This window comes from Somniosus microcephalus, chromosome 17 (genome assembly GCF_052327205.1).
Source record: "Somniosus microcephalus isolate GS21.2 chromosome 17, FLI_Smic_1.0, whole genome shotgun sequence".
Taxonomy (NCBI): domain Eukaryota; kingdom Metazoa; phylum Chordata; class Chondrichthyes; order Squaliformes; family Somniosidae; genus Somniosus; species Somniosus microcephalus.
The window spans coordinates 34,087,766-34,159,854 of NC_141003.1; the positions used below are offsets into that span (position 1 = coordinate 34,087,766).

Consider the following 72,089-nt stretch of genomic DNA (forward strand, 5'->3'; position numbering starts at 1 on the left):
CATTATTGTATTAAATTGACATGAGTTACATGAGTACTATTAAAGCAATCCACATGGTTACTGATCTAATGAACTTTCCTTTAACCCTAGTGCACTGGAACATGGACAGAAGACTGTTCTATTAAAGAATGTGTGAATGGAAATACTGTTACACTAAAAGTCTGCAAACAAGAAAAGCCTGAATGTCCTAATAATTTAAAGCCCATCGAAGTAATAAATGAATGTGGCTGCCAGTCTTGGGAATGTGGATGTTAGTATCTTTCGCCTGTTCTAATGACTATATCATTAGACATTATTAGTAGCATTAACACTCATTGTTTTGTTTCCCTCATCACAAAAAAACATGCAAACCGTATTTTGCTTACTTTTTTAGGTGAATGTATCATATTGGGAGACCAACACTATATTACCTTCAATGGGCTAACGTATAAATTCTTCAAGAATTGCACGTATGTTCTTGTGGAAGAATGAGATCCAAAATACAATTTCAGCGTTCTAGTAGATAATTACTTCTGCTTTCCTTCTGTACCCTATTCTTGTCTAAAAGGGCTAATGATTTTTTACAAAAGAGTTGAGATCACAATTTCAACTAATAATAACTATGCGGTAAGTATTCTGACTATTTTTTGTATTACTGCCCAACATCTTGCTTACCTCAATTTAATTGGCCAAATGATTGACTAGTTCGATATATCAATAAAACATTTAAAGGGCAATAACTGATTGAATCCAAATGCATTGTGCGGTCTGATAATAAACTGCACAGTCTAGGCAGTTACTGGTCTGTGCTGAGCTAGCTAGACTGATGGGGCCACAACAATTGGATCACATATCTCTGGGATAGGGATGGGGAAAAATCAGCCAGGTTTTCTGCTCACTGTAATCACTGTGGATAAAATGATAAGGAGAAAAGTAAGATGCTCCCTCCCCTACAATGGCTCCCTCGCCCGCGATTGAATCAGCTCCTGATAATAGCACTGAGATTACACACGAAGATGGCTACTTATATTAGAGGGCTACAGGCACCAATGGGATTGCATCTCAAAATGAGTCAGTGCTTTTGGAGTGGGTAGGGGAGAGAATGAAAATGATATATATATCCCATTAAGTGCATTTGAACAGAGATAACCATCTCATAGTTAACAATGTCCACAATAATCTCCAAAGATTATGAGGCTGTTGCTGGTTTGTGGCATTGATGGTTTGTATAAAATTATGTTTTCAATCTTATAGTTAACGGTTAATGGAAATCAGGAAACCGTTCCCTACATCACAGATGAAATAAGCATTACTGAACTGAACACCAGGAGTGTGCGTATTTATTTTACTGACATTAAAACAATAATCACTGCTGCTCTGAACAGTTTTAAAATCAGAGTGGCAGAAAGATTTTTCTTCAATAATACCCAAGGACAGTGTGGTATGTGGTTTCATGTTTTCATATTTTGTCGTGTGCCACTTTTATGTTTCATTGCAGAGGTAAAGCTGCTGGTGATTTGATGTTTGTCGTGCAATAAGGACAAAGATTGTTCTTTTCTTTCTCTTAGGCTCTTGCACAGATGTTCCCGATGATGATTGCATGAGACCAAATGGGATAATAGAGCCTTCTGATTGCTGCCACAAAACTGCATTCGATTGGAAGGTTGATGTCCCCAATAAGCCGTATTGTAAATCAGTGTGGTAAACCACTGTTAACCTGTACATGCCTGTGCGGTAAACCACTGTTAACCCTGTACAAGTCCAGGCATGTCTCAGCCCCTGGCTCCACCCCTAAGCCCGGGTATAAAGGTGACTCACCACCCTTCCCCCGGGAGCTCTTAGGATGGATTCACTAGCAGAGGCATGCTCTAGTTCTTAGTCAATAAAAGCCTACTTCATTTAAGTCCATCTCGTAGTCTTTGGTATTGTTGATAGCGCATCAATCAGCTCCTCAAAATCAGCCTTGTACTATTGAACCCAGTCCCACGCCATGCTCTCCCATCTCATCTGTATGTGACATCATTTCACAAGAGTATGTAAAGCTTTAAATTGTAATTTAATTTCTTTCAAAATCAGTTTCGAAAGTCTTTATATGCGTATATACCATCAGGGGGTGCCCGGCATTGCCAGGGCAATTTGGGGCCGCGCGGTCTCCCTGCCCCTGTCTGTCCCCTCTCTCTCTCCCTCGCTCTCCCCCTCTCCTCTCCTCTCCCTCCCTCCTGTCCCTCCCCCTCTCTCTGTCCCTCCCTCCCCTCTCCGTGCCTAGCGCCTGAGGCCCGGTGCCGTTGTTAGAGCGGCCGTGCGTGGCCTAGCGTTTGAGGGCCGGCCGAGATCTCGGGCCGAGACGGACCGGAGCTGAGCTCCCGAGGGGATCGCGCGGTTGATGGCCGGCAGCTGCCGCTGAGCTCCCCCGCGGGTGGCGTGGTTGACGGGCGGCCGCTGCCGATGACCCACCCGCTGTGTGTAAACTCACCTGCCACTCCCGGAGTCACAATGTGGGGGTTTGTTTGACTGGTGCTGTCCCTGTGGGGATGAAAAAAATGGCGGCGAAGTTTAGGGAGACTGGAGGATTAGGTCCCGCCCGTGATGCACCGATTGGTCAACCATCAGGTCACTGAACTGTAGGATTGGTCAAGCAGCACGTCACTGAATGCTAATGAGAGGTAGGATTGGTCAACCGGTAATGAGTGGATTTTTTGAGGAATTTTGAACGTTTTATATATACTGTCGGAACAATTTTTGTCTGACCAAAAAGTAAATATGCCTATGAGAGTCCCCTAATGATAAGCTTTCTTTTGATAAAACATATGTGTAGGTACGCTCTATAACTTTTGGTTGTATAGCCGGACAAACAGAAAGACAGAAAGACAGAGGGAAAGACGGAAAGACAGAGGGAAAGACATACCGTTTTATATATATAGATATGAGTGTGTGTGTGTATATATATGTGTGTGTGTGTACATACATATATATACACTAGCTGGAGTGCCCGGCGGTGCCGAGGCTTTTTCGAGGGCATGCTATTGTTGGAAGAGAGAGAGCGACTGGGGGGGGAAGAGAGAGAGCGACTGGGGGGAAGAGAGAGAGCGACTGGGGGGGAAGAGAGAGAGCGACTGGGGGGGGAAGAGAGAGAGCGACTGGGGGGGAAGAGAGCGACTGGGGGGGAAGAGAGAGAGCGACTGGGGGGAAGAGAGAGAGCGACTGGGGGGAAGAGAGAGAGCGACTGGGGGGGCAGAGAGAGAGCTGATGTGCCTCAATAATTCCGAGACTCGATGTTAGCGAAACAAAACAAGGCTTTTATTAACTTAGAAGGTAACACGCAGTGGCGAGAGGTATCTTCCATCTGGAGGTCTGCAGTACTGGATATGAGGCCAGACTGAGCTTGCTTACATAAGGGCCAGGTATGGGCGGAGCCCTACACACAATACATTACAATATACAATACAATGGTGAGGAGACGGAACTGAGGTAAGGGAACTGAAACCTGAAACCAACCACAGTCACAGGCAGTGATGAATGGAATATTTCATCACATTCACCCCTTCTATAGATTTAGTCTGCTCGGGGGTTTGATAGTCCTCTGCGACCGACGTGGCTGTTGTGGTGTCGCGGGTGTCGGCTGGGTGTCCCCGGTGGCCTCCTGGGTCTCTGCCGGGGGTGCCGCCAGGGTTGTTGAAGGGGTAGTTGGTGGGGGTGCCGTTGGTCGATGTTCTTCCGGGGGTGATGAAAGAATCGTGGGTGGGTGAGAGTTGCTGTGATCGTTGTTGTTGCTATTGCCGTGGTTGTTGTCGTTACCGGCTGGGGCGACGTCTTTTATGGACACGGTGTCCTCCCTTCCGTCGGCGTGCCGGACATACGCGTATTGGGGGTTGGCGTGGAGTAGGTGCACTGGCTCCACGAGAGGGTCCGTCTTGTGGCCCCTCACATGCCTTCGCACGAATACCAGACCTGGGGTGGAGAGCCATGACGGCATGGATACGCCTGAGGTGGATTTCCGGGGAAAGACAAACATTCGTTCATGAGGCGTGGCATTAGTGGCAGTACACAATAGCGACCGTATCGAATGGAGCACATCTGAGAGGACTTCCTGCCAGCGGGAGATAGGGAGGCCCTTGGTCCTTAGAGCTAGAGTGACTGCTTTCCATACTGTCCCGTTCTCTCGCTCCACTTGACCGTTACCCCGGGGGTTGTAGCCGGTGGTACGGCTCGTGGCGATCCCCCTGGACAGCATGTACTGGCGTCGCTCTTCACTCATGAAGGACGCCCCCCTATCCGTATGGATGTAGCTCGGCATACCGAACAGGCAGAACAGGCTGTTGAGGCATTTAATGACCGTGGCGCTGGTCATGTCTGGGCAGGGGAAGGCGAATGGGAAACGGGAGTATTCGTCCACGATGTTCAGGAAGTAAACATTGCGGTCGACTGACAGGAGGGGGCCCTTGAAATCTAAGCTGAGCCGCTCAAAGGGCCGTGTAGCTTTGATTAAGTGGGCTCTATCTGGGCGGTAGAACCGAGGCTTGCACTCAGCGCAAGTGCGGCAGTTCCTGGTCAGAGACCGAACTTCCTCAATCGAGTAGGGTAAGTTACGGGACTTTATGAAGTGGAACAGCCGCGTGACCCCTGGGTGGCAGAGGTCATTGTGGAGGGTCTGTAGCCGATCCCCGGTGGCGCTGGCACACATCCCTCGTGAGAGGACGTCAGGGGATTCGTTAAGGGCCCCTGGCCGGTAAATGATGTCATACTCGAAGGTGGAGAGCTCGATCCGCCATCTAAGAATCTTATCATTTTTAATCTTCCCCCTCTGTTTATTATTGAACATAAACGCTACCGACCGCTGGTCGGTAAGTAGGGTGAAGCGTTTGCTGGCTAGGTAGTGGCGCCAGTGGCGCATTGCCTCCACGATGGCTTGGGCCTCCTTTTCTACGGAGGAGTGTCTGATCTCGGGCCCTTGGAGGGTCCTCGAGAAGAAAGCTACGGGCCGCCCCGCCTGGTTGAGGGTGGCCGCCAAGGCAAAGTCAGATGCATCACTTTCCACTTGAAAGGGAGTGTTCTCGTCCACTGCCTGTAGCGTGGCCCGCTCAATATCCTGCTTAATGCTTTTGAAGGCAGCGTGGGCCTCAGCAGAGAGCGGAAAAGAGGATGCTTTCAAGAGGGGGCGGGCTTTGTTGGAGTAGTTGGGGACCCATTGGGAATAATAAGAAAATAACCCCAGACACCTTTTCAGGGCTTTGGGAGTGTTGGGCAGGGGCAGCTCCCGTAGGGGGCACAATCGGTCGGGGTCTGGTCCGATTTCCCCATTCTCCACCACGCTGCCTAGTATGCAGAGACGCGTGGTGTTGAAAACGCACTTGTCCTCGTTGTAGGTGAGGTTGAGTTTTTGTGCGGTTTTCAGGAACCTCTCGAGGTTCGAGTCGTGATCCTGCTGGTTGTGACCACAGATGGTGACGTTGTCGAGGTAGGGGAAGGTTGCCTGCAAGTGGTGGTCATCGACCATGCGGTCCATCTCCCTCTGGAAGACCGAGACCCCATTCGTCACCCCAAAGGGGACTCTGAGGAATTGGTAGAGGCGTCCGTTCGCCTCGAAGGCGGTGTACGGGCGGTCCTCTGGTCTGATAGGGAGCTGGTGGTACGCTGACTTGAGGTCGATGGTGGAGAACACCTGGTATTGGGCGATTTGGTTCACCATTTCTGATATGCGGGGTAGCGGGTAGGCGTCTAGTTGGGTGTACCTGTTGATCGTTTGGCTATAGTCGATCACCATCCGTTTCTTCTCGCTACCCCTTACCACTACCACTTGGGCGCGCCACGGGCTGTTGCTGCGTTCAATAATGCGCTCTTTCAGGAGCCTGTCTACCTCGGTCGCGATAAACCGCCTGTCCTCCCAGCTGTACCTCCTGCTTTTGGTCGCTATTGGCCGGCAGTTAGGGGTAAGGTTCGCGAATAGCGAAGGCGGCTTTACCTTCAGGGTAGCCAGACCGCACACTGTGAGGGGCGGCTGGGACCCACCGTACTTGAGCGTGATGCTTTGGTGGTTGCACTGGAAATCCAGGCCCAAGATCACGCTCGCACATAGATTCTTCATGATTAATACTTTAAAATTATCGTATACAGTTCCGTTAATGGACAATTGTACCGTGCAGTAACCCAGAATGGTCGATGTCTGGGTTTTATCAGCCATAGAGATGGTACCCTGAGTAGGGACCACCTTTAGGGAGAGTTGTTGTGCCAGTTCAGGGTGGATAAAACTCTCCGTGCTTCCACTGTCAATTAAACATTTAACCCGGCACCCGTTTACCTCGATGTCCACCATTGATTTGGATAGCGGGTGCGGCCTGGTCTGGTCCACTGTGACCGATGCCACTGTAGGGCCCTGATCGAGACAAGATGGCGTCCACGCTGTCTGCTCATGAGATGGCGGACCCCACGAGGTCGGGCAAGATGGCGTCCAAGATGGCCGCTCCCACGGCGCACACGCGGCGGTGGCGGGTTTTCCGGCGGGGTTCCCTCTGCACACCTTCCCGAAGTGCCCCTTCTTACCACACTTAAAGCAGGTGGTGCCTTTCGCCGGGCACAGGTTTCTGGTGTGCTTTGGCTGCCCGCAGAAGTAGCAGTTGGGTCCCCGACGCGTCGCGGCTGTCGTAGGGCTTCTGGGGGGAGAGCGGGGCCCCGACGGTGTCGGGCTGCCGGGCGGGGAAGATGCCTTCCAAGATGGCGGCGCCCTTGGTGCACACGTGGCGGCGTGGACGGCGCGGGCTGAAGAGTAGGCGTCCGAGTTTCTCTGGGCCACATCCAGGGATCGCGCGGTGTCCGCAGCCTGTTTCAGGTCCAATCCCGTTTTTTCCAGCAGTCTCTGCCGGATGTAAGTGGAGCTGAGGCCTGTGATAAAGGCATCGCGAACAAGCTCGTCAGTGTACACTGCGGCTTTTACATCTTGGCACTTGCAGTCTTTGCCAAGCATTTTCAGGGTGCCTAGGAACTCCTCCACCGATTCCCCAGGTCGCTGTGCGCGAGTAGCGAGCAGATGCCTAGCATACACCTCATTCGTAGGCTGCTGGTAATGCACCTTTAAGATGTCGCAGGCGGCCAGGTACGTGTCGGCGTCTTGGATGAGGGGGTAAACCCGGTGGCTTACCCAATTCCGCAGAATTCCGAGTTTCATACTCGCAGCGTCTGTAGCGTCTTTGACGGCTGCGGAATTGTCCAGGAAGAATTCCATACACATAAACCAGTGTCCGAAGCGTGCCGATGCGTCCAAAGCATGCTGGTCCAAATCCAAACGTTCGGGTTTTAGGAGTTGATCCATTGTGTTGAAAAATAAGTTAATAAAATTGATGTGCCTCAATAATTCCGAGACTCGATGTTAGCGAAACAAAACAAGGCTTTTATTAACTTAGAAGGTAACACGCAGTGGAGAGAGGTATCTTCCATCTGGAGGTCTGCAGTACTGGATATGAGGCCAGACTGAGCTTGCTTACATAGGGGCCAGGTATGGGCGGAGCCCTACACACAATACATTACAATATACAATACAATGGTGAGGAGACGGAACTGAGGTGAGGGAACTGAAACCTGAAACCAACCACAGTCACAGGCAGTGATGAATGGAATATTTCATCACAAGAGCAACTGGGGGGGAAGAGAGAGAACGACTGGGGGGGAAGAGAGAGAGCGACTGGGGGGAAGAGAGAGAGTGACTGGGGGGAAAGAGAGAGCGACTGGGGGGGAAGAGAGAGAGTGACTGGGGGGGAAGAGAGAGAGCGACTGGGGGGAAGAGAGAGAGTGACTGGGGGGAAGAGAGAGAGCGACTGGGGGGGAAGAGAGAGAGCGACTGGGGGGAAGAGAGAGAGCGACTGGGGGGAAGAGAGAGAGCGACTGGGGGGGAAGAGAGAGAGCGACTGGGGGGAAGAGAGAGAGCGACTGGGGGAGAAGAGAGTGAGCGACTGGGGGGGAAGAGAGAGAGCGACTGGGGGGAAGAGAGAGAGCGACTGGAGGGGAAGAGAGAGAGCGACTGGGGGGGAAGAGAGAGAGCGACTGGGGGGAAGAGAGAGAGCGATTGGGGGTGAAGAGAGAGAGCGACGGGGGGGAAGAGAGAGAGCGACTGGGGGGAAGAGAGAGAGCGACTGGGGGGGAAGAGAGAGCGCGACTGGGGGGGGAAGAGAGAGAGCGACTGGGGGGGGAAGAGAGAGAGTGACTGGGGGGGAAGAGAGAGAGCGACTGGGGGGGAAGAGAGAGAGCGACGGGGGGGAAGAGAGAGAGCGACTGGGGGGGAAGAGAGAGAGCGACGGGTGGAAGAGAGAGAGAGACGGGGGGAAGGTGGCCCGATGGACCCCTGCGAAGGAAGGAAGAAGGTAAGCTCTCCCTCCCTGTCCCACCCCCTCACTCTTTCCCTCCCTCCCCCTCTCTCTCCCTCCCCCTCACTCTTTCCCTCCCTCACCCTCTCTCTCCCTCCCCGTCTCTCCCTGCTTTACTCTCTCTCTCCCCCCCTGTCCTCTCCCTCCCTCCTCCTCTCCCCCTGTCCTCTCCCTCCCTCCCTCCCCCTCTCCTCACCCTCTCCCTCCCTCACCCTCTCTCTCTCCCTCCCCATCTCTCCCTGCTTTACTCTCTCTCCCTCCCTCCCTCTCCCCTCCCCCCTCTCCATCTCCCCTCCCCCACCCTCTATCTCCCCTCCCCCCACCCTCTCTCTCTCCCCTCCCCCACCCTCTCTCTCTCCCCTCCCCCACCCTCTCTCTCTCCCCTCCCCCCACCCTCTCTCTCTCCCCTCCCCCCACCCTCTCTCTCTCCCCTCCCCCACCCTCTCTCTCTCCCCTCCCCCCACCCTCTCTCTCTCCCCTCCCCCCACCCTCTCTCTCTCCCCCCCCACCCTCTCCCCCTCCCCCCCACCCTCTCCCCCTCCCCCCACCCTCTCTCTCTCCCTCCTCCCCCACCCCTCTCTCTCTCCCCCCACCCTCTCTCTCTCCCCCCTCCCCCCACCCTCTCCCTCTCCCCCCTCCCCCCATCCTCTCCCTCTCCCCCCTCCCCCCACCCTCTCTCTCTCCCCTCCACCTCCTTGCCCCTCTCCTCTCTCCCTCCCTGCCCCTCTCCTCACTCTCCCTCTCCCTCCCCCTTTCCCTGTCCTCTCCCTCTCCTCCCTCCCTATTTCTCTGTCTCTCTGACATCTGTCTGTTGACTGTTCCCCTCTGCTACTCCAGGCCCCGCCGTCCGCCCGCTCTCCGGGGCAAGGTAAGAGCCGGGCTCCGGCCCCACACCCACACCGCCAGGGATCAGCACCCGGGGAACCCACCCGCCGCCCAACATGAACAACAAACGCTCTCCTCACCTGTCACGGAGTTAAAATCTCCGAAAGTGGCCACGGTGCTCAAGGCCTCTTCCCCGTGCATTCAGGAGGCGCGGGGAAGAGAGAGAGAGACTGGGGGGGGGAGAGTGAGACGCCGCCACGCACGTGCTCCGCGGAGCTCCGTGCCGCCACCACCGCACCAGCCTTTACTAAGATGGCAGTAGCGACGCTCGGCTGAGGCCTGCCCCTCCAGCCTCCACAAAGATGGCGGTGATCGGAGGCCGCTTGTTGACTGGGGCCGGGAGGTGCCTAGCTCGGGCATGGGTGCGGAGGAGAGGCCCAGGCTTCGAGGCCTACAAAAACGGTGAAAGGTAGGAAAGTTATAGAGGTTAGAGAAAAGATGTACAAATTAATTAACATTTTTTAAAAACAATTTGTGTTTTAGAAGCAACTTTTTTTTTGCTGGAAATGTATATTTGAAAAGAAACATGCAGAAAGCGGGAAAAAGAAATGAACAGATTGGAACCAAGATGGCGGCCGCTCACCTCGGTTCAGAACGATAAGGCCCGCCCACACACGCACCGATTGGTCGACCGTCATGTCACCGAAGCGTAGGATTGGTCAATCGTCCTGTCGCTCGACTCTAGGAGGGCCCGCACGCGCGATGAACCCGCCACGCAGCGATTGGTCGACCGTCGGGTCGCTCGACCGTACGATTGGTCGACCTTAATGTCACTCTATGCTAATGAGTGGAATTTTGAACGTTTTTTGGATACCGCGGGTGCAATTTTTGTCTCGCCGAAACGTAAATACGCTTATGACCGTTCCGGAATCGTAAGCTTTCTTTTGATGTAACGCACGTGTAGGTACGCTCTATAACTTTAGAGTGTATAGCCGGACAGACACACTGAAGGACAGACAGACAGACAGATTGATCCTTTTATATACATATAGATAGATAGATGCACATATATACACGGATTGATTCTGTGACTGGGCGCCTTCTGTGGGGAGCGGTGCTCACAGAAAGTGCAGGGGGAAGTCTTGGGGCCCCCAGCCTGTGATTTCCGTGCATTAATTTGACCTGCGCTCTCTCCGAGCATCAGTTCTCACTACAAGCCTCCACTTGTGGAATTATTCCCTGCTATTTAAAAGGTCATTTTGAGGGATAATGCGTTAGGTATAATCTTGGGCCTCGAGATTTCCCCAGATGGTGGTTTCCAATCTCACAATGCCATTGTGGGGAAATACTGAGTGTAAATAATTTTACCACCGTTAACCATTCATTCATCTCATTGCTGTCTGTTGCGCATTGCTGACATAAAATAGCTACTACATTTGCCTTCATAGCAGCCACTACGGGGGTTGGGGAGGGGGAGGGGCGGCGATGTGGGGCGGGGTGGGGGGAGAACTCGGCTCCCATCAGATGCGAGTATTTGGCTGAATGTCAACCCAGTATTCAGAGACTGGACTCTTCCCTGCTCGCCAGGAGACATTGGCCCAGAAATTCGGGTCGGGGGCTTCCCGCGGGTGTAAGCCCCCGACCTGCAGTGCTTGTGTATCCCAGGGGCGCAGTTAGTTCGCTGCATCCCCTGGGATCACGTGGGCCATGGGGAGCCAATCGGAGCAGGGAAGTGCCCATTCATGAGTTTGACAGGAAGAGCTGTCAAAACTTAGAAATACTACGGGCCCCAAAACATCACCAAAACTTCAAATAAATTATTTTTAAATCACATTTTTAAATCTATATATATAAACGGATCGTTCTGTCTGTCTGTCTATCTGTCTGTCTGTCCTTCTGTCTGTCTGTCCTTCTGTCTGTCCTCACGTGTGCGTCTGTCCGGCTATGCACTCGAAAGTTATAGAGCGTACCTACGCGCGCGTTACCTCCAAAGAAAGCTTACGCTTCCGGGACGGTCGTAAGCGTATTTACTTTTCGGTCGGACGAAAATTGTTCGCGCCTTATGCAAAAAACCTTCAAAATTAAACTCATTATCTGCGATTTAGCATTGATTGACTGACGTCAAGGTTCGACCAATCCTGTGCTGTCACGATTGACCAATCCTTCAGTACAGTCCCCTGATGGTTGGCCAATCGGTGTGTGTGTGTGGGCGGGACTAATCGTTTTCATCTCAGGGATGTGGCAGCCATTGTTTCACTGCTTCCAGCTCAAACTACTTTGATCATCCAGCTTTGAAAAAGTTAGTATCTCTTTTAAAAATAACATAAGATTTACCAAAAATGTTTTATAAGTACTTTCACTTTCATCTTTCAAGGTATTAAAAGGTAGAAATGTTGCCCGGCAGCAGATTGAGAGAGGGACACAGACAGGGCCCAAAAGCCTGGGACTCGATTTAAAATGTTGCCCGGCAGCAGATTCACAGAGGGACACAGAGAGGCCCCAAAGCCTGGGACTCGATTTAAACCGCCCGGCCCAAAACAGCCCTGGCAAAGCCAGGCTCCCCCAGCTAGTAAACTATAAATTACATGAAATAACTATTTTAAACAATAATTTAAATTTTTGAAAAAAATAATTTTATTTTCTAACGGGGCTAAAAATAAACTTACCTTGCTTTAAAGTATTTAAAAATGATAAACCTGTGGGAAAAACATTTTAATTTTAATTAATCCACCACTTACCTTGTAAAAAGCAGGCCTTACGCCTGCTTTTTAAATGTGTAACTTCTGCAGACTTACTCTCTCGGGAAAACCTGTAAAAAAAAACCGAAATTCGATGCGCACGCGCAGCCTCTCCAGCGCATGCGTTCGAACTCTGAACCCCTTCGTTCAGGGGAACGGAAGTGCCGGTTTCCTGCGCATGCGCAGTGCATGCAGGAAACCGGCACTTCCATTGGGCCTTCACCCGTGGAGACCTGAATTTCTGGGCCACTATCTTCCCGGCTTCTAACCCTTTCCTTTGCCAACTCAACCTCGTGTCCTTCCCTTGCCAATCTGCTCCACAGACACCACTTCCCCATCCTTGGAATGAGAAGCACAATGGGAGATTCACTGGTAATATATTAACTTGCAACTGCACACACATCTGTAAGCTGTTTAATGAGATATCGATAAATTGATATTATCTAAAATCTGAAGGTAGATTTCGCTCGACTACTGTTTTGATCATAAATAATTTAGAACAATGTCATTTTAATTAACATTTGATCTAACCAAAATAAAATGCTGTTTTAGGCATCACATAGATGATGCTTATAATATACCAAAAATAAAATTTGAAATTTAATAAGGTGTTGGATAAGATAGTGAGGCTTTCCTTTAGTGATATTTGTGTTTTCCCCTCCTTACAGACCATTTGAAAACTGCAGCAGTACTCAGCTTAAGCCTTACCATGAAAGCTGTATCGATGACCATTGTGAAACCAATTCCACAGAACTTGACTGCAGCAACGTAAAAGCTGCTGCTGACAGCTGTAGAGAAAATGCATGTGTTGACTGGAGATCTTCTGTAGACGGATGTGGTAAGGACTCTAAGTCTAGGAAACAGTCAAATCTTACTTTATTATAAATTTCATGTAGATATTCTATATTGATTTGCATTATAATTTAATAAAAACCTATAATCCAATTTAAAATATGCAGAGACATAGGGGTTGATTTTAATCCTGCGTGGGATTCAGGTTGGGTGTGGGGTGATGGAGCAAGTTCCTGGCCCAGATTTCCAGCCCAGGGCATTTTAACTCCTGGGCCTGACCAGCATGCAGCCGCCGATCAACCTGAAATGGGCGGAAAGCTACAACTGGCCGGCGGGTGGGAGAGGTTCAGGCGGACAGAGGACACAGGCTTGGAGCAAAGGAAAGCATGGGGACAAGCAGGTAAGTCGCAGGGAGGCGGTTTCAGGATGAACTCTTGGGAGCGAGGGGTGAGGGTGGAGTCCAGGGCAGGGGAGCCCACAGGGGAGCCCGCGGGGGAGCACTCCTGCCCCTCCTGGCCCAATAAAGGAAAGATTTCAACTTTCCTTGGAGAGCCTCTTCCTCCTTCTGACAGCTGTTTCAGCCTGGCCGGAAAGTTGTGGTGACTTCCCCACTCAGGCACGACTTAAACTCCAATCAGGATCCCATTGACGTATTGGGAGCCCAATTAGCATAAATGTATGAGGCTGCGGCCTGCTTCCAGTGAGAGCCTCAGCTACTGAACTGTACTGAGCAGTTAACATGGTGGCCAGCGGGATTCCACTGGGAATGGGGTGGAAAGGCTGAATGCTCCATTTCAAAGGCCACACCCCCCACCCAACGCTCAGTTGCTGCTGGGTGTGTTGGGATAAAATTCACACCATAATTTTGACATCCTCCATTCAGAATCCTCTCACCCACCCAACCTTCTCTGTTCCAATGAAAAATGACCCAATTTTTAAACCTTTTTCATAACCTTCCATTCCTTCTATCAGCCAAGTGAATCTTTATTGTAACCTTTCCTTTCCTATAATGGGTGACCGGAACTATATGCAATACTCAACTGTAAGCTAACCAATGTCTTGTACAAATTCAACATCACATCATTGTGTCGACTCAGCTCCAAGGTTTTGGGTTGAAGGCCCACTACAGGACTTGTGTACATAATCTAGGGTGAGACTTCAATGCAGCACTGCAGGAATGCTGCATTTTTGGAGGTGTAGTCTTTCAGATGAGGTGTTAAACCAAGGCCCCGTCTGCCTGTTCAGGTGGAGATTTTGGGGGAGAAATTCGGTTGGTTAGCGCTTCCTGTTAGTGCCCAGCGGGGGCGCTAATGAAGTATAGCTGGGGCAAGGTGAATCCAGCACCGCATGCCAAATCCATTCAATGCTTAGCGCCGCCGCTAACAATTAGCACATGGGGCTTTAGCGCCATGCAGATTGTGACGTCAGTGAGCGTGCAACGCTCACTCAGTGCCCGATCTGCCAAATTGATTATCGCCACCTGCCTTAGCGCCTTGCTCTGACAATGACAGGAAGAGGAGGCATGAAGCAGGTGGATGGCGGTTCCAGGGGCACTATTTAAAAGGATGAGTCGCAGCTGTCAGTTTAGTGCTGTTTCACTGCTTCCTTGTCCATTTATGTTGTGGAAGAGTTTACTTCAGTCAATTAAAAGTTCTTTAGTATCAGGAGTGTTGTGGCTACTAAAAATTTGTTACATTTATTCGGACAAAATTTCAAAGTGTTACACATCGCTACCTTAATGAGGGCTGTATTGGCAGTCGATCTCGCCCTCCAGGATCTACTGCGGAGGGAGCACAGGCAACGAGAAAGATTGCAAGATGTGACCAGAGGGAGGAGGAGGCCATCGGGGCTCTCAACAGGAGGCCTTACCCTTCGTGGGCATTCCGAGAGCATTTCTCCTACCTCCAATTAAGCGAGGAGCAGTGTATTAGAAGGTTCTGCTTCAGCAAGGATGTGGTCACCGAACTCTGCCACCTCCTGCAACCAGACCTCGAGCATCAGATCAGGTCGACCACGGCTCTCTCAGTGGCACCGTTGCCCTCAATTTCTTCGCCAACAGTTCCTTCCAGTCTGCAATAGGAGATATAGCGAACATCCCGCAGTTCGCCATCCATCGCTGCATCCAGGAGGTCACAGAGGCTCTCTACAGTAGGAGAAGGGACTACATTTCCTTTCCTATCACTAGAGAGAAGCAGGACGAACGTGCATGTGGCTTTGCCAGGATAACGGGCTTCCCCATGGTGCAGGGCATCATTGACTGCACCCACGTGGCTTTGCGGGCACCGCATAACGATCCTGAAATCTTCCATAACAACAAAGGCTACCACTCACTTAATGTGCAGTTGGTGTGTGACCACAGACAGCGAATCCTCAATATGAATGCCCGCTATCCTGGCAGCAGCCACAATACCTTCATCCTATGCCAGACCGGTGTGCCAGCACTCCTCCAGCCGCCACATGAAAATCGCGGCTGGCTGGTCGGAGACAAGGGCCAACCGCCCTCCACCTGGCTATTGACTCCACTCTGCAACCCCAGCTTTCCTGCTCAGCACTCATATAATGAGAGCCATGCTGCCACCAGGAACATCATCGAGCACACCACCAGAGTGCTCAAGCAATAGTTCCACTGGCTTGACCGCTCGGGAGGAGCCCTCCGGTACTCACCGGAGCAGGTGTCCCATTTCACCGTAGTCTGCTGCATGCTCCACAATCTGGCCATCATGAGGGCCCAGCCCTTTCCACCAGGGATTGTAGGACCACCTCAGGAGGAGGGAGAGGAGGACGAGGACGAGGAGGAAGAGGAGCGAGGGAGGAAGCACCCATCAATTGACCTTCTGGAAGGGCGGTCCGTGACCACCTCATCAGACTGTGATTCCAATAAATTAAACCCCAGATCCCTGTTGCTCACCACATCCCCATCATTCCATCCCTGTCACAGGCCATATCACAGCGCAAAGCTGAAATGAGAGACACCACAAAATCATCCAACGCTAATTAAGAAATTTATCAATAATCAGTGAACACATATTTGCAACAACAATATTAACTATTAGCCCTTGTGCAATCCCTTAGTGCCCCTTGTTACAGTGCCTTTGCCTACTCTCGTGCTCCTACGAAGTTTTGGCCCAGTTGCAGGTGGAAGGCTGCCGAGTGTCTGTGCGGGAGACTTCAGAAGGTCTTGCAGGAGGCCCTCGACCCGCTCTGGGCCTGGAAGGCCTGGCTGTAGACTGCACCACCGCAGCATGGGCGGCAGCAGACTGGGCTGGCTGGATGACAGGCAGGAACAAGGGCAATGGCGGAGTGCCACTGGTGGGAGCAGGAATGCTGTCATCCTGAGAGAGGACAGCAGGTTTCTGCTCCACTGGCCCACTGGCACTCCTGTAGAGGGTGGCACGTGGGCTCAGTCAGCTATGCCTCTGACTGCCCGTGAGCGGTTTGAATCGCTCCCACGCCCCTGAGGTTCTCGACACCGGACTTAGGTACAGGTAGCGATATAGAAAAGACTCGAGTAGACAGGTGGTTTGGATGTAAGCAAAACTCAGGATTTTATTAAACAGAAAAATTAACACAGCCTTATGAGAAGTTACCAGTGTATAAAAACTTACAAGCAAATACAAATAACTATACTTATACAGGGAATGGGGAACACACGGCACATCGAGGGAAAACAACTATCTTAACAATCCCCTTATCCTTATCCCACCCCCTATACCTAACTAGATTAAGCTATGAGGGGCCAGAATTTATGCTCACCAATCAAAAGGGTTTGTTGGACTCAAAACAGCGGTGGGGTTCGGGGTTCGCTCTTGGTGCTCTCTGGAGCCTGCCGTCGTCACGTGGTCTCCGGGTGCTGCAAGGGCGTTGTCTAGGTTCGAGTACCCCAAAGTTAAAGCCTCTGCTTGGGTACTTTACCTTGATGGTTCCTCTTCCTCGGTCGGCAGTTGAAGTTTGCATGAAGATAGTCAAAGATTAGCTGAGACTGAAGGCCCGATGATTCGAAGCCTATCCTCAGTCGTCTTCCTCCGTTCGCCTCCTCAGTTGGTCTTCCTCAGTTGGTCTTCCGCAGTTGGTCTTCCCTCATCACCTCGTCACGCCTCGCCTTGCCTGGCCTGAATTGTCCATGTCCGCCCGATGCAGTGCCTGGGCGATTCCAGATGGAGTGGGGAAAGGCACAGGCAAAGGCCAGGGGGTAAGCGCGGGACAGGGAAAGAGCGACAGCCACGAGGGTGAGGAGCAGGGGAGCAGAGCGAGCAGAGCAGAGAGAGATTGCTACCCGGGGCCTTCAATTATACTCCTTTCGAAAACCCTTATCTGCACGCCAAATCAGGTTAGTTTTTTGCCTTAATCTTGGCGGGCTATTTTAAATAATGGTAGCAATCTATACTAACTGTTTTTAGATGGCCGGTAATCGCATCGACCGGCCCGATAATTGACTTGTTTTGTTATTAATGCACCTTGATGGGCCTGTCCAGCCTCGATGGCTTCCTTAATCTGTTGCCGATTATTTATGCAAATTGCTTGATGGCCTTAACTATAGGCCTAACTGGGTTTAGATTTGTCTCCAATTTGATGTAATGCATAATTCAAAGTCCTGTCTGGTTTTCAAAATGCAAAGTCTCTCTTCACAGAAACTGCAGCCTTGGTTTCGATTTCTCCACGAGCTGCCTGTGTCGCAGAGTCCAAGTTTAAAAATCTCACCGGCTTTCTGCCACGAGGCGTGGACGCCATCTTGGGTACCCCTTTTGACTTAAAATGTCCACGCAGGGTCCCTTTTATTAATAATAACCTTCGGGGAAATGTAGAAATTCTGCAAAATCTTACACACCCCGGGGCAGCACCTCAGCATCACCACCAATCTGCTGGAGCACAGATTGCTGGCCTGCTGCGACACCGTGAAAGCCCCGGTGGATGGTGGTCAACCCAGCCACGATGGCAGCAGTCAGAGCTTGCGTGGCATCAAGTTGAGACTGCATGAGAGCAGTCTGAGAATGGACGGCACCAAGCATAGACTGCATTACAGCACTAAGACCCCCATCCACATCAATGGGGCTGTGGTGGAAAGGGTGGACAGCTTTAAGTTCCTCAGAGTCCACATCACGGAAGACCTCTCCTGGTCCCTCAATACCTCCTCTCTGGTGAAGAAGGCCCAGCAGCGCCTATATTTCCTAAGGAGGCTGAAGGGATGTAACCTGTCACCCCTGATCCTCTCTAACTTTTACCGCTGCACAATAGAGAGCATCCTGACAAACTGTATCACAGTATGGTATGGCAGCTGTAGCTACTATGACCGGAAAGCCCTGCAGCGGGTAGTCAAAACTGCCCAACGCATCACCAGCACCCGGCTACCGACCATAGAGCACATATACCAGAAACGTTGTTTACGGAGGTCACGGTCCATCATCAAAGACCCTACCCACCCCAGCCACAGTCTGTTTGCCCTCCTGCCATCTGGGAGATGCTACAGATGCATTCGCACCCATACGACCAGATTTAGGAACAGCTTCTTTCCCAGGGCTGTCATCCTACTGAACTCTACAAATAAACTCTAAAGCCTGCACATCTGCCAATGCACTTTATTATGGTTATGTTTATGTTAATGTATTACAAGCCAAATGTATGTTGAATGTTTAAATGTCTTAATCTAAATGTACACTCTCGGGAGCCGCAAGCCTACATTTCGTTGTACTGCACTTGTGCACTAACAATGACAATAAAAGTTGATTTGATTTGATTTGATTTGATGTTGTAATAGCTCGACAAGTAAATTACTTTCACAGGCAACTTCGGCAAAACCCGGCTCTGAACGACAACCTTGAAGGGAGTTGTTTGACTGATAATTGGGCAGTAATTATTGATCTGCTGATTGTGTTTGTACTGGCATTTTTAAAGTGCTTTTTCGATTGTGACAAATTACTGATAATCACCTAAATAAAATATATGGGAGTCCATTTATAGCCAACAGTGAATTAATACTTTGGAATATTTTCTCTGCTATGTAGTGCGAACACCAACTACAGTGACAGGCACAAAAACAGCTTCTGAATCAACCATGTCTTGTTAGTGCAGTTCTTCTTCGTCATCACGTGAAATCTATTTAAAGCAATTCGTGCATTAATACTTTGTAATATTTTCTCTGCTCCATAGGGCCAACACCAACTACAGTGACAGGCACACCTACAGCTTCTGAAACTACTATTACTGGTGAGTATAGTTTTACACATTGTCACGTGAAATGTATTTACAGCAATTACCGAATTCATACTTTGTAAAATTTTCTCTGCTACACAGGGCCAACACCAACTACAGTGACAGGCACACCTACAGCTTCTGAAACTACTATTATTGGTGAGTATAGTTTTACACATCGTCATGTGAAATGTATTTACAGCAATTACTGAATTCATACTTTGTAAAATTTTCCCTGCTACATAGGGTCAACAGCAACTACAATGACAGGCACACCTAAAGCTCCTGAAACTACCATCACTAGTAAGTAATGTGTTTCCTCATTGTCACTTGAAATCTACTCTGCCAAAGCTGACCAATAAAGCGTGTTGCTGCTGGAATATCATTGAGGTACTTTTGCTGTTCAATCCATGGATACGTAAGTATATAAATCAGTACAGGTTGAGTTGCTCCATATCACTTTTGATATGTTTATTATGTATTGAAGTTGCTTCTTTCACCCTCTATACTGACATTAGTTTATCATGAAAAACAATTTAGGTGATGCGAAGACTACCATCACAAGTAAGTAATGTGTTTTCTCATTGTCACTTGAAATCCACTCTGCCAAAGCTGACCAATAATGTGTGTAACAACAGAAAATGCTGGAAAAACTCAGCAGGCCAGGCAACATCCGTGGAGAGAAAATAGAGTCAACGTTTCGGGTGAAACCCTTTGTCGAGACTGGAAAAGCACAGGAAATGAAACAGATTCAAAGGCCAGGCTGGGAGAGAACAAAAGAGAAGTGAAGAGTCATTAAGAGGTATTCAAAACGAGTCGAGATGGTGATAGGACTAGTGGAGACAAAAGACAGCTCTAGGTTAGGTGTGAAATGCGCTGGCAGAATGGGAGACAGCTGCCATGTGGGAGCGGAAAAAAAAGTGGGGGGAAAGGGCCAAAACAAAGGTGTGGATAAAAAATAAGTTAAAATGTAATGGGGGCCGAGGTTATGATCTGAAATTGTTGAACTCTATGTTGAGTCCAGAAGGCTGTAAAGTGCCTAATCGGAAGATGAGGTGCTGTTCCTCGAGCTTACGCTGAGCTTCCGTGGAACAATGCAAGAGCCTGAGTACAGTGAGGTCTGAGTGGGAATGGGGCGGTGAATTAAAATGACAGGCGGCCGGAAGCTCGGGGTCATCCTTCTGGACTGAATGGAGGTGTTCTGCAAAGCGGTCACCCAATCTGCGTTTGGTCTCCCCAATGTAGAGGAGACCACATTGTGAGCAGCGAATACAGTACACTAGATTGCAAGAAGTACAAGTAAATCGCTGTTTCACCTGGAAGGGGTGTCTGGGGCCCTGGACAGTGGGAAGGGGGAGGTATAAGGGCAGGTGTTGCATCTCCTGCGCTTGCACGGGAAGGTGAAGGGGAAGAGGTGATAGAGGTGGACAAGGGTGTCTCGGAGGGAGCGGTCCCTATGGAATGCTGAAAGGGGAGGGGAGGGGAAGATGCGTTTGGTGGTGGGATCACTTTGGAGGTGACGGAAATGGCGGAGGATGATCCGTTGAATGTGGAGGCTGGTGGGGTGAAAGGTGAAGACAAGGGGAACCCTATCGTGGTTCCGGGAGGGAGGGGCAGGGGTGAGGGCAGAAGTACGGGAGATAGAATGGATACGGTCAAGGGCCGTGTCAACCACGGTAGAGGGGAATCCTCGGTTGAGGAAAAAGGAAGTCATGTCGGGAGCACTGGTGTGGAAGGTGGCATCATCGGAGCAGATGCAGCGGAGACGGAGAAACTGGGAGAATGGAATAGAGTCCTTACAGGAGGCGGGGTGGGAGGAAGTGTAGTCCAGGTAGCTGTGGGAGTCAGTGGGCTTGTAGTGAATGTTGGCCAATAACCTATCCCCAGAGATGGAGACGGAGAAGTCGAGGAAGGGAAGGGAAGAGTCGGAGATGGACCATGTGAAGATGAGGGAAGGGTGGAAATTGGAGGCAAAGTGAATGAAATTGTCTAGTTCAGGGCGAGAACAGGAAACGGCACCGATACAGTCATCAATGTACCAGAAAAAGAGGTGAGGGAGGGGACCCGAGTAGGACTGGAAGAAAGAGTGTTCCACATATCCCACGAAAAGGCAGGCATAGCTAGGACCCATGCGGGTACCCATAGCAACACTTTTGATTTGGAGGAAATGAGTGGAGTCAAAGGAGAAGTTGTTCAATGTGAGAACAAGTTCAGCCAGGTGGAGGAGGGTAGTGGTGGATGGGGACTGGTTGGACTTCTGTTCAAGGAAGAAGTGGAGCGTGTTGCTGCTGGAATATCATTGAGGTACTTTTGCTGTTCAGTCCATAGATACGTAAGTATATATTATCAGTACAGGTTGATTTGCTCCATATCACTTTTGGTATGTTTATTATGTATTGAAGTTGCTTCTTTCATCCTCTATACTGACATTGGTTTATCATGAAAAACAATTTAGGTGATGACAAATAGCGAAGGCTTGATGTAATCTTTTGAAACCTTTTCTGTGCCCTATAGGAGTAACTGCGAGCACAAGTGTATCGGATTCGACTTTCCCCACTGGTAATTGATGTATATTCATTTTGAGAGTGTATGAACTTAGCAATGAATAGCATTAAGAGACGTGAATGCTGCCTGGTATTCTAAATCACTGGCATTATCCGTTATAGCGTTAGGAAAAGATTAATATAATTCCGTAACTTTAATTTTAACGGATTATTTTTGATGTGTTGCTCTTGCATGGTTGAGAGCAACAATGGCAACATTTTCTACTTGTTAAAATGAGCATGTGTAATCAATACTGCTCTAAATGTACTGAGCAATGGTGAACAGGAGGGTTGGCAGACACTATTTACATTTAGACTCCAAATTCTGACATTTAAGTTTTGGAAGTTCTTTGCAATTTACTTTTGCATTTTTAAGAATTAGGAAATTGCTGTCAATAATGGTAGAAACCTAAATCCACATAGTACCATGAAAAATTATAGATTTCAGGTCAATTGATGGTTACAGTTGTAAGATTCGAAATTTTCAGCAATAATCACGCAAGATAACAGGATAAAATAAGACAGTTTATTGACCAAAGTAAGCTTGCACAGAAAAACCTTTGATGAAAGGGCATACAAAATGGCCACCGGGCCTCGTGATCAGTTTCTGGACCATTTGATTTCTGTTACTGCAAGCCAGACAGGCTTGTGGATTGAAGACAGTGAGCCCGCGAAAGCCAGTATCGGGAAACCGAAACTCAGGGAAACAGCATACATATTCAATGGATTCTAAGTACAAGACAGTTTCAGGCAAGCAGGATGGGGCCCATCAAGATATGGGCGGACAATGCATGAACACTTAAACCCATTTAATGTACAAAGGAGAAACCGTTTAACAGCCATCAAGGGAAATCTCCAGACCGATCAATATGCGAACTGAGTCACGGTGACAATGTAAAAGACATTAAAAGACATTATCGGCCAGGAAGGCCAGTTAAGTTATCACCGGCTCCCGTTACAAGACAAAGTGCCCCTGCAGAGATTTCTGCCCGCCAAAATCTTACAAAGACTGGACTATGATCTGGCGGGAGATAAGGCTGGCCCAAAAAGGGTATAAATATGGATTTTGAAAAGTCCATCAGCGCCTCTTCTACCTCGATAACTTTTTAAAGACGCTTCGGACGGACAATTTCGGTGAAAAGACAACGTGGTCGGTGTTCAGCCAGACAAGGCTCGGCCACAACGGGAAGACGACGAGGGTGGCCCGGGTGCTGTTGTCGGGAGATCATCGACGACCCAGGCCGAAGGAGAAGACACCCTCGGGAAAACGACGATCCAGGCCGGAGAAAAGGACACTCCGGGCCTAGCACTTCCGTGCCTCAACATCCCATCGAGGTGTTGTTCTGTTCCATGAACCCAAATCCACAACAGACTTGGTGGATTTCAGCCATGACGAGCGCTCACCGAGGCTGTGTCCACTGCCTCATCGCCTGAGAGAGAGAGAAAAACAAGCTGCGCCAGAAGTTTCCAAATCCACGTGACGACGGAAAGCTGTGCCAGAAAGGCTGCGAACCCCTCCTTTTGCGATTCTGATAGTAGTGAGCATGATCCCGAGTTCCTCAAGTCGAAACTTAGTTTAGGTATTAGGGGAGGGAGTAAGGTTAAATCGTAATGTGTTCCCCCTTTTTCGACGTGCCGTGTGTTCCCCATTTCCATAGAGTCAAGTTCATAAATTTGTGCATGATTGTAGTTACTTTAATCTGTGCCTATGACATGTATTTTGTAATGCTTCAAACTGTTTAAAAATAAAAGCATCCATTTCGTGCTATTCAACCTGGTCTATTGAGTCCTTTTCTCTGCACTACAGTTCTCTGCATCTAAGTCCAAGGTCTAGAACCGTAGGGGAGAGTGGGTCGAACCACTCAAGGGTAATTATTGCACAAAGCCTGGCAGGAGACCAGAACGAGCAAGAGAAACCCCCTACAGAAATGGCAACCGCGGCAGGACCTTGGCAGCAGGAAAGTAGTGTGTTAGATCAAGGTCTGAATAAACGAAATGTGATGGATGAAAGAATCGCGGATTATGTTTTTGGAAAGGTAAACCTCACAAAACAATGGATATCCGACCTATTAAGGGATAGGCGCCCGCTAGACGCAGCCATCAAGTGGACAGAGGGTAAAGAGCATAAGAAATCTGTAGAAAAGGCGGTCTGGCTGATGTGCTACAAGAAGCAAGTCCAGCTTTTGGACCAAGTCGTTGTAGCACAGACAGCCCAGATCAAAGGGTTGCTTACAGAAGTAGAGGAAAAGGTTGCGGGAGGTCAAAAACTGATTGAATCGCTTAACGCGCTGAATCAGGAACGCCAATCCACAGCTCACCGCCACGAAACCCGAGTAGAGTATTTAAAATGTCAGGTCATTGAAGCCAAGGCCTGTGAAGGTAGAATGAGAGAAAGGTGTTTCCGTTTAGCTAAGCAAATAGAGACCCAAGAGGAAAAACTTCTGGGAGCCAGGGCAGCATATAAGATGGCCATGGAGGATAGATCTGAGAGCACCGACCACAGCGCTTGCCGCCGGGAGCAAGAGGACCTGAGAACGGCCCTAGCCAAGGCAAACGGGTTGGTGTGTCTCATAAACCCACCAGCGAGCCAGCTATTGCTAGCCAAGGAATCCAAAAGACCGATTCCACAAGAGATAGTTCAGGAACCAACCCCCGAACCCTCTGCGCCTCCTGCTTATGATGAGTCTTGGACTCCGGGAAAGGAAACGGAGACGGTAGATGAAGAGATTCTTGAGGTAGAGCAACACCAGATAGTAGAGTCGGGGCCGGCGCCGATGTGTCCAACTCGACACCGGAGGCTCGGTCCGAACGAAGACAATGGCGAGGACGGACCCCTTGTGAATCAGATCATAATGCCCCACAGCGCACAACAGCTGAGGGCAATGATAAGTCACATCCCAAAACTCTCCGAGTCAGGAGATCCCTCCGTCCATTTTAGGGACATAGAGCAGACCGCAGCCGTTAATGACTGCGACGGGGTTGAACAGTCTAAGATGCTGCTGTTCTCCCTGGACAGCTCGCTCCTCCAGTGTCTCCCTGACGAGAGCAAGAGAGGGCACAGGGAATATGGGTTTTTACGGGACGAGATCCTGGAGATTATAGGAGAGGGTGACGGAACTCCGTTCCTCCGTTTAGAAAAGACAGTGCAGCTAGAAGGAGAACCCCCACGGGCTTTCGCCGGAAGGTTGTGGCCCGTGTATCGACGCAGCTGCCCGGGAGGACCGGACCGGAACGCGCTAAATGGTGAACAAAGGGCTCATTGGCTCCGGTGCCTGGTAGCAGGTTGCCTGCCAATAGTGAGGGAGCAGGCCAAAGCATGGTTTGACCCCACTAACGCCCGCTCCACGGAAGACGTAGTGCTCGATCAGCTCACGATCAGTTACAGGAACAACAAGGGTAGGAAAACGCCTGTTTTAAAAGGAAAGGTACATGAGGTAAGGCCCGCAGCTTCTGCTAAAAAGGAATGGCATCAGGAGGGGAATCGCCCTCCCCAAGCCAAAAGCAGTTGTTTCGGGTGTGGGAAGGAGGGTCATTGGCGCAAGGACTGTAGAAATCCATGGAAGGATAATAGAGGGAGATTCCCCGCAGCCCAAGCCCAAGCCCAGACCGTTGCCCCAGCACCAGCCCAAAACCCAACCGTTGCCCCAGCACCAGCCCAAAACCCAACCGTAGCCCCTGCCCCAACAAAAGGAGGTGGTGCGGTTGTGGATCCCGCTATGATTGAGTCAATTTTAGAGACTATGCGGTCTCTGATGACCTCGCAGGGGAAGGTAGCAGTCGCCAACAGCCCTATCGCTCCCGAGACCCCAACCGAAGCACCTAAATGACTGACGCCTGCGCAGCCGGTCTACTTGTGTCCGCTCCTCTATGACGCCTGGAGAAGACCTGTGGTGGAAATGGAGGTGGAAAGGGAAAAGGGTAGTTACCTGTTGGATACGGGAGCTTCGTGCACCATGATCCACACAGCTAGACCTTTTGCCTCACCTCTGTCCACCCAGGCTCCATTCTCGGTAGCGGGTGATGTGCCTCAATAAATCCGAGACTCGATGTTAGCGAAACAAAACAAGACTTTTATTGACTTAGAAGGTAACACAGAGGAGAATGTATCTTCCATCCAGAGGTCTGCCGTACTGGATGTGCTGCAGGCTGGGCCAGCTTACATAGGAGCCAGGTATGGGCGGAGCCCTACACACAGTACAATACAATGGAAATGAAACTGAAACCAACCACAGTCACAGGCAGGGAAATACTGATGAGTGATGAATGGAATATTTCATCACAGCGGGTTTCACAGGCAGAGAACAGACTGGCGCGTACTCCATCCCGCTCTCCATTCATTTGGGAGCACTCCACACCACATGGACGTGTATCCTACTGAAGTGGAGTGAGGGGGGTGGAAAAGGCATCCTCGGGGCTGATTTCTTGGTGGAACACGGGATCCTCGTGGACCTGAGAAATCACTGTCTCTGGGGAGCCGAGAGCGGTTTAGGTAAGGTAGTTGTAGTCCCAGGGAGGGGAGAAAAGGGGGCCCTGTGCACCATGAAGCCGTCAGGAGGTTACGATCTCGAGCTCATGGTAGCGAACGTCCCAACGGACTTGCAGGCGTGTGTGTCGGAAAATCTGACCGCGTTTGCCACCCACAAGCACGACTGTGGGAGAGTCACTGGGTTTGAAGTCAGCGTAGACGGGGACCCCATGATCCGACCCCAAAAGCAGTATAACTTCCCCAAGGAGGCAGAACCCGACATGGAGACCGCAATATCTTCATTGGTGCAGCAGGGCATATTGAGACCAATAGCCACTCACGTGAACTCCCCCTTATGGCCGGTAAAGAAGCCGGACAATTCGTGGAGAGCCACGGTGGACTACAGAGTCCTCAATAGTAACATCCCAGCCTGCGCGCCCATGGTAGCAGCAGTTGCAGACCTAATAGGGAGTATTCCAGCATCGGTGACCACGTTCACGGTGCTGGATATCTCGAACGGTTTTTGGTCCATTCCGCTGCAGCGGGAGGATCAATACAAGTTTGCCTTTACTTTCAAAGGGCAACAGTACACTTGGAACTGCTTGCCACAGGGTTTTCACAACAGCCCCAGCATTTTCCATCAATGCATGGTGGGGAGTTTAAAAGAATTTAGCCAGCCCAACCAGATAGTACAGTATGTGGACGACTTACTCCTGTTCATGGACACAAGGGAGGAGCACGGCCCACTATTAGCCGAATTATTGGAGCTGTTAGAAAGGAAGGGTTTCAAAGTAAACCCAAAGAAAGCACAGATTGGCCAGCAGGAAGTCAAATTCCTGGGTCTGGCCATCCGCGCTGGAGAAAGAGCCATAGATAAGGCCAGAAGGGAATCAGTACAAGATCTGCCGATCCCCAACACAGTAACGGGTGTAAGGTCCTTTTTGGGATTGACCGGGTACTGCAGAGATTTCATCGAGGACTATGCTGCCACAGCAGCCCCGCTACTCCGACTCTTACACAAGGGGATCGAGTGGTCTTGGGATGAGGGGTGCCAGGCAGCATTTGAGAAGTTGAAAAGAGATCTGCAGACCGCGCCAGCCCTAGGGGCCATTGATGGGGGAGAGGAGTTTTTCCTGGAGGTAGCCGCTAGTGGGGACAGCCTGAGCGCCGTGCTGCTCCAGGAGCGGCACGGCAAGCTGAGACCGGTAGTTTATTCCTCCAGGGTGCTCACGGATGTAGAGAGGAGTTTCTCCAATTGTGAACGGCATCTCCTGGCCACGCATTGGGCTGTGAACAGATCAGTGATCTTCACAGGAACCTCTCCCATCACGCTCCTCACCCATCACACCCCCACAAAGATGCTTCTGGATGGAAGGATTAAGGATGGGACCGTAAGCAGTGCTCGGATTGCGCGCTGGACCCTCCTCCTTTCCCAGATGGATCTCAAAGTTAAAGGCCTCTGCGAGCCAAAGCTCGCAGCCAACATGGTATATCCCGGAACAGCCCATCGGTGTTCCGTAGAAGGGGTATGGGAGGTCAACATAGGTTTACGGGCCGGGATACACCCCACAGGCCGCGAAATCTACGTAGACGGTTCCAGCACTGTATCTGCTGGCGAACGACTCACAGGGTGTGGAGTTTATGACCCTGCGGCAAACATTGCCCTGGCAATTAAGCTCCCCAGCACTATGAGCGCGCAGCAGGCTGAACTGTCCGCGGTGGCGTATGTGGTTACCCACCCCGAGATTTTCCCAACCCCATACACGATTTGCTCAGACAGCATGTTCACATGCAATTCGTGTACGGAGTACCTCGCCATCTGGTCCCGCCGTGGATATACCTCCGCGGACGGGCGGCCTTTAACAGTTAAGCCCTTGCTGGAAAAGATCCTGGCAGCTGTGGGGGAGGAAGGGGAAGTGTTCATCCATAAGGTGAAGGCTCATTCCACCACAGAACCCCGCAGTCAGGGCAACCAGCAGGTGGATGCGCTAGCCAGGGAGGGTGCCCGCAACGGCATTCTCTGGGACCCCTATGGACCCGGACCCGTGGCGGCGATCCAAGGCAGGGAGGGAACTCCAGGGAACACAGGGGTGACACTGCCCCCAGACCTAAAGACTGTCCAAACCCTGGATCCCGCCCTAAAAACAGTCCTAAAAGCCATCACAGAAGGCAAGCAGGTAGAGGGTCCATACAGTACGGCAGCCCTCTCAGTCAAAGAAGGCATGCTGTTCCGAGAGGAGCAGTGGGTTGTGCCGCAGCAGCACCGGAGGGAATTCCTGCAACTGGCCCACGAGGGTCCAGGGGCAGGACACCCCGGGCCTGAGGTTACCTGGCAGCGGGTAGAGCAGGCGGGATGGTGGCCGGGACTTCGGGACGATGTCCGCGAGTTCTGCACAAGCTGTCTTGTGTGCGCTGCAAACAACCCAGACCCCCACAAAAGGAAGGTGCCCATGGGGCACATCAGGAGGGTAGAGGGACCATGGCAGTCGATTCAGGTCGACTACATAGGGCCCCTGCCCGCCGCCCAGGGAGGATATAAGTACTGCCTTGTCCTGGTAGATGTGTTCACCAAATGGGTAGAAGCTTTCCCGTGCAGAACAGCTACGGCACTGGGCACTGCTAAGATCTTGATTCGGGAAGTGTTCTCACGGTGGGGACTCCCCCGTTTTGTAGAGTCCGACCAAGGGAGTCAGTTCACCGGTCAGGTAATGCAGAACGCCCTCATGCTCTTGGGCATTGAGGGGAAGTGGCACGTAGCATACAATCCCCAGTCATCCGGGATTGTTGAACGCATGAATCGGACCCTCAAGGAAAAGCTGAGGAAAGAGACAATGGGCTCGCCCCAGAAATGGGCGGAGGTCCTGCCTTTAGTCCTCATGGGGATCCGGGCCAGCCAGTCCAAAAGTACGGGGTATTCCCCGCACGAATTAATGACTGGAAGGATCATGCGAACACCCACCCATGTACTAGCCCCGGTGCTCACTGAGGGCCAGCTCCGAGAGGTGAAGCGAGACAAATTCGTCCAAACCCTTTTGGAGCGCCTGAAACAGATTTATGGGCAGGCGGCTGGGAACATGGGAAGACAGTATCAGGGAAATCGACTGTTACTGGAACCTCGTAAGCAACAAGAGTGGGTAGTCGGAGACCAGGTCATGGTCCGAAACTATGCCAGGGTAGGGAGTTTTGAACCATTGTACATGGGGCCTTACAGCATTGTAGACAAGGCCAGCCCCATGGTTTATGCAGTGAAGGTGCCCCGACGTACCAAATGGTTTTACATTAACCAGTGTAAACTGTTTAAATCGGGTGCACAAGGGCCAACGACAGGGACCAGGTCTGAGAACAAAAATCCTCAGCCGGTAACAGAGTCACAGACCACACAGGCTGGAACAGTAGCCTGCGTGAAGGGAGGGGCCACCCCATCGGAGTGGGAGGTCTCCCCTCTAATTTGGGATTCGGACGAGGAAGAGCCCGAACAGCTCGACCTCGCCTTAGACCCAATCACGGAGGAGGAAGAGTCAGAGGACGACGATCCCGCCCTCGACTCAAGCTTGGGGGAGGTAGGGAATGGGGGCGGAGACTCACTACCTGTAGGGACAGGTGAGGCGGAGTCGGAAGCCACAAATCCCGGCCCCGGGGGGGGGCGGAGCCTGAGGGAAGGGAGCTGGAGCCGGCAGCTGTGGTGGAACCACAGGCTGTGACGGTGACAGTCCCAACCCCCGGTCCATCAGCCCCGGGAGCCTCACCCAAAGCAGCCCCTTGTAGGTCGACTCGAGCGCCCCACCCCAGAAAGTTTTGGCCAGATTCTCCCCATCCTTCCCAACCTCGGTTTAGAGCAGCCCCAGAAAGGCATGGTTCCCGTTCAACAGCGACAGGCTGCGGGGATCAAAGCCGAAGGTCAGTGCAGCCCCACCACAGGGTGCGGCACGCTGCAGCCCTCACAGGAATTCAGTAGGCCGCCCGGCGGAGGGCGGCGCTGTACATAAGTTAAGTTAGGTAATTATGATGATAGTTTAAGGAATATAAAGTTTACAGTGTTAAGAAATGTTAAGAGTACAATTTTGAAGTCTGCCCGGTATGTGTGCTTGTTTGGAAGCGGGGTCTAGGAACCCGCGCGTCCATTTAATTAGGCCAGCACCTATTGGGAGCCTGGCTACATCATTTTATTGGTTACAGAAACCTGGGATATGATGAAAAAGATTCTCATCGTGTTCGTGGCGATTGGGTGCGGGTGGGCCTACCGAGGCCGCACCAAGGACGTCATCATCTTCGGGTGTTCCGGGGACACGGCCCCCATCGCGACGGATGGGACAGGGGAGCGAGAGGTTGAGGAAACCGCCACCTACTTCCACCAGGGGAGATGGCCAGGTTGGCTGGGGACGAATTCTATGGAATACTCCAGCAATTTCGGTTTTGCCTACCAAGAGACTTCGTTAACGTGCCCTCGGGTGAGGATCCTTGCACCCAGAGTCAGCGTTACCGTGGGAAAGAGGATCTGTCTGGTGTGTAATGGGAACGTACCACTAAGGCGATGGTGGTGGCTGCGAAAGCTGGGAAAGGACATGAAGAACTCTACGGTCGAGTGGGAGCGACTGGGTAATAATACCCATCGGACTATTACGGGGACTCACGGACAATTACGTGTGTGTTGGGACAAATGGTGGGAACCAGATGAAGGAATATATGTCTGTATGTGGGGTTCAAAATGCGTTTGCCCCAAGGGCGTATCCATCTTCTTCCAGAGGCAGTGGCAGGATGAAGGAAAGGGGATGAGATGGGATGTCAGCACTCGAGCGTGCGGAGCCCCATACTCCCCTATTCCGGTAAACGCCACTGAACTCATCACCCGCCCACGCAAGCCCCTGCCCACGCTTCCGGTAGCACTAGCCCAGAAAGAAGGGTGCCCCACCACCACAAAGGGACCCGGGAACGGTTTAGTATTGGTACCCACTGGTCAGGTGCTGTACCAAGGGGTACACTACGCGGTGGCCTCAGTGATTTTAAACCTCACTGAGGTACGATTGCCGGAGTGGTGTCCCAAAGAAACGGAACAATTATACCAGGTCCTGTTAACCCGAATGTTTAGACAGTTTTACGAGTTTGACTTTGCCGACATCGACAAAGACAAATTATACACCACACCACCAGAAGTTTTGGATCGAGTCGGGAGGCAAAGAAGGGGTACAGTAAATGACATATTCACTGCTTTTAATTCCGGGACATCTGTCGTCAACGCTCTAGATAACGTGGAGCTGCAGACACAGATCAACGGTTTAAAAGCCCAGTTAAGGAACATACTGACAGACGAAAATAAGGTAGTGGGTTCTGAGTTACATGAAGACCAGGCCATGACACTACACTTTAAGGAAATAATAGCTGAGCTGGAGAAACACGCGAGAACGGTAAATGCGCTCATTAAGGAGGATCGGAATGCGTCCGATCAAGCTGCGCAAAACGAGGCCTGTGTGCTATATGGGGCGTGGTTACTGGGCGAGGGCCGCAGTAATCTTGAGGATTTAAAACAGGGTTTGGTCCCGTCCTGGATCAGCAACAAGCACTTGCTAGCGCTCCACCCTTTTGAGAATGCATTAAGCCCGTGCCAGCTCAGACTAGCTGCAGAAGCATACCCAGTCCCAGTGGACTGTGGACGTTCGAATCATACTATCATGGGAATAGTGGTAAGAATGCCGGTGTTGGGTCCCGCAGCAAAGCCCGCCCCGGTATACAGGGTGGAGAATATTGGAATCATTCAGGGGGGCGCGCACATTCGTTACGCAGTGGTCCCGCCTTACGTCATCAGATGGGAGCGTACGATGACAGGCACCGACCTCTCGGGGTGTCGGAGCCGGGGAGCACACATCATCCTGTGTCCCCAGCACTTGAATGCCTTTTTGAAACCACAGTGCGGGTTCAGAACCGCTAGCGCGAAGCCGATAAATTGCACCATGGAGGCAATGGCAGAGGACCATGTGCCCCTGCAGGTAGCATATATCGGGGGTGGGACATACTGCATCACCACTGCAGCGCCTCACTACCGCTACGGACAGCACGAGTGGTGTTTGATCAGTGATAGCAGTTTCTGTTTCAAACCCAGGGCCGAGGTTCAAGTGGCACAACAACGAATTGTCCCCATTCCTGCACCCTCCACCGTTCACCTCACTGTAAAAGAGAATTTCACGGACTTGCAACGATTCGTCGCACATTTTGGTTATGTCATTCCCCCTCTTCCCGAACACCTCACCAAGATTTTAAAAGCCGTTATAGTTTCACAGAAACATTTTTACACACTGGAGCAGAAGACTTTAGAGATAGGAAAAGACATATTGGACATAGTCATCCCACCATGGTGGGACTTGTTCACTAACATAGAGGTCCCGGCCTGGATTAGAATAGTATCCCACATCCTAGTAATGTGTCAGGTTTTAATTGTGATATTTTTGCTGTTCGTGCATTGCAAGAGAGGCAAATGCCTCCAGAGGCACGAGAACACAGGAGAATGGAGAGAACGCTATGTGCGAATGGGGGAAGAAGACACCCCACTTTAAGCTGCTAGTATTGAAAGTTAGGCGTCACTCCATTTTTAGATTTTGGCCATTTGCGCGTTTTTTTTGAGTATATGAATATTGTTATGTCATTAGTCGTTAAGTTTTTGGATTAATAAAAGGTGTATGCAGGTGGTGCAAGAGGGTATCGACCCCTGCACATCTGACAGATGAATGTGTTATAGTTCAAGAAGTACTGCCTATGATTGTCCAAATGTGCACAAGGTAATTTTCGTTTTTTTCAGAAATGGGAACTGCATGGGTCGAGAGGGTCATAGATAGTTAAGTGCCAGGAATGTTTGGATGTGGGGAATCAGGGAAAATTTGCTCACCAAGGATCATTGATACCTCTAGCAAGCTATCAGTATCACAGGGGGGCCTGTAAGATTCGAAATTTTCAGCAATAATCACGCAAGAAAACAGGATAAAATAAGACAGTTTATTGACCAAAGTAAGCTTGCACAGAAAAACATTTGATAAAAGGGCATACAAAATGGCCGCCGGGCCTCGTGATCAGTTTCTGGACCATTTGATTTCTGTTACTGCAAGCCAGACAGGTCTTTGATGATGGACCATGCCCTCCGTAGGCAGCGTTTCTGATATATATGTTCTATGGTCGGTAGACCATAGGGATATTCTCAATATGGAGAAATTGATGAAGTAATGATGAGAAGTGGAGTGTATTCAGTGGGGTTTTACAATTTTCCCCCTTGTTCTCTGGAAAATAAATCATGCAGTATTCTTTGAAATATTTTTTTACTTGAAAGCAAAATGTAGATCTTGTTGAGAAAAGATAATGGCCTAGAAATTCACTGGCCTTAGCGCCGCTTTTGAGGCGCTAGAGGGCCTAGCGCCGAAGTTATGGCCAGTTTAGAAATTGACAGGGGCCCTAAATCGGCGTTAGGCCGGTAGCGCTGCGCCGGCACCGATGACGTCATCGGTGTGCGCAGCGTCCCGGTTGCCATGGTAACCCGCCCGAACTCGGAAATTGAGTTGCGGCCGCCTCGCCCGTGGCAGCCGCAAGCAACGTTCTGGCAGAGGTGCCTTACAGAACTTTGCGCCGGCGCATTAAAGGCCCCGCGGCAGCCGGCCGCTTTCCCGCCGGCCGCCTGGCCGCAGCTCCCTCCCCGGACTTCCCCCTCCCCCCCCGGAACAGAAGCAAGCCCGGCACTTGTCCGAGGTGCCGGGCTCATTTTTTAAAAGATTATCGCGGGCCGCGGCCGGGTGCAGGCAGCTCCTCCTTAACGGAAGGAGGAGGCCTGCACTTCCCGAGCCTGCCGCACCACAGCGGGCGCCGCAGCACCGGAATAGCGCCGCAATGCGGCGCGTGGCGCCAGTTTTGAGGCGCTGAGACCCCTCAGTAGCGCCGGCAGCCGTTTGGGCGCGGCGCTACTGAATTTTTGGCGCGCGCAGGGGGACTTAGCGCCGGCACTAACTTCTGGCGCTAAAGCCCTCGCTGCGCCAAAACCGAATTTCTAGGCCAATGACTTGTTTGCTGACAATATGGGAGTTGTGGCTGAAGGGATGTAACCTGTCACCCCTGATCCTCTCTAACTTTTACCGCTGCACAATAGAGAGCATTCTGACGAACTGTATCACAGTATGATATGGCAGCTGTAGCTACTATGACCAGAAAGCCCTGCAGCGGGTAGTCAAAACTGCCCAACGCATTACCGGCACCTGGCTACCGACCATAGAGCACATATACCAGAAACGTTGTTTACGGAGGTCACGGTCCATCATCAAAGACCCTACCCACCCCAGCCACAGTCTGTTCGCCCTCCTGCCATCTGGGAGGCGCTACAGATGCATTCGCACCCGTACGACCAGATTTAGGAACAGCTTCTTTCCCAGGGCTGTCATCCTACTGAACTCCACAAATAAACTCTAAAGCCTGCACATCTGCCAATGCACTTTATTATGGTTATGTTTATGTTAATGTATTACAAGCCAAATGTATGTTGAATGTTTAAATGTCTTAATCTAAATGTACACTCTCGGGAGCCGCAAGCCTACATTTCGTTGTACTGCACTTGTGCACTAACAATGACAATAAAAGTTGATTTGATTTGATTTGGGTGTTGCTTCTGCCTGTGCTGCAACGGAAGCTGCGACATCGCCCATCACATGCGGCATGAGGTCTGGGTCACCATGGTCTCTCTGGGAGTCCACCATCCTTTGCAGATTGCAAATGATGGGCTCCATGGTGTGCGTGGCCCCGGTGCATCACCCTGTGCAGATCCTGCTACTATAGTAGCCTCTAAAGAACGAGTAGTGCCAGTATCTGCGCTGGTGCCTGTGGGTGAGACATGCAGTGATGCGGTGTGTTCTTCGTCCTCCTCTTCTTCCGCCTCGATCTCTATTGTAGCCTCAGGGACAGGCTGCTCAGCTGCTTGCTCATTATCTGAAAGCATAAATACAGAAGAGTCAGCTTAAGGTGAGGGGGGAGGGCCATGGAAGGGAGAAATGCATGCATACAGCATGATTAGCTGGAAAGTGGGAAAGGCTTGTGGGGTGCGGGAGAAATGGAATGAGAGAAGAAGGAGTAGGGATGAACATACCGTTGTCCCCAAGGGGGTCAACGTTGCCAGGGGCCACGGCGCTTACCGCCTGGTATCCAATGATTTGCAGCATTCTTACCCAACCACTTTCTGAGCTGGAGGAGTCAGGGTGTCCCCTGCCTGTGCGCTCCTGCTCCCTCCTGTTGTGAGCGACCTTGGCCTGCAAGAGAGAGGAAAGTATGTGAGTGAGTGTGGAGCAATGTGTTTGGGAGATGTACCTGCCATAGTTGAATAGCTGTCATTGTGTGCAATGTGTGAGATGTTGGTGTGGGTGTTGGTAGATGGAGATTGTTGGTGGGCAAGTGCTGGGGGTGTAGTGTTTTGGGCAGTGTGTGAAGATTGTGGTTCAGATGATGGTATGTAGCATTTGTTGAAGCATTAACTCACCCTGACCACCCGAGTGAGGTTGTTAAATTTCTTCCTGCACTGAGCTGCCCGAGACCTGCTGGGCTACCTCCCTCTCTCCCTGGGCCGTTGGTCTGCCATAATGACACCTCCTTCAGTGGTCCGGTTCCTTCTCCTTGGCCTTCTGATGCTTGATGACAGCTGCAGAAGTGGCAATGCTGAGAATGAGGTTCTGCAGCATGATTGAAGCTTCCCTTTAAGAACTGGAAAGAGCCTGTGGCAATGCTGACTAGCGATTAGACTGCACCTGAAATTGCTTAGCGCTTTGAGTGTAACGCCACTGAGCTAGGTCATTAGCACTTGGTTTAGCGCTCCCATCCTTTGAGTGATGAACTTTTTGCATGCAGCGAGATTCATTGGCGTCTGGCGCTAAATCTCAAACTTTTCAGAAGTTGGCGCCCATTCCTGGGCGATAATGAATTTCACTCCCAATAGATCCCTATTCAGGTCATGACCTGGTCGAAATTCATCCCTCAACTAATGCCATCACAAACACAAATTGTCGAGTGACTTATGTCCTCGTTGTTTGTGAGACCTTCCTGTGTGCAATTGCCTGCTTTATTTGTCTACAAAATAACAGTGACTGTAAGTTTTGGCTCTAAAACAATTTGGATATCTGAGGAAGTGAAAGGTAGTATATAAATGCAAGTTCTTTCTCTCCTTGCGTGTGTGTAAAATCCACAAGGGGCTGTGTTTCATCATCAAGAGCGCTGACATTTTCCTGCACATGAGAGGCTAGATCTTGACTTCGTGCCATAGTGTGAAATGGGTGATAGCGAGTCGGCAGCCCATTTTACATCTCTCCCTTTGGAAATAAATATCGGGAACCGTGCATGGGATTAAAATTGACTCCTATGTCTGGGCTTATATTAAATTTGACTATAGGTTGTTACAAAGTTACAATACAATTACAAATAAAAATAATATAGATTTCTGTCTGGTATGATTTAGGGGCAGCCTTTTTAAATACAGTCTTAGGGGGAAAAATTCAGTATCGCCCCGATTGGGGCGCGATTATCGGCCATGCGCAAAGTTTAGCGGCTGGCGCTAATTATCGCCTCCAACTGCAAACTTGGCTTTTATCGCCCCCGGAGTTGATTGGAGTGCTAAATCAGGCGCTACTCACGTCTCTTAAGGCACAAAGGCCGAGGAGCGAGGTGCTACCTCAGAGCGCTGGTGAAGCTCATGTGATGTCAGTCAGCAATGGAACACAGACACAATGGTGCCGGACAGTTCTTAAAGGGGAGGGTTGATCTTGCTCTCCAGCCACACCCTGCTCATTGCAGCCTTGAATCTCAGCCTGGAGAGACCTGTGCATCGAATCTGCTGCAAAGAACAATGGAGAGGCCCAGGGAAAGAGCTCAGAGTGCAGCCCCCACAGTCTCTTCTAAATCGATGCAAGGAAGGTCAAATGAAATTGAACCTGCAAAGTGCTGCTCAGTACCCAAAACTCCTTCACACAGCGTTGAATCTCTCCAGAAGTCTCTCTCTCTCTCTCTCTCAGAATGCATGGTGCAAAAATGTCGCCGACAAAAAAAAAGCAGGCAGTGGTCGCCTTTAAATAGCGCTCCCCCAGTCCCTTCCCAACTGTAAAACGTTCCCCTCAGCCTGTCGTTGCTAGCGGCAGGTGGTAAGGTAGGGGGCGCCACTCAATATCCGGTCCGGGGCGTTGCACTGCTCGACTGACGTCACAATCTGCGGGCGCAGGAGATTGTGGCGGTAGTGTTTAGCACCGCCACAAAATGTCTGGTCAATTTGGCGAGCAGCGCAAACATTGCCGTGCCCAGGCGCTAGTTGCATTGCGCCCCATTAGCGCCCTCTTAGGACGCTAATGGGAGGCGCAATGCAACCAAAATTTTTCCCCCGTTATGTTCGAAATAATGGTTGACAAACAAATGTTCATTGCCTTGCACCAGCAATGCAACCCAACTAGGTTTAAGATCGATTTTTTAAAAATGTGGGGCTAAAAATTCTAGTACGCTGGAAACCTGCCGGTTACGGCACCAGCCAAAGCTAACAGCCGCCTGCTGGGAGAGTGCAGGCAGCACCAGTCCTTTGGTGCTGCCTGCTACATAGCATCAGCGGTGTGGAGATTTTGTGGTGTAAAGTACTCTTTCCAGTGCTAAGCTCAGCTGGAGGCCAAAGGTCGCATCTGTCTCCCGCTTGCAGTGAAGGAGAACGGGGAAGAAAGGAGTGAACCTGTAGGTCATGTACGGAACAGTTGCAATACTTGCTACAACAATATTACCTGCCACCCGATTATGAACTATGTTTGTTGATTTTTTAATATTTCATGAAATGAATGCATCTGCGTTTTCTGTAACACTAATCTTTCCACAATGGTTGCTCTTGAAAGTGTTTAAATGTGTAGTAATTGTGCCAGCTTTTAGTGGGTCTTGAATACTCGACACAAAATAAGGATTTCATTAAATAATTGGTTATGGAATTTTGAATAAGTTAATTATAATTCCTTAAAATCTTAAGCAGTTTTGTTCAGATTTGCTAGGGGGTGATGTTCTGGTGATGCTATCATAAAGATAAAAGCGATCTTATCATTGATAATCTTCAAATGTTGCGATGGAGTTCAAGGCAATCTGAGGCTCTTTAGGAATTTGATTTTTTATTTGCTGGGAATCCGCCGAGGGATTTGCAGTTTTGTGCAGGTGTTCAGTTGTGAACTGACAGCTTGTTCCATAAGGTTTCACCCATTGATTTACTGACCCACAAACACTGTAGGCCTCCCGGAAATCTGCCAGAAAATGCAACCCACCCCCCTGCCCCTCTGATGGGCAAAAAATTGAAGTATAAGGGAAGAACCTTGGCAAAGGAAGCTTTCGAAGTTCCGGCATCCATCTGAGCTGTTTTCCACTTGTCAACCTCCATCCTCGTCTAAAATCTGCCAAGTCCTGCCAGTCCTGGCTGTCTTACATTTGACACTTGAAATGTCCTCATGGGTGTTAACGCTGCTGAAGCGCTTTTAGCGGCTGCATGCACGGGTGTGCTTTAGAGAGGGCGGCAAGATGAGCGGCCACATACAAAATGGACGAGCGGGTATCAACTCGGCAGTGCACGCCGATTGATGTCAAGCTCCGACTCATTACAATACATTCAGTGAGCACAGGCAACGCTGACCTTCCAAAAATGGCGGCCACCACGGGACCCGTCGGCAGCAGGCGAAAGTGTGGTTGCCACCATTTTTTCCCCCCTGAATCGGGCAGTAACGGCCGGCAGTAAGACCTCGAATTTTTTGCCTGTTATCTTTAGCACACTAAATATTTTAATGGCCTTGAATTTCTTCAGGATCTCCGCAAGACTCCGGCTGTAACTCCGGGCTGCATGAGGTCCCCACCAGTCCTGAGATCTCCTGACCGGCCTTGTAAGGGCCATAACCTCTGCCACCTTCTAAAAAAAATAGATATTTTCTTCAGGTGTCCAGGCCACTCCCCTCAACTGGACCCTTCCAGTAGGGCCCACTTGTACCCATCTGATGGCCAGCACACATAGTGAGAAGATGACACTGGATGTGTGTCAGGCGTGTCTCAGTGAGTAGCACCCTCGCCTCTGAGTCAGAAGGTTGTGGGTTCAAGTCCCACTCCAGAGACTTGAGCGCAAAAATCTAGGCTGACACTTCAGTACAGAGGGAGCGCTGCACTGGCGGAGGTGCCGTGTTTCGGATTACACATTAAACCGAGGCCCCATCTGCTCTATCAGGTGGACGTAAAAGATCCATGGCACTATTTTGAAGAAGAGTAGGGGTGTTATCCCCAGTGTCCTGGACAATATTTATCCCTCAATCAACATCACTAAAACAGATTATCTGGTCATTATCACATTGCTGTTTGTGGGAGCTTGCTGTGCACAAATTGGCTGCCACGTTTCCTACATTACTTCAGTGACTACACTTTTAAAAAAAAAAAGCACTTCATTTGCTATAAAGCACTTTGGGACGTCCGGTGGTCGTGAAAGGTGCTTTATAAAGTGCGAGTGTTTCTTTTGAAGAAAAGACCTTTTTTAAAAATTCAATTGGTCCCCTTGTACAGGGGGCGAAGGGGGATACACTATGGAGTCTCCTGGTGGCGCGGGGTTGGGGGCGAGGTGGTCAGGGCTTGGGATACCTCTCCCCCACCCCCCCGCCCGCCATGGCAGACAGCCAGATGCTGGGTTTTCCAGCTGCATGGGGCAGGCTGGCGGCAGGAATGTGTCCGTAGTGGCCCTCGTCCCATGCTTTCCCACCGAACACACAACATCTGGCAGGGTTGCTGCTGGAGGATCCCTGCAGGCAAGATTCTGGCATAATCACTGGGATAAGGGTCTACAGGTTTTGTGGGCCATTATCGGCCACTCTTTAAAATACTATGGGGGAGAAATTGGGTGAGTAGCGCCACCTGTTAGCGCCTAAAGAGGCAGTCAGTGGCTGTAGCGCCACTGGCTGCGTCTCCGGCGATATTCAGTAGGGGCGCTAATGGTGGCGTTAGGCATTTGCGCTGCGCCGCCACCGATGACGTCATCGGTGTGTGCAGCGCCCCATTCGTGCCTCGTTCGCGATATTTGGTAGCGAACGCCGCAGTTGCGCCGCTCGTTACCCGCGCCCGGTTCACGGGGCCTTACTGTGCCGGCAGCGGCGCAAGTTAAGGTGGAGGTGCGGGGCGGCCGCTTTTTCGGCGGCCGCCTGCCAGCACCTCCGTCCCAGGCCTCCTAACACCGCCCCCCCCACCCCCCCCCGCGGCATTGCCGGCTGTTTCCCGAGAGCCCAGCACTTCTCCTTGGTGCCGGGCTCATTTGCCGGCACTCACGATCGGGGATCGCGCTGTTGCAGGCACCTCCCCCTTAACAGTGGGAGGAAGGCCTGCAGTACCGCAGCGTGCCGTGCCGCAGCATGTGGCGCTGCAGCACGTTGCGCTGTGATAATCAGTTTCAGCGCCCTAAGAGGGACGCAAAGCGCCTCGAGCCTCGCCCCGTGTCCCTCGAGGGGCAATGAAACTGAATATCTGGCGATCGGTATCACTCCAATCGCTGCGCTAAATCCTGCGCTCCGCCGACTTTTGCGCCACTTTGGCGCCCCAACCCAATTTCTAGGCCCATCTGTTTATTCTCGTTTTCAGTACAGTGAAAGAGGGGATGAAGTTGACCTCTTTTGAGGAAGGCTGCTTTTGCCCAAGTGGAATGAAGCTATCTGAAGACAAGACCACCTGTGTTCATACATGTAAATTTATTTACCTTAACTCAATAGGAAATCCTCTTGATAGTTTTTTAGTTAATATAAATAGTAGGTATTAATGATCAGTTTTGAACACTGTGTCATTTAAAATGACAGAACTGATGAAGCTTTTTTAAAAAAACAGGTTGCCTGGACAGTACAGGAAAACGGAGAGAGGTAAGTGATTCAGAATTTAATATTTTTTAATGCAGAATATATTTGTAAACATAGTTATTTATTAACTGTGGTACATTTGTGATATTAGGGGATAGACAATCTTTCTCTTCACTCCATTGCTCCCACTGGAACAATGATGTTGGGACCTTTGATCAGTTATGGAGGATATATTTGGAAAAGAAAATGGGCTCAAAGCAATTATCTGCCTTTCACAATCGTGTCATTTTATTACATTTGACCAGTGGTGCCTTCTATTAACTGTAAGATTTTCGTCACCTTCTATTATCTGTAAGATGTTCGACATCTAATATGTTCAATAAATCAAATGCAGCAGTTGCCTTGATTTCTGAAATACAAGTACTTGGCTGAGAGTTGCACATCTCAACCAGACACACCAAACGGTGAAAACAATGCACTAAAATGGCGATTTACTGTACTCCTGCTTAAAGTGTCAATATTGCCCAGATTGGTAACGCTGTTACTGCACAGTTTTGTTGAGAAAGTGCGCCACCTGGTGAAAAGACCTGCAGTAATTTGAAGACTGGCTTGCAGCAGGTGGGAAGTGCACAAGAGTCAGAACTCTGGATATTGCTGCTTTAAGACTTTACTTTGATGGCAGCTTCCAGGCTTGTAGGTTTGAGTACAACCAAATAAAGAAACAACCATTTAAATGCAATTACACTTAGTTTTCTACAACAGCTGTAATTTCTACCTGCGAACAAACACAAACCTAAATATGACAGAGGAGAATGTTTGTGTTTCTCCCCAACTTCTGTCGTGACTTCAGCAGAAACCCCAGATAAATTGCGTAAATGGCCATTTATATCATTTCTCCGGGGCTTTCACTGATCTCCTGCTGGATACCCCTGTGAAAATTCCAGGCAGGCAATTCTATTCAACCACAGTTGTAACTCTGCTTCACTACTTTGAGGTTAATAATTCCTATTCTCCTGCAATAGTTGTCAATGTTTGTTTTACGTGATACCAGGATATTGGGCCTGAAAATTCACAGCCCTTCCAATATACTCCCTGGAGGAGTCCGTCAGAACATTTGGAAGTTAGGCTGGGACTCTGATACAGCAAATACCAGCCTAGTGCAAAAATTCCAGCTGGGCCGGGTAACGGGGTGGAGCCTCAGCCCACCTCTTACAAGGTGTAAGAGAAAGCAGGGCTGGGGCAGAGACTCTGGACATCAGAGTTCCCTTCACTTGGTGAGACCAGGCATACCAAACGGTGGATGTGAGGCCAAGATCAGGGCCTGGAACCCTGAAAAGGGTGAAGTATTTTTTAAATACTTTTACACGCAGTACTTTTACATACAGGCAAAGACTTTCCAGCCTCTTCAGTGGGCGGGCGTCCAAGATGCACCTCTTGAGTGGCATGAGTGTGGAACTGACGGGATCCATCCCTAACCTCGCAAACCTTGGTAGGGTCAGCAACGGAAGTCCCACTGGGATGCACACTCTGAAAAAAAAAGCGAAGAGTTGCTGTGACTGCAGCAAGCTGTCTAAGCAGCCAATCAAAATACAGAATTCTCACAGACAGCGAACCAGAAAGTGGGTGAGCTCCCAGAATTATAGATTTTTAAAACTGTTGGATAGAGCAAAACAGAGATTGGGGCTCTCAAATGGATAATTTTGATGCTGCACAAAATTAAAATGAGTTTTTCAGGACCATAACCTTTTGTTTAGCAGTCAATACGTTGTCAAAACCACAGTTACACTTTTGGGTCTAACTTTTAATCGGGCATTTAACAGTGTAATTACCACGGAAGAGCTGAAGTTTTCATCAGTTTCCATGATGTGAGTGATGACACTGATTGCGGCTCTGTGGGGGGTCCGCAGTGCAGCCTGTGGAGGAGCAGTGAATGACAGGCCACAACTTCATGACTTCCACATTCCGCTGCGCGTGCGCTAAATCCTCAAATTGCGATCAGTTTCAAAGGCACAATGATGGCGAACGCTGCCCTTTCACTGGCATCAGGGCCGCAAACTCTGGGCCATCATTGTTTCCGTTTGTCTCTAACTTTTTTATTGTGCCTTACCGTCTCCCTGTATTCCTATCGTACATTGGGCCTGATTTTTGTCCTTTGACTTCCCCCCCCCACCCCGAAACTCTGCTACATGAGCATTAGTCAGGCAGAGCACACGAAATGCACTCCACATGGTATTTCTGAATCCGCACATAATTCTGGGTACAGGTCATTAGCCCCAGTGTTCACCTAGTGTAGGCCTGTAGTAGCAATAATGACTGCCAACTGTGCAGCCTTCTGTCTCCTGGCTAGAAACTAATCATTCCCTCGGCACAAAGGAGAGCAAAATCTCCCCCTTTAAATTCTAGAATCCTTTGTGCATATGTTTCTCTTTCTCTTTCTTCTGTTCTGTATGTCACTTAGGGGGAGAAATTTGGTTGGTTAGCGCCTCCAGTTAGCACCTCTGGCGGGAGATGATAACAGGCTGCTAACGACTTACCATCCAGGCACGGCGATGTTACCGCCGCCCACGAAATTTACCTGGCGGTTTGCGGTGTCAGTAACCCCTAGCGCCATGATCTCCTTTGCCCGGAGATCGTGACGTCATCCGGCTGTGCAGCGCCCCAGTAGCGCGCCGGACATGAACTTCGGTTCCGCCCCCTGCAGTATGGCCGGACGCAAACACCGGCAGCTGCAGGAGGCGTTCATCGGGAGGCCGGGCGCTTCGGGGGCGATACTTAAAGGTGAGGTGGCCGAGGTAAGTAAAAAAATTCTAAAATGCTCTCTCTCTTTTTTTCCCTTTGTCTTCGCCAGCGATCGATCAGCCCGGCACTCTGCTGCAGTTCATTGGGCTGATAGGGCCTGATCGCAACTGCTGTCGCAGACCCAGGTAAGTTTTCCCCTTGCAGTGCCTGCAGCAATGGCCCTTCCCTCACAGCCCACACCTACCGCCCCGCCTACTGCCTGTTGCGCTTGATTTAGTGCTCCACTTCCTTCCTGGAGTGCTGAAACCCAATTTTTTTAAAGCTGGGAATCATTAGCGCCTGGTACTAAGTTTCCCAGCTTTCAAAAGTTACCGCCCCCAAATGGGGCGATACTGAATTTCTCCCCTTACTCTTTCCTTCTCTTAAAAAATATATAAAATTGGTGGCTGGGACTCTCAACAACTCAAACAGGCAGCAAAAATAGATGTCATAAAAGTGATGAAAAGAGAAATACTGTAAATCAGTGAGGACTCTGATCCACAGAAACAGGTTGCCGAATAGCAGTTCTTAAAAATAAATGGTAATTCACCCATGTGTCATAGAATTTATTTTAAATTGAGCACATTGTTTGTGAAGTGGTTTGAGGCATTTCTGAAAGACATGAACAGAATATAAATAGAAGTCTTAGGCCTAGAAATTCAGTTGGGCGCGCCAGCCGTTAGCGCCTTAGGGGGAGTAGATCTCGAGCGCTAGGCGCTTATCGCCTGGGCGCAGCGCGATCTGCGCCTCTCCCCAACTTCAGGACACATTTAGCGCCGGCGCAAAGTCTTAGTGCGCGCCCTGCTGCGCGCGCAGATCATGACGTCATTTAATACTGCAATGCCCTTTGTGCGCCCCAAACCGGAACTTCACTCGCGCCGGCCCATTGTGCGCCGGGCGTCCCGAGCGACTGTGAAGTGGAACGGTACACAGGCCAGCCGGGCCGGGGGGAGCGCTAATTAAAGGGCACTTACCCAGCAGTATAAAGGCCAGCCATTTTGCAGCATTCACTCTTGTGCAACGGTTTTTTGGACAGAGACCAAGGAGGAGAGTTTACTGGTTTGGACCAACACTTGGACAGGTATTTTTGGCTCAGGCCAGAGCTTACCAATTATCTTTGCCTTCATTCAGAGCTCAGTGTTTGCCAGCATATAATGGGGGCTGCATTGGGTGGCAACGCAGAATTTCAGCCTTATGCCAGAAGGGCTTACAGACGCCGTGAGAGAGTGGCAGCCCTGGCTAGACGCAGAGGGGGCAACAGGCGTCGCCAACTGAGGCCTTACCCACGCAGGGTATACCGCCAGCAGACCTCCTATCTGACCATGTCTGCCGCGATGTGTGTTAGGAGGCTGCGATTCCGAAGGGAGGTGGTTGCAGACATCTGCCGGCTGCTTCAGAGAGATCTGCAGCCACAGCTGATGCGCAGGACGTCTCTGTCGGTGGCAGTGAAGGTGATGGTGGCTCTCAACTTCTATGCCTCCGGCTCCTTCCAATCCGCTACTGGGGACATCGCTAACATCTCCCAGTTCGCCGTGCATTGCTGCATCCGCCAGGTGACCGAAGCCCTTTTCAGAAGGAGACATCAATTCATCTCCTTCCCCATGACCCTGGACAGCAGCAGCCGCGTGCAGTGGGGTTTGCAAGAATAGCGGGCTTCCCCATGGTGCAGGGCGCCATTGACTGCACGCATGTGGCTTTGCGGGCACCTCTTGAGCATGCCGAGGAGTACCGCAACCGGAAGGGCTACCATTCCCTCAATGTACAGCTGGTGTGTGACCACAGGCAGCGCATCCTAGCTGCCAATGCCCGCTTTCCAGGCAGCAGCCACGATGCCTTTATCCTGCGACAGACAACTGTGGCTGACATGTTCCAGGCACAGCCTCCCCCAAGAGGATGGCTTATCGGGGACAAAGGCTATCCTTTGTGTACCTGGCTCATGACCCCGCTCCGCGCGCCCACGACCCCTGCTGAAGAGGCATACAACGAGAGCTATCAAGCGACGAGGAACCTCATAGAACAAACAATCGGCGTGCTCAAGCAACGGTTCCGCTGTCTCGACCGCTCCGGGGGAGCCCTCCAGTATTCGCAGGATCGAGTCTCCCAATTCGTCGTCGTTTGCTGCATGCTGCACAACCTGGCTATCCGCAGGACTCAGGCACTGCCACCTCACGTTGGACCACCACCTCAGGAGGAGGAGCAGGAGGAGCATGAGGACGACGAGGACGAGGAGTACCAGCCCAGGAGGGACGCACAAGGTCCAAGGGCCGCCCGTCGTCGGCTTATTGAACGTCACTTCTAGGCCCCCTGTCAGGGAATGGCTTGTGCCAATGATAGAACATGATTGCAGCCGCTCCGCAAGCCCTCAGCCGGTTAAGGCAACAAACACTTCAAAGATCAAACATGGACAATGTGAATAAATAAAATGCTTTATTGTACAAACTCTGGGCCCTTCCCACATGAAAACCAAAAACAGATGAAACCCCCAAAAAACACTCAAACACATTACTCGCTCCCACAACCTGGGGAGGATTAACAAAATAGGGCAACTAAAATGGCCGTCATTCTCGGCCTTCGTCCAAAACAAACATCACATCATCGGCCTTCAAAAAACAAACATCCAATTCTCGGCCTCAAGAAACAAACACAAATGGCCACACATTCGACTATTTGGCCCGCTAGGGCGATGCCTTGGCCATCTTTGGGTGGCCCCTGCCCGCCCTGCTGCTCCGCCTCAAAGTAAGGCCATTGGCTGCTGCAAGGCTGGGGGCAGGCTCCTGAGGGGCACATGTCATGACGGCAGATGCCCTTGGGGGTCGGCCTAGTCGAGGTCTGGCCGTCGAGCGGCCGGCTGTTGATTGCTGCAGCTGTGGCTGGCCAGCATCAGTCGCTGCAGCAGCTCCTGGCAGCTCCACTGGGGGAGTGGCAGTGGCGGCTGGAGGAATGGCGGCAAGCTGGCGGATGGCAGGCGCTCGCTGGTCGCCTGAGATACTGGCACTCGCCCGGGCCAGCACTGCAGCATGCACACCAATCTGCCGAGGGACAGACCGATGTGCTGCTGCAGCGTGCCGGGTGACCTGGCGATGCCTGGCTGACACAGCGAGTGTGGCAGCAGTGAGTGCCCGTGTTGACCTGTTCACTGACCGCAGCAGAGCAGCCAGTGACTGGACAGCACCACTAATCACCTGGCCAGTCGCTGACAGATCTGCCCGGTATTCCGCCCGACTGGTGGCCTCTAAGGGCCCGAACTCGGCCACACTCCGAGAGAGGGAATCGATAGACTCAGGCAACCGTGCCACTGCCGCCATGAGCTCCGTGTGCCGGCGCTCCGAGTCCGCGGACAAGTCTTCGAGGCGTTCCATCTCCTCGGCGAAGAGCATCTCCTGACTGGAGGCCGGGCTCTCCCTCTGGGGAGAAGGCCGCCGAGCTGGCCGACCCTTCCTGCGTTGCTGGAGGCCGCTGGGCCCAGCAATTGGACTCCCCTCCGACGCATCCCCCCTCTGGGGAGAAGGCCGCCGAGCTTCCACCCCCCTCCCGCCTTTCTGCAGCACGCAGGTCCCAGGAGCTCCCCTCCCCTTCGACACATCCGCCACGCTGCCCTCCAGGGAAGACGTGTCCCCTACATTGGCCTGGGTGGCCGCGGCTGAGGGTTCCCCTGATGGGCCGCCTTCCTCTTGCTCCTCCTCCTGCTCCTCCTCGGAGGGTCTGTCACTGGCAAGTTGAGGGACCTCCTCTTGACCATCTGAAAGCGGGAAGGCACAAGAGTAGCTTTAGAGTGAGGAGAGGGCGTCAGTGCGGGATGCATGAGTGGTGGCATTCAGCGCATTGGTCGGACAGTGGCAAAGGATGTAGATCTGATGCGCAAGTGGGACGAGAGAGGTGCAAAAGGTGATGTCCTTACCATTGCTGCCCAGAACAGGGTCGGCATCTCCACATGCAACGGGCCCAATCACCCGGCCACCCATGAGGCGCTCCACGCGATGTTGCAGGTCGGTGAGTGGCTGGATATGGGGTCGTCCTCCCCCGGTCGCAGTCCGGCTCTTGCGATTATTCGCCAGCTTGGCCTGCAAGAGAAAGGACGGCCTCTAAGTACAGTGTGTCGCCGTGATCTTGTGTGCACTGCCTCCCATGGTGGAATAGCCTGGCCAGTGTGTCGCCATGATCTGGTGTGCACTGCCTCCCATGGTGGAATAGCCTGGCCAGTGTGTCGCCATGATCTGGTGTGCACTGCCTCCCATGGTAGAATAGCCTGGCCAGTGTGTCACCATGATCTGGTGTGCAATGCCTCCCATGGTGGAATAGCTTGGCCAGTGTGTTCAGTGCAGAATGTGCAATTGATGCTCATGCCTGTCCCATAGCTGCTGGATGAAGGCTGGCCATTAGAGCTTTCAGGTCCCTTTGCCCATAATGTGAGGTGCACATGCAAGGATGAGGAGGTCATTGGAAAGGGTACTCACCCTGACAATGCGTGTGAGGTCATTTAACTTTTTGCGGCATTGGGCACCGGTCCTGGGGACGTCGCTGTTGGCTGACAGCTTGCTGGCGACATGCCTCCAGGCTCTCCTGTAGACGTGGACCGTCGCCTTCTTGCCATTGTCCGGGTACAAAACATGGCGCCTCTTCTCCACAGCAGCAAGCAGCACACTCAGATCACGCTCTGAGAAGCGCTGCGCACGTTCACGGGCCTTCTCCATGTCTTCAGGCGCTATTTGGGTCCAGCAGCAGTGTTCAGGCCTAGCTGGAGGGCTCCACTATCCAGGGCGTGGCAGCAGACACAGTCGACCCTTCCCCCTTAAGAGCTGGCCGGCGCCAGGGTGTCTGCTGTCAGTCACGAGATGGCCGCACCTGCGCTGCGCCCGGCCTCGGCGCTATCGATCACCACCTCCGGCTTAGCGCCCAAAGAGAGGCGTCCAGCAGCAGTTTTAGCACTCGCCCGAACTAGTAGGGCGAAGCTAATGAATATCGGAGAAGTGGCCTAGATTTGGCGGCGGCCGCAAACTTTAGCGGACGCCCCACTTTAGCGCCCCAAAAGTGGCGTCAATGAATTTCTAGGCCTTAATTTCTTCCTTTTTCAGGCATACATTAACACAATATGATCATCTCTACATTCTTACAGGCACAAAAGTCTTATCGCTATATATTCAAAGAGCATGTACGATATTAACTCTTTACTGTTAATTCTCTTTGTTTAGTCTGACAGAAAATGGGATGAAGATAACTGCTGCTATAAGTGCCCAACTCCAGGTAACCATTTAATTATGTTACACTCAAATTTATTAATATACGAGTCGATCTCTTGTGGTGTTGTACATGAGTAGTCAAGACCAAACTGCTGCAGTGCATGGTGGGGGAGACTGTGAGTAGGAAAAGTAGCTCAATGAAGAGGGGTGGGGGTTAGAAAAATATCTCAGCAGGGCTGTTGGAAAAGTATCTCGGGGTGAGGGTTGCCCTGATTTTCCAATAAATAAAGAGTTTCTGACTTTTCACCAAATGAGGAGGCCTCAAGTTTTTTCGAACATTGAAGGGATTGATATTTTTAAAACATATTCCAATATTTTTGCTTTTAATAGGCACTGATTTTATTTTAGTGAATAATTTTGCAAACATTGCAGGGGTTCCTGTACTTCAATTTTGAAAAGATCCTGTTTCTTTTTAAAAAAAAATCAGAGATGACTGCATTAATATCTGAACTGGCAACAATTCGTCAGGTTTGTTCCTGACATAAAGTATAATGGTTTAAGGCATTCTGGCATTACTAAAGAAAGAAAGAGTTGCATTCATAAAGCACCTTTCACAACCACCGGATGTCCCAAAGCGCTTTACAGCTAATTAAGTACTTTTGGAGTATAGTTACTGTTGGAATGTAGGAAACTATTTGCTAACTAGCAAACCTCTACACTGAAAATCCTGATTACAGTATCATCGACAGAAGTAACAAGTATTGCAGATAACTGTGGACACTTTTATAAATGGGCTTTTCCATTGGACCAGATTGACAGTGGGTGTTTCAATGCATTTTGAAATGGAATGTTGTGGTCTACCTACCATTTGTAATATACAAATAAACGATGATTCTTCCTTAAAGCAATATTGAGTCAGTATTTAAATAAAAGTAAGGTCCCTAATGAGATAAGTGCATCACGTGGTGTGGTGCTGATCTATATAGATCAAGAAGGTTCCAGGTTCTAACCTTGGTCTGTGTGGAGCTGACTGATTTCACTCAGTATAATTCAGGGTACAATTGGTTTCAGTGTCCTCTAGGCTAGAGAGGAGGAAAATAAAAGCTCATTGCTGTGACATTCTAGTATATTTTTCCTGTGAGATTTGTGTCTCAAACAATCTTTAAATAGATGTCCATGACATTTCAAATTGTCATTGAGGAAATTAGAAATGGAATGTTTTGTCTTGTGTGCCAGGGGAGTTATGTCTTTGGAAAATCTCCACCAAGTTAGTTATGTATGAAATATAAACAGAAAAAGCTGGAAACATTCAGCAGATCAAATAGCATCTAGGAGAGAGAAACCGAGTTAATGTTTCAGGTGGGTGACCTTTCATCAGAGGTTAGTTATGTGTGTCCTCTCTTCCTGATTCCATGCTGGTTATCTCTCTCCAGGTTGTGCACAGCATGGTGGGAGAAGTTGCTGGCCTCATCCAAAAAAACTCTCTAGGATTTTGGAGGTTTATATAGACATAAAAAATATATATATTTTGTGCACCCTGTTACATTGTTATAGTATCACATCGTTAAATGGAACTACTTTGGTATGGTGTAGTTATATTGCTATGTGGCACACTGTGCACGGGCAGTGCACAGTGCAGCGTCGGACATCTTGTATCACTCCGCACCTTGCGGCAGCACAGAAACAAGGCAAGAATACAGCTAGTAAAAGCAGTAACTAAAATGAGCTAAAAGTGTCTATTATTTATAGTATAAGAACACAAGGAGACACAACATGGTGGCAGCAGTATAAGTGAGTACAAAATTGTGCTATACGAACTATGAATAAGACGAAAAGTGATTTTATGAGCTGATTGTGAGTGCCGATGTCTGCGGTGATTTGAGAGTGAATCGTACGGGAAACTAAAATGACGACTGTGCAAATGCAACCCCTCATGAACTGGGAAGCTGACGATATAGTAGAAGCATTCCACAAGTTCAAACAGAAATGTGAGCTTACATTCAAAAGCTTTCAGCACGGTGGCATAGTGGTTAGCACTGTTACCTCACTAGTGCCAGGGACCCGGGTTCAAATCCGGCCTCGGGTGACTGTCTGTGTGGAGTTTGCATATTCTCCCCGTGTTTGCGTGGGTTTTCTCCGGGTGCTCCGGTTTCCTCCCACAATCCAAAGATGTGCGAGTTAGGTTGATTGGCCATGATAAAAATTGACTCTTAGTGTTAGGGGGGATTAAATATGTGGGGTTACGGGGATAGGGCTTGGGTGGTGTAGTGTATGTGACCGTTCCACCTTTAAGAGAACTATTTTAAGGGTTGCACTACTTTATCTTGGCTGCTGTATACTGTAATACCGGTGGTGACCACACCGGTATATAAGTGCTGTGTAATGATTTATTGGGCAGTTCCGCCCTGACCTTCGACTAGTAAAGACCTGTTAAAATTTACTCTTGTGGTCTGTGTAGTAATTCTCATTATAACACACAGACTTAACAGTGGCGACGAGTACGATCTTACCCTGCGGCAGAGATACATCAAAGGCAGTTTGACGGGCGTTGAGAGGAGGCATCCGCCCTCATCATCCAGCTGAGGAAAGACGCAGGTCTGAAGAGCAAAGGAAGAATCCTGACACGAAGTCTTCCATCAGCAACAGGCAGTGATCATCCCTTCTATCACGGTGGTGGGTAAGCCGATCAGCGACGAGCAGCAAGTCGGCCACGTTGGCTGTGAAATAGGGGAGGGAGAAACGAAGGATATAAGGGCGGAGAACTCGACTACGGCCGGGGAAAAGAGCCGGACAGAAGTCGGGGCCAGAGGCGCTAAGACTGGGGCAGCGGAAGGCACGGGAGCCGCGGTGAATGCAAACGCAGCCGGTGTAAAAGACCGGGCTGCAAGCGGGCTGGGAGACGCAACAGCGTCGAGAGAGAGCTCGATCGCGACCGGTGAAAAAGGCCGGGCAGCTACCGAGGCCGCGAGGCGCAGCGACCGGGTCAGCGTAAGGCGCGGGAGAAAATAAAAAAAACCGCGGAGAACTCAGCCGCAGCCGGGGGGAAAGGACCGGACTGCAAGAGGGGCTGGGAGGCACGATTTGAAAACCGCTGGGGAGGACGAATGCAGCAATACGGCAATCGCCATTACAGCCAGCGGGGGAGAAAGGCAAATGCGGGAAGCCGCCATTTTCGTAGGCGGGGGAAGAAGACAAGCGAGGGAAACCGCCATTTTGAAAAAAAAAAATAAAAGAAAAATTTCTTTTTGTTTCTCACAGCGCCAGGGACCCGGGTTCGAATCCGGCCTCGGGTGACAGTCTGTGTGGAGTTTGCACATTCTCCCCGTGTTTGCGTGGGTTTTCTCCGGGCGCTCCGGTTTCCTCCCACAGTCCAAAGATGTGCGGGTTAGGTTGATTGGCTATGATAAATTGACCCTTAGTGTTAGGGGGGATTAAATACGTGGGGTTACGGGGATAGGGTGCGATATGTGTTGGTGTAGGGGTTATGGGGATCGGGTGGGATATGTGTCGGTGCAGGCTCGATGGGCCGAAATGGCCTCTATCTGCGCTGTGGGGTTTCTGTGATTTCTGTGATTTCTGTGATTGCGAGGATGCCTAAGTGTGGTAACATCAACGATTTCGATCCCGATGTTGAAGATTGGGCCACGTATGTAGAACGCATAGAGATATATTGTAAGGCAAATAAAATATCAGATGAAGATAAAGCACTAACCTTACTAAACTCAATGGGTGCGAAGACATACGGGCTATTGAAGCATCTTCTATCACCAGCTAAACCGGCGGATCAGACTTTCGCTAAAATTGTTGCTGTCCTGAAAAATCATTTGAACCCCACACCGCTGATGTTAGCGGAACGATTTAAATTTTATGCGAGAACGCAACTGAAAGAGGAAAGCAACGCGGAGTATTTAATTGAACTGCGTAAGCTAGCGAAATACTGTCAGTTTGGGGAAAGTCTGACAGAGGCACTGAGAGACAAATTCGTGTGTGGATTGTCGAAAGAAGGAACACAAAAGCGGCTGCTTGAAGAGAATGATCTTACACTTGATAAGGCTGTCACTATTGCAGCATCGCACGAAGCCGCAGCGAGAGGCACTGCGGAAATGCAGCTGAAGGCAGCGGTACTCAGCGTAGATCAAATGGCTTTGGGTACAACGAAATGTTATCGTTGTGGGAAGACAACACATGATCAGAACCAATGCTGGTTTAAAAACCAGGAATGTAGAAAATGTGGCAAGCTTGGTCACATAGCTAAAGTATGCCGGTCAGGAATGAAGACCAGCAACAAAAAGTCACTGCAGGAAAAGTGCAGAAAGGTACATAAGGTGGCTGAGAAGAGTTCGGATGAACAGAATTCGGATTCGGACTCCAACAGCAAGGAACTGGGTAGTCTGAGAATTCACAATGTGAGTAAGGAAGCTGACCTACAAACTATCTGGGTCACACTTCAGATAGCAGGAGTCCAAATGAAGATGGAATTGGACACCGGATCGGCATTGACGGTCATGAATAAGCAAGATTACAAAAGGTTATTCACACATATTCCCCTACGGGATACGAAGATAGTATTGCAGACATACACGGGGCAAAGAGTATACCCCATCGGAAAGATAAAAGTCAAGATGGTACACAAGGGCAAAGAACACCAAGGAATGGACATATATGTACTACCTGAGGGAGGTCCACCACTTCTGGGACGGGAGTGGATCAGGAAAATAAATATGGACTGGCACTCCCTAAAAGCAATAACGGTAGATTCCGGAATAAAAGATGTCAAACCTGAACGATTGTCCAGAATATTGGATGAGGGCATATGCAGCAGTGACAGTGACAAAGAAGAGAGTGAGAACTCGGTGAAGACAATCAGCTCAGACTCTGGAACTGATGATGGTAAGACCAGCCCATGTGCAAAAGACAAGTCTAAAATGGACTTGCAGACTAATGATGAAAAAACGAAGGAGTGCATAAATGCTTCAGAAGAGAACAAAGTATCAGAACAGAATTCCACTGAACAACAACAACATAGTTTGACAGAGAATTCTGAGTCTGTCCAGTCTACAGACATGCACATTTCTGAGGAACACCGGGCTCGAACTCAACTCAATCTCAAACTACAACAGCAATTAGAACAAATGATTTGCCGTTTTGAGCAAGAGATGAATGCAAAGAAAAAGTTCTTTGACACAGAGTTGGAGAATCTGGGAAGACAGCAGAAGCAGTTGATTGAGAAAATGGAGCAGGAACACACAAACCGTCTGCGCGATGAGGCCAAACGAATCAAAGCTGAGCAAGAAAGGGAATATGTCAAATTCATCGATCAGTTGAAAGCTAAGAAGAAAGAGCACCCTTTTGTGAGCAGTGTCAGCAGTAATAAGCCACTCAGGGGATTGGTGGCAGAGGCAAAAGCTGAAGTGATGGAGGAAAAAGAAGACAATAGAGAAGAAGCAGAAGATGATGACTCATCTGAACCATTATCACCCCTACCAGGTCACGCACGTGGTCCCTCTGAACTGAGCCAAATCAGTCTGGAAGTAGAAAAACTTCCCAAGGTACTCGAGCCTTCAGAAGTCAGCAATGCTGGTTCTGAAGTTACGAAAGTTCAAGCTGTTAAGTCCAGTGAAGGACTATTAGATGAGTCACCCCAGCAACGAGAACCTACTACACTACCGAGAACTACTACACCACCGAGGCGTTATCCGGACCGAGTCAGGAGACGCAGGAGGCGCCTCCGCAGAGACTGAATCTGTGAACTGTTTTTACATGAAGTTGTGTATATATGTTATGATGTTATGTTTAATGGGGAATATATATACTGTTAAGCTAAAAAGGGAGGATTGTAGTGTATGTAACTGTTCCACCTTTAAGAGAATTATTTTAAGGGTTGCACTACTTTATCTTGGCTGCTGTATACTGTAATACCGGTGGTGACCACACCGGTATATAAGTGCTGTGTAATGATTTATTGGGCAGTTCCACCCTGACCTTCGACTAGTAAAGGCCTGTTAAAATTTGCTCTTGTGGTCTGTGTAGTAATTCTCATTATAACACACAGACTTAACAGGTGGGATGGCTGTCGGTGTAGGGACTGGGTGCTAGGGTTTGGATGATCAGCCATGATCTCGTTGAATGGCGGAGCAGGCTCGAAGGGCCGAATGGCCTACTCCTGCTCCTATCTTCTATGTTTCCTGAAGGGCGCTACCAACAAGGAAAAGGTTAGTTACATTCTGTTGTGGACAGGAGAAAAAGGTCTAGATTTGTATAATAGCTGGAGTTTGACTGAAGAGGAAAAGGAAAACCCTGCGACAATTTTTGATAAATTCAGCAACCATCTAGAGCCTAAATCCAATCACTGTATACACAGATACAAATTCCAGAGACTAAGACAGGAACCCGGTGAAACAGCTGACAATTTCCTGACAAGGCTGAGAAATGAAGCCAGCAAGTGTAAATTTAAGGAAATGGAAGAAAGGCTTGTGGACCAGCTAATATGGGGCTCAGCGCATATAGAGGTACAAATAGCCCTGATAGGAAAAGAAAAGCTCAGAATAACAAAGGCTGTAGATACTGCGAGAGCTCATGAAGCCATGAAGCAGCAAATGAAAACGCTGATTTCTCAAACGGCTGACATGCGGACAGCTTCTGAGACGGACAAGAGAGTGGATGCAGTGAGAGAAAAGTACAACACACAAAGACATGCACATGACAACGGGGGAAACATGTGCAGAAATTGTGGAAGACCGCACGATTACACAGACAAGAGGAAATGTCCAGCATATGGAACAAGCTGAATGCATGTGGCAAACTAAACCACTGGGAACAGAGGTGTAGAACGAGGAAAGAAGGAACATACATCAAAAACAAAGGCGGACAGCAGAACCAGAGAAAGAAACACAATATCCATGCCATGGATGAGTAGGATGATGCTGATGATCACGACAATGCATTAAACATCGAAACCATAAAGATACAGCTTCACGAGATGTCCAGGGTGGAAAATACTCCGAGGAGAGAATTGCACACCATCATCCAAATCAAAAAAAAGGTCAAAGGTCGGCCCAAAACCATCAACTTAAAGTTGAAGCTGGACACAGGGGCTCAGAGCAACATTTTCCCATTGAGACTGTACCAGCAGATCTTTCCCGAAAACCTGAGAGAAGATGGCTACCCGAAAAATGGTTGTTTAAAGGCAAGTAATGTCACGCTGACAGCATACGGGGGAAGTGAGATTAAACAACTCGGAATAACCTTTATCAAAGGGACACATAAAAGAAAGAACATCAACTGCATGTTCTATGTCACCGACACTGAGGGGCCAGCGATCCTGGGATTAAACAGCTGCGAGGAGTTGAGATTGATCTCAGTGCATCACGAGCTGACGGAAATGCCACTGAAGATAGACAGCAACACCCCACTGGAGAACCGCCCACAAATCAAGAGTAAAAAAGACTTGATAGACATGTATCCGGAATGTTTCGATGATACAGTGGGATGTTTCGGAGATTTCCAATACCACATCACCATCGATCCAGAGGTAAAGCCCGTTATCCATGCTCCATGAAAAGTACCCATCAAGCTGAAGACAAAACTTGAAAGCGAGCTAAAGGAGATGGAAGAAAAGGGAGTGATCGTAAAGGTCACTGAACCCACAGACTGGGTAAACTCAATTGTGGTACGAGAAAAGCCAAACGGGCGTCTCAGAATATGTTTGGATCCCAAAGATCTAAACCAGGCGATAAAGAGGGACCACTATCCCACCCCAACGCTAGAGGAGATTACGCCATCACTGGCAGGAGCCAAGGTTTTCTCAAAACTAGATGCCAGAAATGGATATTGGAACATGAAGTTGGATGAGGAATCAACAACACTGACAACATTCAACACACCATTTGGGCATTACAAATTCCTGCGGCTACCATTCGGGCTAAAGGTCAGTCAAGATATCTTTCAACAGAAAGTAGACGAGACATACAGAGGCTGTGAAGGAGCTATAGGAATAGCTGATGATATTCAGATCTATAGAGCAGATGAAAGAGACCATGACATGCACCTACATGAGACCATGGAGAGTACCAGGAAGGCTGGCATCAAGTTAAATGCAGATAAGTGCATAGTTAAAGTCAAAGAATGCCAATTCTTCAGTATGATTTATACACCAGAGGGAGTCAAGCCAAATCCAGAGAAGATTGCGGTGATTGCTGAAATGAAACCACCCAAAGACAAGAAAGAGCTGCGGAGTTACCTCGGCTTGGTCCAATACATGAGTTCTTTCATCCCACACATGTTGGAACATACAACAAATCTCAGAGAGCTATTGAAAGAAGACACCGAATACCAGTGGTCTGAATCACACGAAAGGAATTTCAAACAACTTAAAGAACTGTTGTGCAAAGAAACAAGTCTGTCATATTATGACAGAAGAAAACCAGTCACTCTGCAAGTAGAGGCTTCTACTAGAGGACTAGGGGCAGCTCTGGTGCAGGAAGGAAAGCCGAAAGCTTTTGCATCAAAGGCCTTGACGTCAGCCGAGACGAGATACGCCAACATAGAAAGAGAACTACTCGCAGTAGTGTACGGATGCGAGAAATTCCATTCATACCTATATGGAAGGCGATTTACAATAGAGAGTGACCATCGTCCACTAGAACAGATCTATAAGAAGAATCTGTGCAAAGCTCCCGCAAGACTGCAAAGACTACTTCTAAGGATCCAAAGCTATGACTTCACGCTTAAATATAAGCCAGGAAAGGAAATGGTGCTAGCAGATGCGTTGTCTCGATTGTCACCATATGAGAAATATGAGGTGGAGGGCCTAACAGTAAAAATCCACCACCTAGTGAATGTTACCCCTACAAAGCTCAGTCAAATCAGAGATGAGACTAGCAAAGATGAGGAGTTGCAACTACTCACACAACAAGTAATACAGGGGTGGCCGGAGAGAATCCAGCAGGTACAGGCGGCAATTCGTCAATACTGGACGATTAAAGACGATATTGCAGTAGAAGACGGTATTCTCCTTGCTGGATCGAGGATCATCGTGCCAAAGACGATGCAGACACAATTTCTCCATCTCACACATGAAGGCCACATGGGAATGGAGAAATGCAAGCTGAGAGCCAGATCAGCTGTATACTGGATAGGCATGTACAAAAATATCGAACAGATGGTCTCTGCATGTGGTATATGCCAGAAATACAGAAATGCACAACAGAAAGAGGAGATGATACCTAGTGAAATACCATCAAGACCATGACACGCTGTTGGGGCAGATCTCTTCATGTGCAATCAAGAATGGTATCTCATAGTGGCAGATTACTATTCCAAGTTTCCTTTTGTGAAAAGGATGAAAGACTTGAGAGCCACAACTACCACCAGGATTGCAAAGAGCTTGTTTGCTGAACAAGGAATCCCGGAAAAGGTAATCTGTGACAATGGAACCCAGTTCACATCGAGTGAATTCAGAGCTCTGGCAGAAAAGTATGGGTTCAAAATAGTAACCTCATCCCCACGTTTCCCAAGGGGACATGGGTTCATCGAAAGACAGATCCAGACTGTCAAGAGAACTCTCATCAAAAGTAGTGAGATGGGGGAAGACCAAGACCTTGCCCTCCTATCACTCAGATCAACACCACTGAAAGCAGACATGAAATCACCTGCGGAATTGCTGAATGGGAGGAAGTTTAAGACTACACTACCAGCAAAAATACATCCTCCCCAGGACCAGGAGGACTTCAGACAAAAGCTGGCAGAAACACAAATCGTAGGAAGCAAACATTACAATAAACATGCAAAGACGCTACCAGAATTGCTGAATGGACAATCAGTACATGTGCAAGACCCGGTGTTGAAAACCTGTAATCCAGCCAAGGTCATTGGAAAAGCTGATACTCCAAGATCCTACTTCGTAGAGACTGAACCTGGTAACCAATACAGACGGAACAGACTCCACATCAGACCTTCACCTGAACTGGATAAGCAGCAGACAACATCAGCAACATTGACAACACCAGCTACCACAAGCAGTAAAACACCAGAAACAAGCGCTACAAATCAAACAACCACGAGCATGCAAACGCCAACTCCAAAGGTGACAGCAACAACGAGAGCGGAACACACCAAAACACCGCAGAGAGGAATGGTCACCACCAAATCCACAAGATGGAGGGACAACATCCAACCACCTGAGTGATATCGCGAATAAAAAAAAACTCACGATTCTTTGTAGTTGATAATAATAGTTTAGATATAATATTTGTTAATTTAAATTGTTAAATTTCATGTTTTAGTTTTTTGAGAAAGAGGTATGTTACATTGTTATAGTATCACATCGTTAAATGGAACTACTTTGGTATGGAACTACTTTGGTATGGTGTAGTTATATTGCTATGTGGCACACTGTGCACGGGCAGTGCACAGTGCAGCGTCGGACATCTTGTATCACTCCGCACCATGCGGCAGCACAGAAACAAGGCAAGAATACAGCTAGTAAAAGCAGTAACTAAAATGAGCTAAAAGTGTCTGTGTTATTTATACTATAAGAACACAAGGAGACACAACACACCCTACTGACTGTCCCAAATAATTCACACACGCACCATTATCAACAGTCACTAACAATAGGTGTGCAAACCATTCGTGCTCAACCCATTACAGTTGGTGCCTCAGGCCACTGTCGCATTTCTCCATTCGAGTGAGCTGAGAATGTGTTCATGTAACCTGGCTACAGCTGATCGGACAACTACCGTCACAAACCACTTGGTGGAGTGCAGCGATGATGTGCAGTGGTTTAGTGTATCAAAGAAATTAAGTTGTAGAAAGACAGGAATGTGAAAGAGTGAAAACTTAGAAAAAAGTAATAAATAAATAGAGGAATGCATTAGGAAAAAGAATGTAAACAGTAGTAAAAAGGTTAAACTTTATTTAACATCACAGATGAATCATATGACTCACCACCCAAACTCAACATTCTCTGCTGCGTCCAAGGCTCGTGGAGAAGAATTTCAACCCAAGTGTCAGTTGGCTATTTAGTTGTGCATCACAGTCCATCGTTAATTTGTTCCTACCTAACATCTGCATTTCCAGTAGGGTTCACTAACTAGCCATCAAAAGCACGAATCCAGTTGTTTTTTCCCCTTCCTAGCTCAGATGCACCAAGGCCAGCTGTAGAAGCTCTATCACCACCCTGGTCTCTGTGGCTCAGCACCAATCGCTTTGGTTTTGTTACAATTTGATTTTGAGTCTTTTTGATGCTCCAATTGAGCAGATAATTTTCTGTTCCATTTGCTTCTGCAAATCACTTAGTTTGCTTTTCATCTACAGATTTCCCAGTGTGTTGATCTTAAGGATTTCTACAATGTGAAACAGCCATTCAGTTTTGAAAATACATTAGCAAATTTGTTAGGGCAAATTGTAATTGAAGGATTTGTGAACCCCAATTTATTAGAAATTCCAATTTCTAAATCAATCATTATTCAGGGATTACCCATTGCTAGGACCAAATGATTCACTCTCCCCCAGCGAAAGCTTCATACTGGGTGGTGCAGTGAGTGCTAAACTGTGTGATGCACTTAATTAGACATTGAACTCTGTGACCTGGGTTCAGACCCAACCCAGAATGAAGGAATAAAAACCTCCCTAGTCTTCTGACTGTAAAGAAAGAACTTGCATTGATATAGCACCCTTCATGACCTCAGAACGTTCCAAAGTGTTTTACAGCCAATAAAGTACTTTTGACATGTCGTCACTGTTGTAAAGTAGGAAACGCTACAGCCAATTCGCGCACAGCAAGGTCCCACAAGCAGCAATGAAATAAATGACCAGATCATTTGTTTTTGGTGTCGGTTGAAGGATAAATGTTGGCCAGGACACTGGGAGAACTCCCCTGCTCCTCTTCGAATAGTGCCCGAGTTCTTTAATGACTCTAAGGATCCAATCTGAAATGAGTTTGGGCAATCAGCTTTTGAGGGCATGCGCTCATGCCACAAAACCCACCCTAATTCAGTGCTACTTGACACTAAAGATGCTGGACTGGGAAATGGATACAATGGAAAATACCACACTTGTGTAGCCACGGTGCACTAGTGTTGGAGGGAGTGAATGTTTAAGTTGGTGGATGGGGTGCCAATCAAGCGGGCTGCTTTGCCTTGGATGGTGTCGACCTTCTTGAGTGTTATTGGAACTGCACTCATCCAGGCAAGTGGAGAGTATACCATTACACGCCTGACTTGTGCCTTGTAGATGGTGGAAAGGCTTTGGGGAGTCAGGAGGTGAGACACTCGCCACAGAATACCCAGCTTCTGACCTGCTCTTGTTGCCACAGTATTTATGTGGCTGGTCCAGTTAAGTTTCTGGTCAATGGTGACCCCCAGGATGTTGATGGAGGGGTATTCAGTGATGATAATGCTGTTGAATGTCAAGGGACGGTGGTTAGATGCTCGCTTGTTGAAGATAGTCATTGCTTGGCACTTGTGTGACGAATATGTTACCTGCCACGTATCAGCCCAAGCCTGAATGTCATCCAGGTCTTGCTGCATGCAGGCAATGACTGCTTCATTATCTGAGGAGTTGCGAATGGCACGGAACACTGTGCAGTCATCAGAGAACATCCCCATGTTTGAACTTAAGATGGAGGGAAGGTCATTGATGAAGCAGCTGAAGATGGTTGGGCCTAGTACACTGCCCTGAGGGACTCCTGCAGCGATGTCCTGGGGCTGTGATGATTGACCTCCAACCAGCACAACCATCTTCTTTTGTGCTGGGTATGACTCCAGCCAGTGGAGGTTTTTCCCCCCGATTCCCATTGACTTCAGTTTTACTAGGGTTCCTTGATGCCACACTCAGTTAAATGCTACCTTGATGTCAAGGGCAGTCACTCTCACCTCACCTCTGGTATTCAACTCTTTTGTCCATGTTTAGACCAATGCTGTAATGCGGTCTGAAGCTTAGTGATCCTGGCAGAACCCAAACTGGGCATCAGTGAGCAGGTTATCACAGAATCACAGAATCCCCACAGTGCAGATAGAGGCCATTTCGGCCCATCGAGCCTGCACCGACACATATCCCACCCTATCCCCGTAACCCCACGCATTTAATCCCCTAACACTAAGGGTCAATTTATCATAGCCAAATCAACCTAACCCGCGCATCTTTGGACTGTGGGAGGAAACCGGAGCACTGTCAGTGACACCTTCCATCACTTTTCTGATGATTGAGAGTAGACTGATGGGGTGGTAATTAGCTGGATTGGATTTATCATGCTTTTTATGGACAGGGCATACCTGGGCCATTTCCACATTGCTGAATAGATACCAGGATGTTGTTGGGGCTAATAGCCTTTCTTCTATCGAATGTGCTCAGCCGTTTCTTGATATCAGCGCCTTTGACTTACCTTGACTACCATTGTGAGGTCATTGAACTCTTTCCCGACACTGTGTGGTAGTCATGGGGTGGTGGAAACTGCTTTGACTGCTACTGCAATCTCCCTCCTTACTGCCTTAAACACCTCTTATGAGGTGTCCTGTCCTCAGTCCCTAACAGCCTTATCCACCTGGCCCTCATTTCTGTTGAAAGATGCTCCACAGATGCATGTGAAAATCTGGGGTCCTTCCAGCTGCTCACATCCCGAAGGCTACTGCTCTCTCTGAAATATTAGCCATGCTGGCCTCCTGTTCTCCAAAAACATATACGCCTCTTTAATTGCCGGCTGTGCTTTAAATTTTTAAATGCTAAAGCACTAAATTTGCTGCCTTCCCAGTGGCAGTAAACCAATGGGCGGGGTGGGGGTGGGGTATTACCACTCCAAACCTGGCCTGCATAGCTAGTGAGAGCCCTGGGAGAAAAAAATGGCAAGTTCCTGGTGGAGTCACGTGGGTGGGCAGGAGTCCCACCCTGCCGCTAACCCGTCAATTGGAGAAAAATCCAGCGCGCAGACTGAGAAATAATTATGGGAATCTATATTTTGTTATCTTGTTTCTCCCTTCCTCTCCTAAAACCTATAAAGAATTACCTAGAATTTACAGCACAGAAACAGGCCATTCAACCTAACTACTCTGAGCCGGTGTTTAAACTCCACACAAGCCTCCTCCCATTCTACTTCGTCTCGCACGATCAGCATATCCTTTCTATTCTTTTCTCCCTCATGTCCCAAGTGCACTGGCAGCCCTAGGGTACCATGACTAAGTGTCCAATATTAGGTGTGAGCCTAGTGGGGCTCAATCGGCTTTTCAACCGTGGGGACATCCCACCCAAGCCCAATCTAATCCTCATTCAACGTTCACACGTATGTACTTTTGTACAGGGTTCATTGAATAGCAATTGAGAGTGGAAAACCTGGCTATTACCCCCCCCTCCTCCTAGCACAGAGATGCAGAGGCAAGCTATACTGTGTATCAAACCAAATGTTCCAGGTTGAACCTATAGGGGTAATTCCATGATCTGTCTGCTTCTAGTGGGGAGAAGCACTCGCAGCATGTGCATTTTGGGTTATTACAGGCATGTCGCCCATGACTTCCCATCTAGTGACACGAACAGATTGCAAATCATGGCCTGTGTATTCACAATTTCCCACGGTAGGTTTCCTGTAGATCATTGGTTCCCACTGGCGCTGGCAGATTACAGACTCTCCCCATATAGTCCAATAAATTTGCACGTAAACTTTTGGTTCTACTTATGACATTTTCCCCTCTGATGTGGAAAGGAAAAAAATTAGTTTTGGTTAATCTGTACAACTATTCTATCTGCATCCACAGTCACACCTGAAAAGCACACTTCACATTGCTTAATGAAACAGCAGGTGAGGGGGTTTAGAGGCAGGAATCTGCTTCCATTATCAATACCCCTCTCGCAACTTGTCCCTGCAATGATGCCTTACTCCAAGCAAATAATAATTCTGAAGTATGTAACCTACTCTTCTCTACAAGAATAAAACTCCCTTTCCCCATATCGTCTTCCTTTTTGTCATCAATAATGTGGTGGCAAGTTTTGACAAAGCCAAAGTACATTTGTGTAATTTCAATGGTCAACATGACAACGCAGTTTTTCTTGTTCCTGGGTGTGGCTGCGGAAGGTTGCACTTCAGTATGGGTGCCCGGCCAGATTTCCTGTTCATTAACTTAAACAGGGCAGACTTTCTCACTGCCATGCGATCCTCTCTGCCTGGTTTTCCTCTATGCACTGCACCTAGACAATCCAAAACAGCCAGGAGCAGCAACAGGAAAATCTACCCCCAGGTTGTTGACATCTTGTAAAATCCACATCTTAGTTGCCTGAGAAAACACCAGGACTGTTGAGTGCTACTCATTGAGTGATAATTACATATTTTGTTTTTAAAATAAATTCATCTCTTTGTTTAATGGATTTGCGAGACTTTTGATGTTCACAAACAGAGATTCACCTGCAATGGCTTCTCTTCCCGCTCCCGCATCGTTACCTCTGGTGTCCTCCAAGGATCTATTCTTGTCACCCTCCTATTTCTCATCTACAATAGACGTTGGGGAGGGAATTGAAGAGCATGGGCCTCTGACAGCTGAAAGCACGGCTGCCAATTATGGGGCATGGGTTGGGGGGTGGTAGGGTGGGTGTGGTGGATGGGGAGGATGCACAACAGGCCAGAGTCAAATGGAGAATTCAGGGGTGGATTGTAGGAGATAACAGAGATAGAGAGGTGCGAGGCCATGAAAGGATTTAAACACACTGGGAGCCAACATAGATCAGCAAGAACATGGGTGGTGGGTCAGCGGGGTGGTGTAGATTAGGATACAGGCAGCAGGGTTTGGATGAGCTGAAGTTTAGGGAGGGTGGAGAATGGAAGGATGGCTAGGAGAGCATTGGAATGGTTGAGTGAAAGGCAAGTAGTGAATAATTAGGGAGGGAGTTAGTATTTGGAGGAGGATAGTATGTATGGAGCACTGAATAGCTGAGGTAATGGGTGAACAGTTGAAGGGGTGGGTAATCAATGTAGAAGGTGCACATTTAGTACTTGATGGTAGTGAACCGATGGAAGCAGTGCAGTGGGTGCTGGGGATACTGGAGAGTCGGGGAACAGACACTGTTGTTCACACACCACCTAGAAACATGCTAGCGCAGCTGTGATTAATTAGAATATTTACACCTTCCAACACTCAACAAAACACAGGTGAAGACACCCAGCTCTATCTCTCCATCACTTCTCTTGATTCCTTGACTGTCTTTGTGTGGTCAGACTGCTTGTCCAATGTGCAGTTTTTGAAATGCTTAACTTCCTGCAGTTCAAAATTGGGAAGGCCAAAGCCATCGTCTTCAAACCTTGATGCAAACTCTGTTGCCATTGGTTCTAGTGCCCTCCCTGGCCACTTTCCCAGGCTGACCAGAATGTTTGGCAACATGATCAATCCTAAACTGAGCTTCAAACCCCATATCTTCTGCATCACAAGGACTGTCTACTTTCACTTCTCCAACATAGAAACAGAAGTAGGCCATTCAGCCCCTCAAGCTTGTTTTACCATTCAATTAGATTACAAAGATTATTACTAAGTATTTACAGCACAGAAACAGGCCATGCTGGTCCATGCCAGTGTTTATGCTCCACACGAGCCTCTTTCCACCCTACTTCATCTCACCCTATCACCATATTCATCTATTCCTTTCTCCCTTGTAAGGCTCGCAAAATTCTACAGAGTCCCCCAAAGTAAGAAAAGTAGAGTTTTGGACTGTTTGGAAGAGTATTGGGCCAAAAGGGACTTAAAATCAATACCCCAGGATTTCTGCTATTTTAAAAGGCATGCTCAGGCCTGTGGAAAAGCTGCAACAAAAGGAATGGGTTGGACACTGTGGGACAGACAGTTTGAGTATTGGAAAAGGCCAGATTGTCTGAGAATGTTCTGGACTGTCCCAGTCATTCTACATAAAGACAATAGACCCACGGGAGGACAGTTCCCGCCGAAAACCCACAGGGCCATCAAGTACATGAATAATACAACACATGCCAATAACCAACAAAAGAGACCCTGGCCCCAGCAGGAGAAGACAATCAAACAACAGATTAACCACTCAGAAAGATTTCCAAAAACACTTTGCACACTTAAAACTGATTTCGAAGCAATCCCAAAACCAGTTAAAAGCCAATTAAAAATAGATGGGACCAGCCCTGAAACTCGATGAGAATTTAAACCTATTAAAATTAACGAGCCCACCAAAATTAACAATGGACCAGAGGAGATTTGGCAGTCAGATAAGCCAGGCCTCAACACAGTATAATTGTGGCCTGCTTAGACAGTTGACAGGACAGTTCGGGTTGAGAGAGTCAGTTGAGGACACAGCTCAAGAGAAAGTTTAAGTTCAGTACAGGAGAGAGAAAGTATGATTCAGAAAGAGTACTACTCATTTTCATCATCACCGTACTTAGTCGGAGGATCGGAGACTTGAGGAAAGAAGAACGAAATGGAAGGAAAAGGAAATCGCGGTAACCAAAGGCCTCAAGAAACCAACAACTAACAATATTACCACCAACTAGGTAATATTGGGCCACCGCGACCAACAAGAAACCAACCAACAAGAAGTCAAAAATTTGCAAGTTAATTTCCACTCTACAAGCTAGCCTGACTTACCCCTGGGTAAGATTTGACACAAAAGACTCTAAAAACTATACCTAACCAAAGGAAATTGGGTACTTACCCGATAAATCTAACTACGCATCCAACCGCATCAGCGGACAGGCGAAGACTGAAAACCCAACGCAGGTGCAGTCTTCCACCATGTCGGGGTACGGCAGGCTCCAACCGCCACAACTAAATGGAACCCCGAAATCGTGAACCTATACAATCTGTCAAGAAAGTCGTTTGGTGAGCATTTCCTGGTCCTCTTTTATTTCAACCTAGTTAGTGTAGTGGGATTGGGAGGGGTAAGGTATTTTTGTTTATTGTCATTCTCCCTCGCATATTCTGAAGTGTTCCCCCTTTTAGAGTATAAGATTTATTGTATTGTATATTTTTCTGTCTCAAAATAAAAATCTCAGTTCTTTTGACCAACTCACGTGTCTGTTGCACTTTCATTACAACCCCCAAATAAGTCCAAAGTCTAGAACCAAGGGAGTGGGAGCAATTCGAACCGCTCAGGGAGTCAGAGGTGAAGCTGACCACACACACATCACCCCTTACACCCTCATGTGCTTATCTAGCTTCCTTTTAAATGCATCTCTGCTATTCACCTCAACTACTCCCTGTGGTAGCAAGTTCCACATTCTCACTGTAGGAATTACTAGGGGGTATATTGTCTCTGGCCAGTCAGAAGTCTCTGAGCTGCTCCAGAGCCCCGTGCGGTTTCGAATTGCTCCCCTTTCCTGGTTCTGACTGCCGGACTTATTCAGTAGCGATGTAGACAAAACGAGACTCGTGGTTGGGTGCAAAACAGACCAGTATTTATTGAAACAAAAGAAATAGGCTGAAAATAATCAATACAGCACACCTATGCTGAACTACAGCACTATTACTTAACACAGTACACTTAGTGTCCACTACAGCACTCTTTGCTTAGTGCAACACTCTATTACTTAAATCCAGCACTTTTACCTAGTGCAACACACTTTTAATACAGCACACTTTACTTACTACAGCACCTTTTGCTTAGTACAGCACTTTTACTTAAATAGGGGAGGAGAGAACGGACACAATGAGGGAAAATTGACTAAAATCACAATTTAACAAAATTCCCCTTAATTCCCACCCCTAAATACCTATCTAGGTTGCCTTGTAATGGGCCAGAAAATCTATGCTCACCAGAGAACGCCTGCTCCGTGCCCTTGCGGTCTTACGTTCTTCACCACCCTGAAATGGAGATACCCCAGTGTTTAAAAGTAACTGCTGGTATTCCACTCCTTTGGGCGGGCTGTCGAGTTGTTCTTCCTTGCAGGCAGAGCACGGAGGTGAGGCGGCAGAGAGAGAGAGAGAGATGGCTTCCTGAGAAGCTATTTTTATACCCCATTTGGGGCCGAAATCTTCCCGCCCAAATTCGGATGTATCTGGGCTATACAAAAGGGAATCGATCTGTCCCCATTCATTGTGATGGGTTTTGAATGTATCCCCATTCACTGTGATGGGTTTGAATGCATTACCCATTCATTTAAACTGGTAATCGCTCAGTTTAAATGTATCTCAAGTGCTGGAGTCAATAGCACTAAATGGTTTGTAAACAAACCCGATTGTCCTGTGGTTAGTGCAACTGCAATTGATTGACAGTCTTAAGTACTTAATCTGTTGAGTCAACATTGTAGAGTGTTTGTGTAAACAAGGGTCTTTTTTCATGCTGACAGTCTCAAGTACTTCAGCCTCGAGTCAACATTGTAGCAGTTTCCCAACCGCATTTGATTGACAGTTTGAACACCTCATTACTTCAGAGGCTGTTTTTTTTTTAAAAACCTTTGTCAGCCATCTTTGATTTTCCTACCACACACACACACAGGCTGTGTTGTGTCTCTTGCCACGAGGTCGGACAGCCATCTTTGATTTTCCTTTTTCACAGACACACAGGCTGCCTTTTCTTCTGCCACGAGGTCTGATGGCCATTTTTGATCCCTGGATTTTTAAAGGTATATTCTACCCAGGTTTTCTTTAATCAAAAAATAAATCTTCGGAGCTGTAGAGAATTTCGAAATTCTTGCAAAACCCTACATCACCACTCTCTAGGTAAAGAAGTTTCTCCTGAATTCCCTATTGGATTTATTAGTGACTATCTTATATTCATGGCCTCTAGTTCTGGTATCACCCACAAGTGGAAACATCTTCTCCACGTCTACCCTATCGAACCCTTTCATAATTTTAAAGACCTCTATCAGTTCACACCTCAGTCTTCCCTTTTCTAGAGAAAAGAGCCCCAGCCTGTTCAATCTTTCCTGATAGGTATAAACTCTCAGCTCTGGTATCATTCTAGTAAATCTTTTTTGCACCTTCTCCAGTGCCTATATCCTTTTTATAATATGGAAACCCGAACTGTTCACAGCTCTCCGAGTGCAATATGGCGACCAGAACTGTTCACAGTACTCCAAGTGTGGTCTAACCAAGGTTCTATATAAGATTAACATAAAGGGCTCGATTTTAACTCAGCCGTGAAGCGGGCTTTGAGGCATGTGGGGGGTTAAAATCACAAAAACTGGGGGGTCGGGACTCCCCCCCCGACTGATTCCCGACCCCAAGCCATTTTAACCCAGGCGTGTCTGATGGTCCCGAATCAGTCCCACGTCCAACAGGCGGGACTGGTCTTTAAGGCCCTTAATCAGCAATAATTGGCCTTTATAAACCCATTTGAACAGCCCCTTGCATTTTTAACCCTTTTCCCACGTAAAACATGCCTGGCGGGGATCATGCCTGTGAAACCTGGCATGAGCACTATTGCTTGCTGACTATCAGCTGCAGGTCAACCATTAAAGAGGAGATTTGATCAGTCATCATTTACAGGTGGCAGGACTTTGTTGTTTCAGGCCTGGGGCAACTTTTACCAGGCTTAACCACACCTGTGGAAGTGTGGAGCCTCACACACATTTCCAGTGTGACCTCCTGGGAAACCCCGCTCGCCACCTTCACTCAGCGCTTCCTCAACAGAGACATATACCAGAATCATGGGAGCCATTTATTTCCTTCCCTTCTGGGCATTAGATGAGCTCGAACACCAGCCGCGGCACAATCAGAACCAGGAACAGCAGCAGCAGCAACAGGAGCGCCAGGCTGCTGCTCACCCACCTGAAGCTGCACAGGCCAAAAGGGGCCAGTGCTTGGAATTGGCTTGCGAGCACCTTGCTGCACATCAGGGGGCCGTGGGGACCCATATCTGCTCTGGCAGTCCTACTCAGAAGGACTTCCATGAAAGTCTGGTTTCTCTGTTCAATAGATGCCCATCGCTCCTCAAGAGATGTCATTCTATTATGAACACTCACCATATTTTCCATACCCTGGCGACTTATCTCCTCCATGGAGGTTGCCATCCTTTCCATGGTGATGCGTTCATGTGCCAATGACTCCACAAAGGCTCTGCTCATGTTCGCTATGGACTCCTCCATTAGCTCCACACTCACATCGACCCTGGAGACAAAACCTGCCAGAGACTCCTGCATCTGTTCCTGGCGTTCCAGCCCCGCTGATCTTATAGATGGACCCAAAGGCAGAGGGTCGACATGCAGCTGAGCCGAGCTGGCAGAGTCTTGCGCCCTCCAACTAGCACTCTCCACTGCTGTCCCGGTCTCCACAATCTGCTGATGCTCACTTGTGAGCTGTGATACACAGGTGACAACACTACTCTATGTCCTGAAGGTCCCACCGAGGTGTGAGTGTCTGCGCTGGTGCTGGGTGCGCTGAATTCTGCTGACGCTGTGCCCTCAGAGGTTGCAGATTCCTCTGAGGAGTCTGGAAGCTCAGGCTCTTCCTCCTGGACAGTGGGGACGGGGGCTCTCGATGGTCCTGCGGGGGAGTAAAAGAAAGAGTTAGAGATGTGAGGTCAAGGTTACATGCACATTGCATATTGCAGATGATCATAGGTCCATCTGTTATAGCTTCAGAATCATTATCAGTGACTCATGCAATGTCAATGAGAGAGATGGAAAACTATTCTGTCACCAGCTTGCTGTGATGCACCCGTCTGTTCGTCCCCACTTGCGCCTCATCCTCCAGTCCTACGATCTCCAGGACCGCCTCCTCCCAGGGGGTGAGGTGGGCTACTGATGGTGGCCATCCTCCTGTCCTCGCTCGTTCTCTTTTATTGTGAGCTCTCTTTTCCTGCAATGAGGGAGACAAGTGGAGTTTGAGTGAGAATGAAGGAGTGAGTGTAGAGAATCCATAGCATAGATGCTTAGAAGGAGACAAAGATGGAGTGAGGTGGCAAGACCAAGGGCCCTCCCTGTGTGTTGTCAGTTGTTTTCATAGCATCAGAGTGATAGGGAGTGTGAGGGCTGCATAGTCGAATAGTTAGGTGAATGTGAGCATAGAGAGAGAGGGAATGGGTCAGGGTGCATGGATGTCAGTGTCAAGTGGGATGTAGAGGAAGAGATTGCTAAAGCTGAGTGCTGGTGAGGAGAGGCAATGGAGATCAGATTGAGAGTGATGGGAACTTCATACTCACTTTTCCAGTGTGCTGAAGGACATGAAATCTCTTCCTGCACTGTATCCAGGTTCTGCAGGTAGCCGATAAGGAGTTGACCTCCTCTGCCACTTGCAGCCACGCAGCCTTTGTCTGCTGGGGAGGCATCTTCCTCCCTGATGAAGGGAAGAACACCTCCTTGTGAGCTCTTGCTCCCTCCACTAAAGCCTGCAGGGCAACGTCGTCTAAACGGGATGCAGACCTCGGTCTTTCTCTTGCCATTCTGCTTCCAGCTCAGTGTGTCAGCAAATGCCAAAAGGTTGGCAGCCTGCAGAAGAAGCAAGGCTTATTGCAGACCCTAAATGCAGCAGCAATAATGACGTCATATTATGTGACTTTCTGACTGGAAATACTCATTTGCCAAGGGTTCCCACACGTTAGAAATCAATTGGCCAATTGAGTTAAAATTGCATCAATCTCACAGACCCATTTAGATTCGTGTGGGAAACCCCAAATTCGGGGAACCTGACAATTCCCCGCACCTGAGTTAAAATCGACCCCAACATCTCTGTTGATGATGGCTGATCTGCATCCTAACTCCATTTACCTGCCTTGGTCCCATATCCCTTAACACCCTTGGCTAACAAAAATATATCAATCTCAGATTTAAAACTGTTAACTGAGCTAGCATCTACTGCTTTTTGTGGGAAAGAGTTCCACACTTTTACCACCCTTTGCATGAAAATGTGTTTCCTAACTTCTCCCTTGAATGGCCTGGCTCTGATTTTAAGATTATGTCCCCTTGTCCTAGACGTCCCTACCAGTGGCAAAAGTTTCTCTCTACCCGATCAGTTTCTTTCAAAATCCTAACAACCTCAATCGAATCACCCCGTAACCTTCTGGTAACATGCTGGTGAATCTGCGCTGCATTCCTTTCAGGGCCAATATATCCTTCCTAAGGTACAGTGCCCAGAACTGTACACAGTACTCCACATGTCATCTAACCAGGGCTTTGTATAGCTGTAGCAAAACTTCTTGCCATTTATATTCTGGCCCTCTAGATATAAAGGCTAACATTCCATCAGCCTTTTTGATTATTCTTTGTACCTGACCACTACATTTTAGTGATCTGTGTACAATGACCCCTAAATCTCTTTAGACCTCAACTGTTCCTAATTGTTCACCATTTAAAAAATACTTGGATCTATGCTTTTTTGGTCCAAAATAGATGATCTCACACTTACATGCGTTGAAATCCATCTGCCACAGTTTTGCACACTCACTTAATCTATCAATGTCTGTTTGTAATTTTATGTCCCGTCTACACTACTTACTATGTCACCTATCTGTGTGTCATCGGCAAACTTGGATATATGGCTCTCTAGTGTGTTATCTAAGTCATTA

The 72,089-nt window shown here is 49.0% G+C and overlaps 1 protein-coding gene across 1 annotated transcript; it reads left to right on the forward strand.

Annotated features, from left to right (window-relative positions):
• Window positions 1–393: 393 nt before the first annotated feature.
• On the forward strand, window positions 394–40,791 carry LOC147105629 (von Willebrand factor-like). Its single transcript, XM_086010929.1, has 11 exons — window positions 394–606; window positions 1,234–1,420; window positions 1,548–1,670; window positions 1,921–2,011; window positions 12,562–12,731; window positions 18,830–18,886; window positions 18,974–19,030; window positions 19,118–19,178; window positions 21,386–21,430; window positions 40,490–40,590; window positions 40,730–40,791. The coding sequence occupies exons 1-11, from the start codon at window positions 553–555 to the stop codon at window positions 40,789–40,791; spliced, it is 1,008 nt and encodes a 335-aa protein (XP_085867055.1). The 5' UTR covers window positions 394–552.
• The last annotated feature ends 31,298 nt before the right edge of the window (window positions 40,792–72,089 follow it).

Coding starts and splice junctions, on each gene's coding strand:
- LOC147105629 (XM_086010929.1), top strand. CDS start 553: ATGATTTTTTACAAAAGAGTTGAGATCACAATTTCAACTAATAATAAC. Junction 1,671..1,920: donor CCCCAATAAGCCGTATTGTA/AATCAGTGTGGT, acceptor TGATAGCGCATC/AATCAGCTCCTCAAAATCAG. Junction 12,732..18,829: donor ATCTTCTGTAGACGGATGTG/GTAAGGACTCTA, acceptor TCTGCTCCATAG/GGCCAACACCAACTACAGTG.